Source organism: Canis aureus, chromosome 29 (genome assembly GCF_053574225.1).
Source record: "Canis aureus isolate CA01 chromosome 29, VMU_Caureus_v.1.0, whole genome shotgun sequence".
In the NCBI taxonomy this organism is placed as follows: Eukaryota; Metazoa; Chordata; class Mammalia; order Carnivora; family Canidae; genus Canis; species Canis aureus.
In genome coordinates, this window is record NC_135639.1 from 19,356,081 (window position 1) to 19,428,169 (window position 72,089).

Sequence of the window (72,089 nt, forward strand, 5' to 3'; positions counted from 1 at the left end):
TTCTTAGCTACTCTTACCTATCTTCCCAAATTCTAATAAATATACTGCCCTCTTTTTTTTTTATACTGCCCTCTTAAATTAAAAATTATTCTAAAAAAATAACAGTGAGTTAAAGCAAGGGTTCTAATCCTCACCAAGGGTCATAATCCCCTGACAGAACTTTAGAACTAGTAGGAACCAGGACCTATTCTATAAAGACTGACTCACTCAGTCTAGGGAAAGAGGCCAGCAGTGTTACTCCAGTAGTTTAAAGCTACCCCCGTGGGGATTTAAGCATACAGCCAGGACTGGGAACTGGTGATGTATTTCAACAGAATATAAACATTAAAAAAAAAATTCTTCTTTTAGGTGAAGGCAGATCTTTTCTTAGGCAAAACAAAAAGCAGACAGATATTTAAGAAAAAATTGTTTCTAATCATACAACTATAAATAAAAAGCCACATAAAATAAGTTAGTCATAAAACAATTATTTAATTGAAGCTATAAAAAACGAGGCAATTGATAAAATAATTAGGAAAGAATATTTAGCACATTTCAAAAAATTTAAAACAGGAGCAGGACACTTTACAAAAAGTTGTGTGAAATAAAACTCTTAAACTATAAGTAGAAATGTAACATTACAGAGTATCTTATAAAATACAATGACAGAAATATAAAAGGACTATGTATGCTCTAAGTCTGAAAACTTTTAGTAGTGACTGGATATTTAGGTTTAAATGTACAATTCCTGGGTATGAGAATCATATTACTATACACATCTTCCAAATCAGTGGACAATTTTTTTCCAATTAACCATGAGTGGTATCATCTTCTACAAAGTCTTTAGCCATCTCTGCTGTGATCACGTCAATATGACTAACCTGAAGAAAAAATGTAAAAACAGTGTTAAATCTAAAAAAAAAAAAATCAAGTGTTCTCACTGTATAGAATAATATTTAAAACATATGGCCTTTCACCTGTAAGTTTTGCCTATCAAGTCAAAGGAGTCTAAAACACTAAGACCTTTCTAATGGTGTTTGCTGAAAGCCTCAGTTTAAAAAAAATATTCTTCATTTTAGAACTCTGAAGATCCAGGTAAGTACTAACGTCTAAATTTCAAATGTTTTTTCAATTATTATGATGTTGCTATTTCAAAGAATCTTAAGGCTGAAAACATCAGGAAGAGCTGTGTGGCCCAGCCAAATATAAATAACTGTATGTAGCTGTTAAGGACTGCACTGAACAGGCAAGACAAGAAGATAATGTCTCTTAATACCAATGAAAATAAAATCAATGCAATGAATGCCACAAAAAAATTACTAAACTTCACAGGCATTTGAAAGAAAGTTTTTTCTCTACAAACTCATCAACATAAGCAACAAATTTCTAGGTTTTCCTTAATGGTTTAAGTAACATAAAACAAGAATTTGACAAATACAAACTCAAATGTGAAAAAAAATTTACCTTGTTTCTAAACTTTACACCATAGAATTTGTCAGCTGACTCAAGCAGTTCAGGCCTAAAAGTAGTTGTAATAAATTGTGCATGTACAGCAAGTTCCATAATCATATCTATAAAAAGAAATAGTAAAAAAAAAAAAAAAAAAAGAAATAGTAATTTAATAAAACCTTTTTTAAGTAGATGAGAACATTTAAAAACCATCTATCTTTACTCTTACCTAAAATTCAAAACAGCCTGTAATTTTATTTTTCATGCATACATCTCTAAAAATTACCTACTCTCTTACACATTAGGGATAGATTTTTTACCTAGTGTTTTAAAGTTACATAATATGAAGCAGTAGCTACTTATAACACAGGATTAAAATTGTCAAAGTTTTCCCATACATAAAAAACTAGAATCACCTTCCCTTGCTACCCATGTCCCCAAAGATCTTTTGAATTTACTGAAGATCGAAAATAGGTTCTTTAAATACAGAATCAACATTTTAGGTCCAAGGCTATCCAAACAAGGTGAGAAAAACAAGGTTTAAAATGACAGACCTGTGTAAAAGTTTAACTGAAGTAGGATTTTTTTTTTTAAAGATTTTATTTATTTATTCATGATGGTGTGTGTGTGTGTGTGTGTGTGTGTGTGCAGAGACAGGCAGAGGGAGAAGCAGGCTCCATCGCTGGAGCCCAACACGGGACTCGATCCCGGGACTCCAGGATCACACCCTGGGTCAAAGGCAGGTGCTAAACTGCTGTGCCACCCAGGGATCCCCGAAGTAGGATTTTCTTTTCTTTTTAAGATTTTATTTATTTATTCATGAAAGACACAGAGAGAAAGAGGCTGAGACACAGGCAGAGGGAGAAGCAGGCTCCATGCAGGGAGCCCGACGCGGAACTCGATCCCGGGACTCCAGGATCATGCCCTGGGCCGAAAGCAGACGCTAAACCACTGAGCCACCCTAGGATTCCCCGAAGTAGGATTTTCAATTGACAAACACATCAATTATACTCACAGAACTAAGATTTGTAGTCCAACAATAAATTTTGAAAAACGTACTAGAAGAAATTTTACTTACAGAATATATACCCTCTCTAGCCCCCCTCCCCCCAATATCTTAGGCAATAAGAAATCTCTAGTAAAGAGGCAAGCTATCATTTTTTGAGCAAGTTCTCATTGTTAAGTACAAACCCAAACTACCTGACACAGCTTTTCTGTGCTGGGCATCCAGAGCCTGGTCAATCTCATCAAATAAGTAAAAAGGAGCTGGATCACATTTCTGAATAGCAAAAATCAGAGCAAGAGCTACCAAGGACTTCTGTCCACCAGAAAGCTGTTGCATTTCTCTCATTTCACCTTGTTTCCCTGTAAATGACACCTAAGAAAACATTTAAATGACTTAATACCCAAAAGGGGTAGAATCAACATCATCTCTTAAAATTAAATTACATGCAATGCAACAATTTAATTTGTAAAATATTCCACAAATCTCATTATAAACGGTAATACTGGAAAAAATTGGATATTAAAATGTATTTTACCCTAATTCCAACTCCAGTGAACTGGTCAACTGATGGGACACTGCTTTGTGACCCAGAACCTCTTTCACTTTCACCACTTCCTTCTCCTTCATCCTGAGACTGACTGCCCTCCACATCTCCTTTCTTCATCACCAAAGTAGCTTTGCCACCAGGTACCAACTTCTGGAATACTTCACTGAAGTTCTTGGATACCTTAAAATGAATGAATGAACAAATGAGTAAGTTAGGTGTCACTTCAAATAGAAATTTTAATTAGGTGGCACTGCACATATTTTTTAAAGCAAAGAAATATTTAAAACAACCACAGATATTTTTTTTTTTAAGATTTTATTTATCCATTTGAGAGAAAGAGAGAGACACAGGGCAAGGGCAGAGGGAGAGGGAAAAGCAGACTCCCCACTTAGCAGGAAACCTGACACAGAGCTCAATCCCAGGACCATTACCTGAGCTGCAGACACTTAAGCAACTGAGCCGCCCAGGCACCCCAGTAATCACAGATAAATACTTTAACAAGAGTAACAGATTAAGAGCTGTGTAGCATATTCTAATTACTATATGCTGGATTTTTTTACTTGTATTAGATCAAACTATCAGTAGGGAAAAAGCTTTATAAACGCTTACCAACTGAGTAATAAACTGAATTATAGCCTAAGCTTTTGTCCAGTGTATTAACTACAAATAGATACATACCTGTTTGAAAGTTAACTGAATAGCTTCGTATTTTCGAAGTTCAAGTACATTCATCAGTTCCATGATTGATTTGTACCCCCTATCCAACTCTTCTTGTCTTTTTATTAACTTTTCTTTCTGCTCAGAGAAATTTACAAACTGATCTAAAGCTTTTTTGTTAACGTGGCTGTACTTCTTCAATTCTGTGTTGCACTGTTCAAGTTTTCGAAACAACTACAAAGAGAAAAAAGATATATAAATAAATTCACATGCAGAGAAAATCTGCAACATCATTTCAAATTTAAAACTACAGGATCTACCTGTTTGAGGCTCAGTGTCTGGTACTTTTCAAATGCTTCCTGGGGAAGCGATCCAAGTTCTCGAATTTTTTTCATACACTCTTCTTTTTTCTTTAGTAGCATGCCTTGTCGATTTGTCATCTTTTCTAGTTCTTTAGTATCATGATTTATAGCATCCATATGTTCTTTTTCCATATTTTTCCAGCGTTCCATACTTTTCTGAAGCTCCTTAATTCCAGCTTCTGTTTTATCAATGGAATTGTCCAAATCTAAAATGGGGGGATCAAATTAAACCATTAATACCCATTTTAAAGCTAGAGTGCTATCTGACCAGATTTTAATGGTCAAATCTATAAAAATAAATAGGTTTTTGGTTTTGATAATGTTTGTTTAAACTTTACTGTGTAAACCCATGAAACAATTCAGGACAAAATTAGGAGTGTACATTAGTCACTCAGGTATATATTTCTCATGAGTGAATGTTTATAAAAGATTAAAAGAATAATTTTCTTCTCACAGCAACTAGGTGATAAGAAACTTAAATTCAGCAAAACAAAAACAAAAAAAACTTAATTCAGCGATTTCACACTTTTGGCAACAAAATTAGTAATTAAATTTGTCACAAATATTTCAACAAAACAAAGGTTACTATTTATAATCAACACACTAAACTCCATTCACTATAAATTATTTATGTAATAGAAACCACACAAAATCATTAGTGCATACTTTTGCTTATTTGGGAGTTTCATTTTGTAGTAAACAATTTTTTCAAATAAGCTAACTTTTAAGAAAATACCAATTTTTTCTTTTTTTACTAAATCAAAATTCACCTTCTGATCGTGCCATAGTATCTTTTACTCTTTTATTGATTGCTTCAAGTTCTGAGGTTGTAGCAGTGAGAACAGTACCCCCTTCTGTCTCTCGCAGTTCATTAAGTTCCTACAAGATAAAGATCATTAAATCACAAAATCTGAGTTTTGCTACCTTCAAAACATTAAGACTTCAATGGTTTCCAATAGCTATTACCTTTCTATGCATTAATATATAAAAATTTGTCTAATCATTGAATTGTTGATATACGTTTGTGTTTTTAGTTTCTACTATAAATAATGCTATGAACATTGTTTTTTAATCAAAGCTTAATTTACACCCAATAAAATGAGCCAATTTTAAGTGCAGAGCTCAGTGAGTTATGACAATGTACATACCCATGTAACTACCACAATGAAGACACAGATTTTTTCATTAAACCAAGAAGTTCCCTTGTGACTCTCTGTAATCAGTTCCCTCTACTCATGCCCCCAGAAAACTATCATTCTGCTTCCTATTGCTATAGATTAGTTTCCCCAACAGCTGTTATTTTGATAAGCATTCAAAAGAATAGAAAGTACACTTTGTATAATTACAAATATTTAAAGTATCCATTAGAGGGGGGAAAAAAGTAATGATACAGTAACTAGAAAATTTCTCAGCGTGGACTACTACTGAGAAAACATTAATAACCAACTTAATAACTTACGGAGTACCTAGAATACACCAGGATAATTATACGAAACAGGTATTACTGTTATGCTCCCTTTTCATAAGAGGAAACTGAGGCTTGGGAATATTGAATTATTTGCACAGGGGATCCCTGGGTGGCGCAGCGGTTGGCGCCTGCCTTTGGCCCAGGGGCGATCTTGGGAGACCCGGGATCGAGTCCCACGTTGGGCTCCTGGTGCATGGAGCCTGCTTCTCCCTCTGCCTATGTCTCTGCCTCTCTCTCTCTCTCTGTGGGACTATCATAAATAAATTTAAAAAAAATAAAAAAAAATAAAAAAGTACCTCTGTTTTAAATAAATAAATAAATAAATAAATAAATAAATAAATAAATAAATAGCTAGCACAGGATCATACACTAGATGACAGTGCTAGAACTCCAACCCACGGTAGTAAGGTGCTTTCTGTCCCCAAAGCCCAGGCTCTCAATCAAAGCCACTCATGTGTAAGTTCTTTCAAAAGGTTATAAGGTCATCAACAAATCCACAAAAAAAGAACATACCTGTTCTACTTGGTCCAAGCGTTTCCTCAAATTTTCATTTAGGTATGTCTCCACTCGAGTAATAATACCTTCTAATTTAATTCTTTCATTCAGCAACTGTCTGTTTTCCTAGAAAAAAAGAAAATTATTTGTCTACATAGGCATGCACATTCTACACACAGGAATGCTGTTAATCTATCCATCTTCTCTACTACTTGTGTTCAAATGAGCTGCAATGGGAACTTTATATCCTTCCAAAAAGCCCTATATTTTCTTCATTTTCCATCTTAACTATTCAGAATGCTAAGTTTGTGCACTTGATTCTTTTTATAAGACACAATGCCAAATATATTTTTTAATCCACTTTTCATTTCTTGGACTTAGTGTTTGCATCTCTATATTCAAAAATCAAAAGTTATATGAAGGGGTGCCTGGGTGGCTCAGTCTGTTAAGCATCCTACTCTTGATTTCAGCTCGTGTCATGATCTCAGGGTCCTGGGATCAAGCCCGAGGTTGAGCTCTGTGCTCAACACGGAGTCTGTCTGTCCCTCTCCCTCTGCTCCTCCCCACGCTCGTGCTCTAATTAGCAAATAAAGAAAATCTTTAACAAAAATGTTTTATCAAAATATTAATTATGTAAAGGTAGATCAATAGATCCAGCAAAGCTAACAAGCTCAATCTTACTAATGATAAATGTGCATTAAATAAGATGAAAAAATGAAGACTTCTTGTATAATCCTCACATACCCAGAATGGTTTAGAAAAATTTATTTACTCTTAACGGGTATTAGAATTCCGAGTCTTATTCTTCTATTTTCTCACAGTTCCCTTCTTTTGCACTCCCTTAGTAGCAAGAAAACTTTTCACAAAAGCTAATTACCAATAAAAATTTTGTCAATTGTACTTGCCTGTTGAAGTTGACGAATTTCATCATTTAGTGCATCTACTCTCTTCTGATCTTCCAGACTAAGTTGTGAAAGCAAATCAGTTCCCAGTTCTGCTTTCAATGATTCTCTGGTGGACTCCATAGCATGCAAACTTGCCTCCAAACTTTGTAAGCTACGTTGCTATGTGACAGATCATCCATTTATTAATAAAAGGTATTAGTCACTGTATTATTTGTAATATTAAAAAATTGAGAACGATCTATATTTGATATTAAAGTGAACTAAATCATATCAACTCAAGTAACTATTAGGTATCTGTTTAATTTGATAATTAGAACTAAATAAAAAAATAGAGAACTAAGTAGCAGTAAGAAAAATATTTACAATACAATACTATCAGGGTATGTGGGACCAGTCATATTCCATGACCAAATCATATAAAAATCCTCTTGCATAATAAAAGAACACAAAGAAAAGACTGCTAGCATGTGTTAGGGTGGTACTGTTAGACAATTAAAATAAGAGTCTACAAAAAAAGGAACATATGAACTCCAAAGGGTAACATATAAAATATGGTCCATCCCAATTCTAAATAATTAAATCCATAACAAAAGGGACATACTTACGAACCTTTGGCATAAAAGTTTTTTCTGACTGCTGTCTCTTCTCCTTTAGCATCTTCATTTCTGATAATATGCTATCTCGAGAAGCTTTAAATTTCCTTTGCTGGGTCTCTATCTGCTGCATTTGGTTCATCAACTGATCAATTTCGTTATTAATCCATATACAAGGCTAAGGAAAACGGTCTCTAGTTTTAAAAAGTGTGTATCTCCTTCCTTTTCTTTACCTCCAAATAAAAGTTATTTCATTAAATTTATGGACCATAATAATGCTAAATTAAATACTACTCCACGTGTTCAATCATAAGCTAAGACATTTTACTCCTACCATTTCTTTCTCAAAATAACATATATTTTACTTAAAGCTATATAAAAACAAAATTCTTGGGAAACCCTAAGAGGATCTAAATGAAGTATGTGTGTGTGTGTATTTATAAAGATTTTATTTATTCATGAGAGACACAGAGAGAGAGAGACAGAGAGACAGAAAGAGGCAGAGGGAGAAGCAGGCTCCATGCAGGGAGCCCAATGTGGGACTCGATCCCAGGTCTCCAGGATCATGCACTGGGCTGAAGGCAGCGCTCAACTGCTAAGCCAAACCGCTAAGCCACCTAGGCTGCCCTGAAGTATATATTTTATGTATCTTTTCACTCAAGCAATATTTACTATGTAATCTATTATGCTTAAAGTACCATATAAGGTAAATACGTAGGAAGAGGAGGCCTTGCCCAACAGAGAAAAATACCACCTAGCTGGATTATCAAATACAAGAAGGTAGTTGATGTATGCCATCACCATTCTCCTCTCTTTTGGTGTCTCCCCACATTTTCTTTGCACCAACATCTTGCCAAATTTGGGCAGTTCTAAATATGCTCTATGGATCCCTCCAAATTCAAAACTAACATGCTTATTTATCTTTTGCTCTGTGCTGTTGTTTGCACTGATGGCACAGAAGCTAATTTTTAATTGTCAGTTTCAATTAAGAATATCTCAATGATGCGGTAAAAATGATTTTCTTGATGCCTGAGTACCTATATATGTATTTTTAAGTAATCTATGCACCCAATGTGGGGCTTAAACTCATGACCCAGAGATCAAGAATTGGATGCTCTACTGACTGATCAAGCCAGGTGCCCTTAAAGTACTTGTATTTTTTAAGTTGTATGACATATTGTGAAGTACACTTAAAGCACTTTTGCCTTATACCAAAGTACTGTAGTTATTTTAAGAAAATGCATAGTACAACGTTTCTGCTGTGAGCTAAACTAGCCACTCTTCATGGAACACGAGTTTTATTCGTAAGAATTGAGAGTACTATTAAGACTTGATTTTGACAGCAATTTCCTCCATTAATACTACATCTGTACCAAATGACCTTAAAATAAAAATCTAATGTACATTTTTCATTAGGAATGTGCAGGAAAGACAGGTGGTTTTAAGAGTTATCTCAGGTGCCAGAGACAGCTCAAGGAAAGGATGTGTGCCCCCGTGATGGTGGAGCTGGAGGGGGAGACAGATCCCTTGCTCATCGCCATGAAAGAGCTCAAGGCTTGAAAGATCCCCATTATCATTCGCCGCTACCTGCTAGACAGGAGCTATGAAGACTGGGGAGTAGATGAGCTCATCATCACCGACTGAGATGGAATCATCTTCCTGACTCTGCCTCATCCTAATTTCTATGTTCAATTCTTTATACATGTAAAATAATAAACTGTTCAACCTTTCAAAAAAAAAAAAAAACCCTATGTTTAATTTCTATGCAGTATGTGGCATCACAGAGGCCCTCCTCAACCCTTCTTTGAAACACTAACCTCTTTTTCTTTCTACAATTCTGACCAATCCTCCTCAGTTCCCTCTCTAATATTAAATTTTAGTGCACCTCAGGTTCTTTGCTCTCTGAAACAGACTGACTCACTGCTATTAGCTATTTAACAGCTAAGGAAAGAATCAATACTACAAGAATTTTTTTTCCGTCTTCAGAAGTTAAGCTTTGACATATATAAGCTCCCATGCTTAAATTAAAGTCAAAGGTCGATTTTCCCCCCAATGTATATATAAGAAAACATACCTTACATGCAAAAGATTACATATTTCTACCCAAATACAGTTCTCCACAGTCGCACAAGACAAAAGGATATTTTCAATATTTCTGCGCAGGTTTTCATTGAGCTTTGCTTCAAGCTCACCTAGTTCTTCTTCTGCTTTTCTAACATCTTTTTGCAATTCAAGTCTAGACTTCCTTGTGTCATAATAACCTCCGGTTAGAGCACCGCGATGACTAACTTGGTCACCTATAAACAAAGCACAAGGAAGATAGAAATTCTGGGTAACAATTTCTTTATTCAATGATAAATGGACTTACAATCAAACAACTAATCTGAAGGCTTTACCTATCTAGCGAGAATTTAAAAGATTTAAGCTACTCTGAAAAACTTTTGCTTTCCAACTGTTAAAATTTGCATTTAGGAAATATCCCTTCTAGGTGAGCCTGAACATCTGCCAGAGAAAGAGAAAGTGCTAAAGACCAATGGAGAAAGGTCAAGAAAACACAGGACTTGGGAGTTTGGAATTCCACTAGCCATATTTGGGAAAATGTGAACATCAAAGATAATAATAATGGCAATGCTGTAACACAATCAATTAAAAAAAAGTGAAAAAAAAGTGATTAACTCACAATGATACTTAAAAAAAAAAAAAATGGAGGGGGCTCTTTTTACAGAGGAGTGACAGCTAATAAATACAGAATCTATGGGGCACCTGGGTGGCTCAATTGATTAAGCATCTGACTCTTGATTTCAGCTCAGGGTTGATAAGATTGAGTCCCGTATCAGGCTCTGCACTGAGCATGAAGTCAGCTTCAGATTCTCTCCCTCCAACCCCAGTGAATGCACCTGCCCTTTCTCTTTCTCTCTTAAAAAAAGAGAGAGAGAGAGAGAAGCCTTGATAGAATTTAAGAAATACCATCTGGAAACCCCTAGTGTATTAACTGAGTCAAACCATTAGTAAAAAAGTTGTCGGGGAATCTGATAGTTATGTTTTCTGAATGGATAGTTCCATATCACTTATTAATTACAAAGAGAAAGGGCACTTCTACACTGTGCCATCATTAGCATCACCGACAGTGTGACACACTGTGTGATGCAGTTAAGTACACAGCACTCATGTCAAGAATGTTTAAACTAATCTAATGTAATGGTGAGGAAGTAGTTAAGAGAAATCCAGAAAATGAGACATTCTATGAAAAAGTAAACTTCCTAAGGGTGGGAAGGAACAGGAGCTGTCTTATATTGAAAGAATCCGGAGAGGATACTGCTTGTGCATCCTTGATTGGATCCTGAATAGAAAATATTTTGGGACAATGTAGATACTTTTTAGATGACATTATTCAGTTATGTTAAATTTCATAGGTGTTTACATTGATACCTATGGTTAAGGAGTGTCCTTACTCTTTTATGAGATATACATGCTCAACTTTTAGAAATAATGTATCACAATTTTTATAACTCATTGAAAGGTAGTTCAACAACAAAAAAATTATCTATAGAGATAAACCTAGGCTGGGTGTTCCCTTCTTTCATCAGCAAATCAAATATAAAGAAAATGAAAAAATGAAAAAAATGAGGGCAGATGAACTTATATTACCAAAGGTTCTTAACCTAGACTCCATGGATAAAATTCAGGAGATCCATGACTTAGGTAGGAAAAAAATTCACATCTTTATTTTTATACTAACTTCAAAATGAAACTTCGCAAAATTCCTTCTGTTATAACAAGTAAGAACCCAGTGGTATTGTCAGTACTTGTAACTGTTACCATGAAAAATAACAGCTATTTTCTATCAGATTATACTTGGTCCAAATCTCAAAATATTGTTTACATGTATCAGTACTTCAAAATTATATTAGACCCACTGCTAAATCTTGTTTTTGAATATCTTAAAGAATTACTGTCATATTTGAAAAATACTGTGATTACAATGTCAATATAATTGGTTTCTTTTGTGATCCAAAGTATTTTATCTTATGCACTTAAAAACATTTTGAGAAAGGGTTCATAGGCTTTACCAAAGAGCCAAAGGAGTCCACAGTGCAAAAAAGGCTAAGAACCCCTACTATATAGACCAGATGATTATACTTAAGAGACATCAACTAAATACAAAGTGTGGATGCCGTATGTACTCAAACAAGCCAACTGCTTAAAAATGACAAATAACTGGACATGAATTTTGAAATACTCTTAAACCCAAAACAGAATTTGTTCAAAGCTAAGAATTACTATTACAAACCTTCCAGGGTAATGCAGTCCATAGTGAAAGCACGGGCTAGCTGGGTTGAAACTTCCATGCTACGACAAATAAGTGTTTTCCCAAACACATGTTTGAAAGCCTTGTCAAATCTGGGATTGTACCTCAATTTACTTATCATAGGAATTGCATCCTAAAAATATTTTGTCAACAAAGAGATGACAACAGTTAATGAAAACATGTTAGAAGAATTATGAATTACATCTTTATGAAAATAAAGACAAATAAACACAAATGCCTTCATATTTCAAAACTACTAGCTTTTTATTCTTAAGAAGCCAGAAAAATCACTCTACTGAATTATCTTGGAACTTGTGTTCATGTAATCATCTAGGTTTCCAAGAGCAGAGCAAAGTGACAAAGAGTTTAGTGGCTCTGGAGTCAGACAGCTCAGGCTCGAATCCAAGTTTGAACACTCATCAGATGTATGCTCGGGGGGATGCCCAGGTGGCTCAGCAGTTGAGCATCTGTCTGCCTTTCTTTGGCTCAGGGCGTGATCCTGGAGCCCCGGGATTGAGTCCCGCATCAGGCTCTCTGCATGGAGCCTGCTTCTCCTCCCTCTTCCTATGTCTCTGTGTGCGTCTCTCATGAATAAATAACTAAAATCTTTTATATATATATAAACACACACATACACACACGCATGCTCTGGACAAATTGCTTCTCCATTTAATAGTTACTTCATCCACAAAACTGTAACAGTACCTTCCTGAGAAAGCTGTTAAGATTAAATAAACCAATAATATGCGAAACACATAGGATAGCATCTGTCACACAGAAGGGCTACACAGGGGTACCTATATGGTTCAGTTGGTTAAGCATCTGACTATTGGTTTTGGCTCCGGTCATGATCTTAAGGTTAGGAGATCAAGCTCTGTGTAAGACCGCATGCTGGGCATGGAGCCTACTTAAGGTTTGTAGATTGGTTCTTCCCACCCCTCCCACCCCTTACTGGCTTTCACATGCATGCTTTTTCTCTTAAAAAAAAAAAAAGGCTAAATAAACATTAACTAATAGTATTTCCTCAAATGTTTTCATTTTATTGTATGAATGTCTTAGATATTCAAGAAAATATTTTTCCTAGGGCAGCCCGGTGGCTCAGCAGTTTAGCACCGCCTTCAGCTCAGGGTGTGATCCTGGAGACCCAGGATGAAGTCCTGCGTCAGGCTCCCGACATGTAGCCTGCTTTCCCTCTGCCTGTGTCTCTGCCTCTCTGTATCTCTCATGAATGAATAAAATCTTAAAAAAAAAAAGAAAGAAAATATTTTTCCTATAAAATTTTCCCTTTTTACATTCTTCTAAACTGTTAGGAATTTTTCTAATTTTCAAATTAGGAAATACAACCCACATACAAAACAATGCCACAAATATGTTAAGCTTAAATCAATTATAAAGAGAACACCAATGTAACTGCCATGGAGAATATGAAATAACACTGCTTACACTGAGAGTCGTGTGTGTCCCTTTCCTAATCATATAGCAGTTAGCTGTTGGAGGTGACCAATATTATAACTTTTGTGACAACCATTTCCTTGTACTTCTAATCTATCATCTTTTTAATACTTTATTATTTGACACAGAAAGAACCCAAGCAGGGAGAGCAGTAGACAGGAGAGGGAGAAGGAGGCTTCTCACAAGAGCAGGAAGCCCAATGCAGAGCTTAATCCCAGGACCCTGGGATCATGACCTGAGATGAAGGCAGAGGCTTAACTGACTAAGCCACCCAGGTGCCCCCTAATTCTATAATCTAAATTTAGTTTTGTTTATGTGTTTATTTGTAAGATTTTAGTTATTTTGAGAAAGAGGTTAAGAGGCCGAGGGAGAGAGAGAATCTCAAACAGACTGCTGAGTATGGAGCCTGACGTGGGGCTAAATCTGAGCTGAAATCAACAGTTGGATACTTAACTGACTGAGCCACCCAAGCACACACACCTGTTTGTGTTTTTGTTTTTTTTTTTCGAAGATTTTATTTATTTATGACACACACACACACACACACACACACACACACAGGCAGAGACACAGGCACAGAGAGAAGCAGGCTCCATTCAGGGAGCCCCATGTCGGACTCAATCCCAGGACTCCAGGATCACACCCTGGGCAAAAGGCAGACACTCAACCGCTAAGCCACCCAGGCACCCCAACACCTGTTTCTGTTTAAAGGGAGCCATACTACATGCATTTTTAAGTCTTGCTTTTTCACAGTATCACATTTGTAACTAAATTTCTTCCCCCAAACTTCAAAGATAATTTATAATTTTTTTTTTTTTTAAGATTTCATTTATTTTTTTCGAGAGAGAGAAAGAGAGAGAGAGAGAGAGAGAGAGAGAGAGAGAGAGATAGGCAGAGGGAGAAGCAGGCTCCATGCAGGGTGCCTGATGCGGGACTCGATCCTGGGACTCTGGGATCATGCCCTGAGCCGAAGGCAGATGCTCAACCACTGAGCAACCCAGGTGTCCCAAAAATTTATAGATTTAAAAGAAAAGGCTAGACTTGAAGTAACTTAAGATTCTCACTGTTCCGGGGGCACTTGGGTGGCTCAGTTGGTTAAGCATCTATCTTCCACTCAGGTCATGATCCTAGAGTCCTGTGATCAAGCCTACCTCCAGCTCCCTGCTCAAGCCATGAATTTGTTTCTCCTCTTCCCTCTATCCCTCCTCCCTCTCATATTCTCTTTAGTAAATAAATAAAATCTTAAAAAAAAAAAAAGATTCTCACTGTTCCACTTAAGTTATCATTATAGATTTCCAGCTTTAACCATGGAGGATAGTAAAATAGTTACTATCAACATTCTGAAATCAAACACCTCAAAGAAATTAGTTTTCTCAAGAATAGTGTCTGAGGACCATTTTAATCTATTTAAATATATACCAGCAAATAACAAAAACATTATGTTTTCAGGGTCTATCATGCTAGACATTTTAATTTATAAGCCATTTAAAAAGTATATTCAGAAAACTTAAAAATATTCACAAATTCTCAGGGATTTCTACTCCTTAATTTTGAGACCCTGGAATAATCTCCCAAAGTATCCCATACTTTTGGATTTTAACACTTTACACATTTGCAACGATTTCATGTCTTGTCTGTGACCTGTCTTCTTTTCCATCCCTACCCAGTATCGACTATGCTGTAAAGGAAGAAAGCAAGTTTATCTCACAGACCAGTGAATCCTAATACACAGTGCCTGTGCACTAGCATGTGCTAACCACGAGAAAAATTAACTTGTTGAAAGACAGATATTCACACACACTGACTCACATTGGTTTCAGGATAGGCAGTATCCCTGACATCTAACTTGTTAAGAGGCAGAAAAGTGACCTCTCCAGGAAGATTCATTTTATTAAACTCCATCAAAATCTTTGTGCTGACTTCATCTGAATCAACAATATGATAAAATAACCTGCACGTAAACAAAACAAGACACATCTTTATTGCTTGACTTTAAAGTGCTATATGAAAAAAAAAAAAAAAAAGAAAGAAAAAAAGTGCTATGAATATTTAGGCAAATAATTCACTTTTTTTTCTATGCAACCCAATTTGTACTGGGATAGGGTAGGAGGGAAACTACTTAGAAAATTCCAATGGAGGGAGGAAAAGGAAGCCCCAAAAGGGATAGTTCTAGCTTCTACAATTAGAAATACTTGATATGACATGTGTATCTTTATGAAATTAAAAAGGCAAGTTGTATAAAAGAAGGTAATGAAAGATATACTGTATTAAAACTCCAAAACACTGCTCATTCCTTTCCTTTAAAAATTCAAAAAAATAAAAAAACTTCACCTGTTACCAGCAGTAACCTCCACGCACGTGTAGAAAGCAGGCTCACATTCGAAGTTATTCATCACGATGCCGTGATAGCCGTTTTGAACATGCTGGTTTATTCCTTTCCTACGGAAGTGGTCCAGTACTTTGTTTATGCTGTCTATTCCATTTAAAATAGCCTGTTAAATTGTGAGGGGTGAAAAATATTAAAATGGTATTTCCAAATGGCCCTTTCTGCTGGCAAGAAACAAACCCATTACTCTATACATTAAAAAAATATTTCAGAGATTAAACACCTTCCCCAACAACAAACACATCACCCCCTTCAAAAATGCCAACTACATGAAACTCTATTTTTATTGGTTCTCCTCTGACAATAGCATTAAAAATTGACTCCATCTAAAAATCAGAAGTGCTTTCATTAATACGTCATTTCAAATTTACAGGACAGGTGATTTGCTCTTGTCACCTGGAACCAAGGACTTACAGCCTGGAAACAATTTCTTGTGTAATAATTGTCTCAATGTAAACTGAAGTAATGAAAAGAACCTGCCCACCTTTCCTGTTGCTGCTCTAAGAAGTTGCTGTTTCTTTTCAAGATCTTCTCTTTTAGCAGCAAGTGCTTGTTGTTCTGCATTCTCCTCTCTCCACAAGTAACTAATCAATAAAAATTAGACTGTCTTTAATTTAAAAGCATTAAGATGCACCAATAGTATATAATTTGGGATAAAATACTGAAAAAAATTAAACTTGAACAGTTCATTTATAATTTTAAGGATTTTTTTCAATGATTTATTTGAGAGACCAAGTGAGGGAGCGAGAGCATGCACAAGCAGGGAGAGGGAGAAGTAGACTCCCTGCCGAGCAGGGAACCTGATTCAGGGCTCAATCCCAGGACCTGAACCAAAGGCCGACGCTTAACAGAGCCATGCGGGCACCTCAAGATTTTTAAGTAGTTACTCTCTATATTCAAAGTGGGTCTCAAATTCAAAGCCCCTAAGATTGAGTCACACATGCTCTACCAACTGAGCCAGTCAGGCACCCCTAGTTCATTTATAACTTTTTTTAAGATTTTATTTATTTATTTATGAGAGACACAGAGAGAGAGGCAGAGACATAGGCAGAGGGAGAAGCAGGCTCCATGCAGGGAGCCTGATGTGGGACTCGATCCTAGGACTCCAGGATCATGCCCTGAGCTGACAGGCAGACGCTTACCTACTGAGCCACCCAGGAGTCCCTCATTTATAACTTAAAGACCATTTAACAGCCAGTAATCAGTGCTACTCAAAAAAATTATGGCATATTTTAGTCTATACTAACTTTCTTTCACTTTGTAATTCATCTTTCTTATTTTTTACTTCGTAGTATTTTCTGTCCAGTTCTTCTACTCGAGCTTTGACTTCATTAAGGTCTTGATCCAGTTTCTATGGAGATAAAAATAATTTAAACTTAAAATCCAATTTCATGCAAACTAATCCATAGTGACAGCAAAATTAGTAGTTGCTAGGGGACAGCCAGGGAAGGAGGAATTGGAAATGTTTTAGGGTGATGAATGGGTTTATGTTAACTGTAGTGATGATTTCACAGAGGTATTCATATGTCAAAACTTATCAAATGATGCATTTTAAATACAGGCATGTACTGTGTGTCAATTGTACCTTAATGAAACTGTTAAAAAAAATCCAATTCTAACTTTTAAAAAATGCCTGTAGGCAAAGAGCACATCAAGAAAAACCAACCATAAAATCAATTACTCTACAAAATATTGCTAAAATTAATTTGCTCATTAACGATCTAAACCTTACTAGAATTCTAGGAGAAAAAATACATTCACAAATGCTCAAAATACTGTAGTCACACTTTTCACACTACACACATAAAACAGAACATAAGAGATTGAGGATTACACTAAGCAAAAACCTACTCTACATAATGCAATCAGCACCATAAAATCATCTCTATCCAGAATAAAAGACTTCACCAGTGGAAGGTGTAGCTGAAATACTGCAAAATATAATGAAGTTCAAGCCTAAGAAAGAATGAATAAAAACTCTATTGAAAAATCTTGGTTCATCACTTGGCTGTTTCAAAAAGAGTATTTGTTGAGGTTGTCTCCATGAATTCAAGACAAACACATTTTCTTTATTTCAGGAAAGGACATGCAGCCATCATAGCTGAAACTATATGAATCAATTTCCAAGTAACTAAACTATCTGGATCAACCTGTGTTTTCCATTCCCTCCATAAAACATCCTGACCAAAGCACACTGGACTCTTGAAGCTAGAAGACTATTGTCTATTACTCCTGGTCACTCTTCTACCAGTTATTTACGATTACAGAGCAAATTGTGTTTGCTCACCACTGTTTTTGTTTTTTGTTTATGCTGTGATTGTGTTAAATATTAAACAGACTATGAAGACAAAGCAAAGAGCGGTTTCTCTAAAAACTTGATTTAGTTTTGCACACTCAAAGGTGACTCACTAAAAACTGAATTTAATAGGGAAATCAACTCTAAAAGACTCGAGAGAAATAACATAATACATAAAAACACGTATTAATATGTAATATGTACTTTATTAACAAAATACAGTAATTCAAAATGTCAAATCACAAAGTTAGACTAGGGAACTGATCCAGATTACAAAAGATAACAGAAATATGAAAACTAAATGTAATATATGACCCTAGATTGAATCTTGGAAGTTTCATTGAGCTCTAAGGAGAACTATACTTACATGCGTGGCTTGTAACAAAAAAGTCCCCTGGAAACTACTCATACTCAAAAGAAACATCTTGGGCTCTACATGAAAAGACTGGTATGAATTCTGGTGGGGGGGTACTGATAATGGGGGAAGCTATGCATTTGTGGGGGTATAAGATATATAGGAAACTTCTGTATCTTCCTCCCAATTTTGCTGTGAACCCAACACTGCTCTTAAAAAATGAAAAGCCCAGTCCATGAGCATACCTTTATCTTTATAAGCAAAATAAGATATGTTATGTTTACATGTATATAAATAATATTTACTATTATACATAAAATTTTAATATACATCTTACATATGTCAAGATTTTATGCATTTAGTGGCTTTTTGATAAACCAATAACCAACTGGTGCAGATCTCATAAGTTAACAGGGTTCCTCTGTGTAGATACATATAGAACATGCTCACCCTACACTTGTCCTACACACTCCCTTTCTCATCATTTCTATAGGCCTTCAATCACCTATATACAGCCACACATAACACTTACCATTTTCCCTCTTTCTCATTTTAAATAATGTGAGATCTTTCTTATTCTAGATGGGATTTTATCTTCTACTTCAATTTTTTAGAAAATGCTACCAAACATGCATAGTAGCTAATGTTTAATTCATTTAGAAAATCTTATAAAATCACCACTGCCTTAACAAAAAATATATTCTGTATAAGTTGACAGAGAACTGTGAAAGATTGTAAAAATGGAAAAAAATTTAAGTTACTCTGAAGTTATATTTTAGATTTATCATGTTAAAATTAAAGGTACTTCAGGAACATTCCACCAATTTATAAAAATATATTTTAAGATATATTCAATGTATACGAACTCTTATAGAGCTGGAAAAAAACTACCATATAGATATTAAATTGGGCTAATCTTTTCTAAGTAAGTACCTGTTTTCTGTATATTAAGAGTAGCAATGTAACTGTTCAACAAAGTAAAACTTAATGAAATAGGTAACATGTACATATTTATGTCTTCTGAAAGGTTTTCACAAAGTAGCTATAAAAGCTCTTACATTATACTGCTCCAGGTTTTTCTCTTTATTTGCCTCAGTGTCCTCCAAATCCTTGTGGATAGCCGCAATCTGTCTTTTCTTGTCATTAATAGCCTGATCTAAAGACTTCAGTTCCTTTTTAATCCACTTATCTCTTTCTTCTTTTGATGTAAACTGGCTTCCTCGACCCTGCTTTGCATAAAGATCTGTTCTTTCCTGGGTAGCCTGGGCCAATCTATACAAGACAGAAGAAAAGAATGATTAAAAAAGAGATGAGAAAATAAATTTAAACTGCAATTGATATGTCAAGAGCACACAGAAACAATAGTCATTTTTAAAATTCCATTAAAAAAAACAAAAGCAACTGGTATCTAATACAGCTCCTTGGACTAGTACTAAATAATATAAATTTCATTTTATTTTTAAAAAATATTTTATTTATTCACAAGAGACAGAGAGAAAGAGAGGCAGAGACACAGGCAGAGGGTGAAGCAGGCTCCATGCAGGGAGCCCAATGCATGACTCGATCCCGGGACTCTGGGATCATGCCCTGAGCCAAAGGCTCAACCACTGAGCCACCCAGGCGTCCCTATAAATTTTATTTTGAAAAGTCACATTTAAAGTCATGTAAAATAGCCCATATCCTAAGGATTTCAGGCACATAATGTCTTTATTTCTACTCCAGGTCTGGGTTAGTAAAGCTAGAGACAGTTCTAATATCCTACTACTCTCAGGAATTTTCAAAATGCATTTAACTATATAGACATTTCTAACTCCTTACAATAAATGATACTACCAAGGTTAAAAGGCAAGAGAAAGGGCAGCCCAGGTGGCACAGCGGTTTAGCGCTGCCTTTGACCCAGGGGGTGATCCTGGAGACCCGGGACTGAGTCTCGCATTAGACTTCTCCCTCTGTCTGTGTCTCTGCCTCTCTCATGAATAAATAAAGTCTTTTAAAAAAAAAAAAAAGGGCAAGAGAAAGACAAAACATTTACAATATATAGATTACTAGAATAAATATAGATTACAAACAACCCTATCAAACAATAGGAAAAGTATCAGAAAAAAATGGGCAAAGGAAATAATTTACTAAAACAGATACTGGTAGCATAAAAACATAATGCACTAAACCATGAAATCAGCAAAGTTGTCATGTTCAATTTACAGACACTAAAATGTCCAGATGTTAAAACAACAATGAAAAAAGGAAAAAGGGTGAAACAGAGCAAGATGTTATGTTGGTTTAAAAAAAAAAAAAAAAAAAGAACAACAAATCCATGTTTTTAAAAGCCCAACATCTAGGCAAGTTATTTAACGTACCAGAGCCTTGAGTTTGTTGAACTTACACTGAGGATGTGAATCTCTTAGGGCTTCTGAGTGAAAAAAATGTATATGATGTATATACAGTAATGCTTGGCCCACAGTAGCTGTTTAACATAGACTATTACTTTGAAACTGGATTTAACTTTTGCTGTGTCTTAATTCATAACTATTTAGCTTTCACAGAAAAACTACATAGAAAGTTAGAAATGGTAAAAGAAATCCCAGACCTAGCAATTCCTCGCTCTTCTTTTTCTTTCACACTGTTGAATTTAGGTTCTGTTTCTGCCAGTTCTTTCTGCTTCTCTTCTATTTTTTCAAGTAGCTTCTGCCTCTCTTTTAATAAGCGTTTCTGTAAATAAAGCAGGGTAAGTAAAAATGCAATCTTAAAAATTTCTGCTTAAGTCTAGCATAAAATATTTTCTCATGAAAAAAAATTGATGAGAAAACTGATCCTGCAACACAAAACTAACTTTTAAATGAAAGAAACAGGACACAGTACTGAGCTGCTACATGAGTAGAAATTATTTTAATGTGCCAGATCTTTTTCAAAAATTTAAAATCATGTACCCCCATGACAGAAAGCATGGTCTTTTGCAATTCATATTCAGCTTGAACATTTATAAGTCTTTCATTTTTAGTATTTTAACTTACCCTTTGTTCACTATTGCCTGCCAGTTCATCTTGTAAATCTTTGGCTTTAAGCTCCAACTTAGTCCTCTGCTTAATTTGTTCTTGCCTTTCAGCGCTGAGCTGCTCCTTTTCTTCTTTCATAGCTGAAATTTTTGTTTTCAATTCTCTAACTTGGCGCTCAATATCCTAGTCAAGTATCAAACAGAAATGAATCAAACAATTAGAAGTGGAACAGGAGAGTTTCTATTAGTTCTGTCCTTTTTTCCCTTCATTTACAAGTTCAGTACTATTCTGTCTTTCTAATGCTCAATCCCAGTAACACCTGTTTGAAGTTTCCACTCCCTAATTCTGGTACAAAAGGATTTACTGTGGTCAAAAAATGTAAGTCAACATAAGCCTTGTTTATAATCTTACCTCCATCTTATCTCTTGCATCCTGCTGGGCATCTCTTAATTGTCTGGATTTTTCTCCACTAGTCTCTCGCTTAGCAGAAAGCTGAGGGGGACAAAAAGCTGTAAGTTCTAACTCACTTTGTATTTAATATGTCATAACGTAGCAGAATTTTAAAATATCTGCTAAAATAAAATCATTCACTTGAAGAGGCTTTTATTTATTTACTTTTTTTAGTAGTTTTAAATGGAAAGCTCCTATAGTTTTAAATATTACCTAAAACAAATTAACAAATTTTTGGACAAAAGGTTGGCAAAAAAAAAAAAAAAATCAGCAATACTAATTACAAAATACTTTTTTTTTAAGATTTTATTTATTCACGAGAGACACAGAGAGGCAGAGGGAGAAACAACAAAAATACATATTAAAAAGCCAAAAAAAAATTCATGAAGCTTTTTTTTTTTTTAATTTTTATTTATTTATGATAGTCACACACAGAGAGAGAGAGAGGCAGAGACATAGGCAGAGGGAGAAGCAGGCTCCATGCACTGGGAGCCCGACATGGGATTCGATCCCGGGTCTCCAGGATCACGCCCTGGGCCAAAGGCAGGTGCTAAACCACTGCGCCACCCAGGGATCCCCGGAGCTTTTTTTTTTTTATAAAGTAAACTCCACCCCCAACATGGGGCTTAAACTCATGACCCTAGTATCAAGAGTCCCATATTCCACTGACTGAGCCAGCCAGGCACCCCTTCATGAAGCTTTTATTTATTTTTTCCTTTTTTTTTTCATGAAGCTTTTAAAGGTGGCTTCCCTCATCTTGGTTTGCACTGCACCACCACCTGATTATATTTCAGACACAACTATAGCAAGGACCATACAGGTCTAAGGATTTTCCTTGGAATAAACTGAACGAAAATGAACGAACAATTTTACTGACCAATGATTTCACTAAGAGGTTTAAAATTCTTTAAGTTTCTATTTAAAAATCATTGAAAAATAGAAATATAAAATGAGCTTAACATATAAAACAAACTAAAATCACTCTGAATTTAAGTGACAAAGTTCTTTTACCTCATCAAGTTTAGCACGAGTCTCGTTAAGTTCCTGGTTGTAAATGGTATATTCCAAGGCTCGTCTCATTTTATCCCACTTCTGATACTGAGCTAGTTCTTCCTTTTCTTCCTCTAAGGTATGTAATCTCTCTTCAATGTATTTTAACAACTCATTGATTTTTTCCCGTTTACCCTCTTAAAAAGAAATGAGAGAGGGGCGAAGAAGTTGAATAAAACTTTTATGTAAATAATAACTTTCTTCAAATATGCTAGGAGTTCAAGGAGTTAAAATTAATCTTAAGAACTATAGCTTAATATGATAGTATGTGACAACCAAATCTAAGATACTAAAATGACACGATGCTTTATTATGAAAAGCATCAGAGAATAAAGTTACACATGGTGACACTTTTTAATTTTATAACTCTTAAGTTTTTCCCCTCTTCTCCCCTTTCATCTATTTCACCCATCTTCCCCCTGCACCACCACCACCCTGGCAACCACCAGTTTGTTCTCTGTATTTATGAGTCCGTTTCTGTTTGTTTGTTTGCTTGGTTTAAGATTCCAAATCTAAGTGGAATCCTGTATTTGCCGTTCTCTGATTTATTTTACTCAGCACAATACCCCTCTAGATTCATCCAGGTTGTCACAAACGGCAATATCTCATTTTTTAAAAAGTGAGTAATATTCCACTGTATACATATACCATATCTTCTTTATCCATTCATCTGTTGATGGAAACTTAAGTTGCTTCTACCTCTTGGCTACTGTTAAGTAATGCTACAAGGAACATATGGTCCATATGTATCTTTTCGAATCAGTACTTACTAGCTCTTATGCTACATTTGCTTAAGGGCCTCAGTTTAAACGTCCTTTAAAGGCAACTGTGCCTTCCCACATCATTAAAAAAAACCTCCAAAAACCCTACTAACATCATTAATGTCATCGATTTTCAACTTTTATAGTAACAGCATTATCTGTAACTGCCATATACAGAACACCCCCTATATTCCAATCATGAAGCTACTTTGCTCCTCTACCATGAACTATGAAAAAGAATTTTACATATGGAGAGGTTTTAGATCAGAAAGATCAAGTCTAAAGTCACAATATCAGTTAATTATTATTAGTCAGATTTTTGAACTCAGGACTGACTCTAAAATGTGACAGAACACAGCACTTGAACAACAAAGTAGGGTTTTTATAATACATGTACTAAAGGAAAATTCTAAGTTCAAAGTGTTGAACTTGCTCCTAAACAACTTAAAACCTAATGCCAACTGATACTCCCACTTAGAATTTTTCTTGAGGATTGCATCCAAATCTGTTACCTTACTAACAATGAGGATGGTAAAGGCACAAAATAGTTGACCTACAAAGGCATTACTATCTAACAGCATTTCTTTATTTAAAGAGAGAAATTACTGGAAATTTCAAACCTTAAAGTGTAACAAACTAATTATCTCTCCATTCAGTGCAAAGGCAAATTATCAAACTGTATACTCCTGAGAATAGAACTCCTTTCAATATAATAACACAACAAAATAATTTATAATAAAGGGCAGAATCACATTTCTTTACCTGTTTCTTTCATTAGAGATATGCTTTCTTCTTTTCGTTCATCATATACTCTAGTACCAGCTACTTCTCTTAATAGTTTTAGTCTCTGAGAATCCGGTGCTGTGGCCATCTGGTTGATCTAAAATTTTTAGAAAAATAATTATGACATAGCTACACACTGTTCTTTAAGAATGCTACCTTTATTTATTTTTTTTAGAACACTACCTTTAAAGAGTATCCACATGCTGAGTTTTAAGTACCACTTCAAGAATTTAATTTGTATAGTGCATATACCCACATATCTATATCCTTTATTAAATGAAATTTATCAAATGAAAATCCAAATAGAATTGATCCATTCATAAGTCGAATTTATTAATAAAACTCTAAATTAAAAATGAAGAACATTCCATTACCATATTTTTTCTAAGTCAACATGATAAGGTATAAAAGATGAACTCCACTCTAAAAGAACAAAGTATTTTTACAAGCGGGAAGCTATTGTGCTACATTAAAAAACTATAATGGAAAAAAAAAAAAAACTATAATGGTATTATCAAAAATTTAACAGGGACATCTCGGTAGCTCAGTTGGTTGAGCATCCAACCCTTGGTTTTAGCTCAGGTCATGATCTCAGGGTTGTGAAATCAAACCCTGCATCTGTCTCCCCACTCAGTGTCGAGTTGGCTTAAGATTCCCTTTCTTGGGGCAGCCCCGGAGGCTCAGCGGTTTAGCGCCGCCTTCAGCCCAGGGCCTGATCCTGGAGACCCGGGATCGAGTCCCACATCAGGCTCCCTGCATGGAGCCTGCTTCTCCCTCTGCCCGTGTCTCTGCCTCTCTCTCTCTCTCTCTCTCTCTCTGTGTGTCTCTCATGAATAAATAAATAAAATCTTAAAAAAGAGAAGACTCAGATAAATGATCTTTCACAATCAGCCTTTTATAGAAATTCCTTGCTTATAAAGATGGTCTTTTCAAAAACTTGTTCTGCATTTCCCAAATGTGAAACACCACACTCTTCCTAATCACTTCTCCTAAATGCTACCTTTCCAACACATATCTAAAAATCCTTCAATATGAAATAAGTGGATATTTAAAAAGAACTTTCCTGGGACACCTGGGTGGCTCTGGTTCAGCAGTTGAGTATCCACCTTTGGCTGAGGGTGTGATCCCGGGTCAGGGGATCGAGTCCCACATCGGGCTCCTTCTGAGGAGCCTGCTTCTCCCTCTGCCTGTGTCTCTGCCTCTGCCTCTCTCTCTCATGAATAAATAAAATCTTAAAAAATAAAATAAAAATAAAAAGAACTTTCCTTTAGTCCAAAAAACTACTACAACAAACTACGAGAACACTGCAGGGTATGTTTTTAAAAAAGAAATCAGCTACAGTTTAAAGTATGTGAGGAGACAGTAGAAAGTATATTACTAAAAACTATAAAAAATATAACTCTACAAGAAAAAATAATATGTGGCATTATGGTAGATTTCTGGAAATGTAAGCTTTTTAACCATTTCAGTTCTGTGATATGTTAAGTAACAGAGTTATTAATTTTAGGAAGTAATTTTTTTAGTGTTATTTTTAAAGAATTTCTATAGTATATATTTTTTAAAGCAGGCTCCATGCCCAGCATGCAGAGCTTGTATTCACAATCCTGAGATCAAGACCTGACCTAACATCAAGAGTCAGATGCTTAGCCAACTGGATCTACCCAGGTGCTCCTCTATAATATTCTTAAAAATGATCATTTTGACTTTCACAAATCAAAAATGCCTTCCAGTACAGTACAACTTATTAAGAGATATAGGCAAAGAAAACAAGATCCAACTGCTGAAATGATTCTATCCTACTACACAACAGATGTACTTTGCAGTCACATAAAAGGTAATAAATCAATGAAAACAAGACAGTAAGGTCCATTTTTCATTCAATTTAATCCCTAAAAATAAGCCAAGTTCATCATTCAAGTGAATACACTCAAGAGAACAAATTCTATAAAACAAGGACATACAATTTTTTTACCTTTCCTTGTTTTACAATATAGTAAGGATTGCTTCGAGAAAAACCAGCACTTTCCAGGAGATTCATCACATCATTTTTCCTATCAATAAACATTGAAAAAAAAATTCAGATAAATAACCCAACAATAAGCAAAAACATAAAGGCAGACTCTTGAGTTAAGGGGCATGAGGGAGTATAGTCATTAAATAAACCATCTATTCTATCAAGCCTCAGATAATCCTGAATCTTAAGTTAATGCTCTAAATACTGGTTTGTTGAACATGAGGCATATAACCCATATAACGCGGCAAATAAAATACTTTTACTCCTGTGAAAGACATTAAAACGTAAAAAAAAAAAAAAATGCTTACGTGACCATTTTCTTGTCTAAGAAATACTGATCCTTTTTGGCACCAATAACTCTTCTAAGTGAAACTTCTTCTTTATCGATCTAAGAAAAAATGTAAAAGCCTAAAGTTAATCTCACAGTAAAAATGGAAAACTCTTTATTTAATAAGGTCATTCTAGAGTCCTTAGTAATTATTTTGAAACTTATTTCTCAGTAAAGATATGCTATGAATATCAATTCTATGGCAGACATTTTCTCACAATAGCTTACACACTCCCATCAGTTTACTAGAATGTTCATTATAATTTTAAGACAAAATTAGTATGTAAACTGTATAGCTATTTTAGCATAAACTATAAGAGTTTAAGTACAGTTATAAATGTTTCAAAGCTTGTAAGAAAATTAGTTGCATCAATAAAATTCTCAACATTATTACTGGGGGAAAAAGCCATTACTCACGGGCAACCGGTTGTCCGAATTATCAAAAATAATCTCCACAAAAGCAGAAATGACACGAGGACCAGTACCCTCCTAAAACATGCAAACAAATTTGTCATTTATGTGATATTTTCACAACCTTTATCTTTTTCTTCTCTAAATACTTTTTAAAGTTTAGTGCATGATAACAAGCCTAATTCAATAGAGAAAAATTTCTAACAGACGGGTATTTATCCTTCTTGTCAAAAGAGCAAAGATACTGGATTAGGATAACACCACTTTTCAACCAAATGGTTAGATTCTAACTAAAAACATGAGAACTATGCAAGAGATATCAAAGTCAGATATATTTAGGTCTTGTTCTGAAGACCACTTTATTAGAACATACATGCCCATGTAATTCTACTTATTTGCTAGTATCTACAACACTTTGAGGTTTTTCTCTTACAGACTCAATGCTGGAAAGGAACCCTAATAAAGTATATAATTACTAGAACTCGGCTTTCTTAAACACTTAATTTGCAATACACTACATAATTTAAATCTGCCATGAAGAGACACACATTTAACATGTGTCACATATAGATCAATTTATGACCCAGGCACTTTGATACCAAGTCCAGATAATTTCCAGATTTTATTAAAAAATTTTTAAAGATTTTTTTAAAAGATTTTATTTATTTATTCATAGAGACACAGAGAGAGAGAGAGAGAGGCAGAGACACAAGCAGAGGAAGAAGCAGGCTCCATGCAGAGAGCCTGACGTGGGACTCGATCCAGGATCTCCAGGATCACGCCATCGGGGCTGCCCCCTTTTTAAAGATTTTATTCATTTATTCATGGAAGACAGAGAGAGAGAGAGAGGCAGAGACATAAGCAAGGGAGAAGCAGGCTCCATGCAGGGAGCCTGATGCAGGACTTAATATTGGGACTCCAGGATCATGAGGTTACTCTTTCAATATCAATCTTAGAAACCTAAATATGTATCTATCTACAAGGTAACCAACTCTGGTTACTAGGCTAAAAATTCAAATTTAAGAGGGAAAATAAAAGATAATGGTTAAAAAACAAACACCTTCCTGTGAGAGACTCTGTTGAGGTATATTAAGGAATTTCACTTTCTGCTCTTATAACTAATTATAAGCCATATTAAAGCCAAAAAGAAATTTTATCATTAGTATAGCCTTTTGTAATTTTTTAATCCTGAAATTTTAGTTCTTATTCATAATTATCCAATGAAAAATTCTAACAATTTTCTTTACTATAATTATGCTTATCTTCCATATTGGAAAATCCTCTTACCATTTAACTTAAAAATATGGCCCAAAATAAAACAAGTATGTTGCTTAGTTTGCAATGGTCGTTTCTCTAATGTTCCCAATTCTGGTTCTAAGTCTCAAAGTTCTTAATTCCCAATCTCAAACTCTTTTTTCTCCTCAGCAAACCTGCTTCTGAGCATTACCAGACCATACTCCCTAATAAAGTATAGGGAAGACATACCCATCTATAGAAAATTTCCTTACTATTATAAAAAAATTAGACCTTTATCATGCACTAATATAGCAAATTCCAAAGAATACATACCCTTAAGAGACACTGTATCATATTTACAAAGGATCTGAAAGCTTGAACAAATGATTTTATTTACCAGAATTGATAACATAGTTTAAAAAATACATACTATCAATAACATCTCAAAGCAATTTCACTCACATGCAACAAAGCCAATCGCTGTTCTGGACGAAGATGACTGAACTCATCACTAAGAACAAACTGAATTGCTACAAATACAAAAACACAACTATTAGTACAGTCTAAAAGAAAGATTTATGCCTTATTTATAACTCCCCATAACTTCTATCATGTAATGAACAAGGCAGATAAAGCAGATTATCTCTTCTATATATGCAGAAAATTTGCCTGTACTTCAGACTAATTAGCTTAGAAATGATAAAATACTAAGGAGTTCCCACTGAAACACTTAAAGAAAAAGGGAACACTGAGATAACAAAAAGAGAGAAGCAAACCAGAGTCTCTTAATCAAAGTATACACTGAGTGGTTTTAAAACTTTGTTTTTAACCCACCAGATATAAATAATATACATCAAAATATTTTTTCTTTCTTTTTCGTCAAAATATTTATTAACAAAACAGGATATATTCCTACAATATCCTTAACCATATACTTTTTTTGTCAAAAGAAATAGAACTAAGTGGGAAATACAGGGAAATATTTCAGATTCCCACCTTCTACTGCACTGTTTGCACTGCCCTTATCTTCTGTATGAAGAAGCCATTCCTGCCTCTATACAGAGTACCTAACTGGACCACCCTGCCCTAGAAATGAAACTCTACTCAGCTGTCCTATTTCCAGTCCACCCAGGAGACCTTTGACATTCTAAGAGTTGAGTGTGCATTTATGAACGTGTATACTGAGGGTGGAGGTGGACTGGTTATCTTTTATAACCCCCTTGGGAGGATACATTCAAATTGCTTTCACTCCCCTAGAGATTACAAAATACTTCTACTCCAATCCCACTCTCTTACCATCACTAAATTACAACAATTGAAGGGCTATTGATTTGTGAGCACAGAAAGGATAGAACCTTTGTTCTTAAGCTCCCCACTTTTCCTCAAGGACTACTCAACTAAGAGGTTCAAATTTTTCAACTTACTTCTTCTATAGTCCAAAACTGTTAAAATGTTTTTTTTTCCTCTCTCTGAAAGATTTGCTAACAGAGGCACTATGATAATTAAATTCAGTTTTTTAAAGATTTGAGAGAGAGAGAAACAGAGAGAGCGTGGGTGGGGAAGGGCAGACAAGAGTCTCAAGTGGACTCCCCACTGAATGTAGAGGCTGACACAGGGTTTGATCCCATGACCTGAGCTGAAACCAAGAGTTGGATGATTAACCAACTGAGCCACCCAGGTGCCCCACTTAAATGTATTTTATCTTTAGAATTTTCAAAGCTATTTAACTATCATCAAATTAACAATCCTTGTTGAGTCTGTAATTTTTTATACCCCATCATTCGTAAGAATGATTTAGAGAACATTTTTTTAGAAGATGAAACTTGACTGGCTCAGTCAATAGAGCATGTGACTCTTCATTCTGGAAAATGAGTTCAAGCCCTATAATGGGTATAAAGCTTCCTTACTTAGTAAATAAATGAAACAGAAAAATGAAACATTTTCTAAATCAATATTAACCATTCTATTGTATTTACACTTTTATATATGTGCTTTGCAACATTTAAATACTGAACTCAAGTTTAAAAAGTACTTCCATTGGTATTATTTCAGGACTCTCACAACCCATCAAAGTAGGCAGGTCTAACACCGGTTTGATTTTTTTAAATAATTTATTTATTTATTCATGAGAAACAGAAGCAGAGACACAGGCAGAGGGAGAAGCAGGCTCCATGTAGGGAGCCCAATGCAGGATTTGATCCCGGGTCTCCAGGATCACGCCCTGGGCTGAAGGCGGCACTAAACCACTGAGCCACCCAGGCTGCCCTCTAACACCTTTTTTTTTTTTTTTAATTTTATGTATTTATTCATAGAGACAGAGAGAGAGAAAGAGAGGCAGAGACACAGGCAGAGGGAGAAGCAGGCTCCATGCAGGGAACCCGACATGGGACTCGATCTCGGTCTCCAGGATCACACCCCAGGCTGCAGGTGGCGCTAAACTGCTGCGCCACGGGGGCTGCCCTAACACCTGTTTTTAAAGTGCAAAGAGTAACACCTGTTTTTAAAGTGCAAAGAGTACCTTAGATTGTATTGCCCAGTCTCTCAGCTAATTAATCAGTGGTTATAGAGTAGAACTCAGATCATTATATTCACCCTATACACTAAGCTACTACCCTATATGAAGCATTTCTGGAGTTTCATGCAGACATAATCTCAGAAAATCAATTTTTCCAAGTACCACACTCAGCATGGAGCCCAATGAGGAGCTTGAACTGATGACCCTGAGATCAAGACCTGAGCTAAGATCAAGAACTGGATGCTTAACTAACTGGGCCACCAAGACGACCCTCAGAAAACCAATTTTTAAAATAAACTACCTAAAAAAAATAAATAAATAAAATAAAATAAACTACCTGAAGATGCCCAGGTCTTAACATATTTAGAATTTAAAAAACAATACCTACCATAAAAAAAGTTACTCTTTCCAGATCCATTTCTGCCCACTATAAAATGTCAAAAAATACATGTTACATTGCATATAAACCAGTAAAATTAAAATTTTACTAAAGTTTTAAAGTATTAAGTTTATATTCCATTTTCTAACTTAACATCTTAATATACGAAATTAAAAACAAAAGAGTGAACAAAAGAAATCAATAAATAAAAACAGCTTTAATCAACAAATGAGTACAAGTTTTGTATAGACATCAGATGTTTTTTTCCCTTAAATTTATTTCATTGACTCTTTTGCTCTTTCTAATAGTTTAAAATTAAAAGGAATAACCAAATACGTTACCAGGTTTTCACAACTTACATAGACATGTAATTCTATTTTAATTACTTATAATGGAGGATTTTTTTAATATTGTATTTATTTATTCATGAGAAACACACACAGAGAGAGAGAGAGAGGCAGAGACACAGGCAGAGGGAGAAGCAGGCTCCATGCAGGGAGCCTGACCTGGGACTCAATCCTGGGTCTCCAGGATCAGGCCCTGGGCTGAAGGCGGCGCTAAACCACTGAGCCACCCGGGGTGCCCTATAATGGAGTATTTTTAACATTCTAAAGATTCACATGTTGCTGAAATTTTTTAATACTTAAATAACTTCAAATTCTCAAACTATATGCATATTTAAGTACTTATGACCAGCCCTATAGATCATGTATAATCTCAGAATCATAAAACTACAAAAAAGTATAAGGCATTTTTTTTAACTACCTGAATTCAGAATTAAACAATTCTAAAAAACAAAACAAAACAAAAACAAAAACAAAAATTCTATACTTAAAAAGATACCAAATGTTTCAGATTTAATGAATTCATTTGAATTTTGCTGTTCAGTAAAATTCTCATTGAGTCAAACTATCCCAATCTCTCTCATCTTGACCAAAATACCCTAAACAAATTAGCCCTTACAGTTACCACCTTTAATGCAAAATAAAGTCTTAAAAAATCATTTCTGTTATGCAAGAAAGTAATGAACTGCTTTTAAAAAAAGACATGACAGAGAAGCCAGCTTAAAAAAGATTTCCACTGGCTTAATCTAGGACCATTTCAGCATCAAAATAATTAGATGAATTATAAATTTGTACTGGAGGGAAATCATCCATGATTCGATGCTGATAATAAAATGACAAATAAATAGCTAAGAAAGGAGAACTGCTCACAGAACACCACACAGTAAATGTGAAAGGAGTGCTAGAAATGGAAAATCATTTTGTAACCATCAGAATAAAGGCAATTATTATCAATGAATGCTAAATCTAGGGAGAAATTTTGATAAGGAGCACAATATTTGCAAGTGTTTCTCATTCTTATACTATTTATTAGTTGCAAGGGAAAAAAAAACACTATACAGTAGAAAAACTAGATAACTACCTAGACTGAGTGATCAAAAGTAACACAACTTAAAAAGAAGCAGAATGTCTTTACCTACAGATGTAAAATCCTCAGAACACATCATTTATGTAGTTTTTTTTAAAAAAAGGTTTTATTTTTATTTATTCATGAGAGACACAGAGAGGCAGAGACATAGAGAGAGCCAGATGCGAGACTTGATCCCAGGATCACAATCTGAACCAAAGGCAGATGCTCAATCACTGAGCCACCCAGGTGCCCTTATGTAGTAGTTTTTAAAAACAATGTTATAAAAAACAGAGAAAGGCTGTGGATATGATCCAGATTAAAGGAGACTGAAGAGATATGACAACTGAATGCCATACCTGACCCTAAAGTAGATCTTATACTGGAGGAGGAAAAAATATAAAGAACGTTTTTGGGTCAATCAGTATTACTGGAAAATGAAGAGATTATTTTATTAATGACAAATTTACTGAAGTTGATAACTGTACTGTGTTTACGTAAGAAAATATCCCTATTCTTAGAAAGTATACATTGAAGTCAAAGGTAAAGGACCATGACCTACATAATTTACTCTAAGAAAAAAAAAGTGTGAGAGGGAGTGCAAATGATAAAGGAAGGAAAATGTTAACAGGCAGATTTAGGGTAAAGGAGGCAGGAATATTATCTGTACTGTTCCTATTTATACAACTTTTCTGTAAACGTGAAATTCTCTAAATAGAAGTTTAAAAAGATAATTTATCATTAAAAGAATTACCTACAGTTCAAACCATAACCTACTCACAACTTAAAATTTTTAAACTTCCCTTTAAGAATTACTCCTACCCACAGAGTGGAAGACTAGAATGTTTAATATTCAGGGCTCATTCTTAAAAGATATTCAAGGGATCCCTAGGTGGCGCAGCGGTTTAGCGCCTGCCTTTGGCTCAGGGCGCAATCCTGGAGACTCGGGATCGAATCCCACGTCAGGCTCCCGGTGCATGGAGCCTGCTTCTCCCTCTGCCTGTGTCTCTGCCTCTCTCTCTCTCTCCCTGTGTGACTATCATAAATAAATGAAAAAAAAAAATTAAAAAAAAAAAAAGATATTCAAGACTTAAATAGAAAAAAATAGATTACTGACATATTACACTACAGGCTCATTTTTATTTAAAAAGATTTATGAAGATGTACACCAAGACTGAAGGGCTACTGAGATAGGTCTAGTTTATATATGCCCCAGATTCACCTGCCCCAATCCAAGTCTTGGCTGCCTGTCAATGGAGAGGCTCAGTATTCCACTACCTTAGGTTGTTTCAGCCTGCCCTGGGTACGTACTGAGATCAGATTTGCGAAAACTCAGAGGCTATAGTTCCCTGACTACTTCAGGGGCATTAGTTCCCAGAGTAACACAACCCAAAAGCATGGGGGTTAAATGCCCTGTGTGGTAAACTTTGACGAATCAGAGACAAGAACTAGAAGACAAAACCCTCTCCATTACTTTCCCATATGATCTTTCCCACACACAGTAGGTTCACAAAGTCTATCTGGAAGCTATCTAATTTGACCACAAACCAGCTGTGCCTTCTTTATAAAGCTGTAACCAGCTTTGCCCCTCTCTCGTGCCCTAAGACTGCATTCCTATTAAAGCCTTATTAATAGCTGAGTGGGCCTTGGACTGAGGACTACAGTTTATAGCTTTTTCCCATTTAGCTTTTAAGCTCTTCTATAATACTCTATAATTAATATGTATTTCTTTTGTTAAAAAGCTACAGAAAAGGTAACTTTAAAAAGGTACATGCTTGATACATTCAAACATTTATTCAAGGGATTCAAACATCAAACATCAACGTAAGAGGGATCTGCCTTCCAATCTTTAAGGTCAAAATCATTAATCAAAGTAGTAATGCTTTCACAGGATATTTTTCATGTTAATCTCAGTCTATACTACTTCAGGTCTTTCTTATATTATCAAGGTACTGGCTGTCATTCATTCATTCATGACAAAGAAAGAGGCAGAGACACAGGCAGGAGGGACTCAATCCCAAGATCCCACAATCAAGACCTGAGCCGAAGGCAGACGCTCAACCACTGAGCCACCCAGGTGTACCAAGATCCTTTTTTTTTTTTTTTTTTAAGTTTTGTTTTGTTTTTTAAAGATTTTATTTATTCATGAGAGACACAGAGAGAGGCAGAGACACAGGCAGAGGGAGCCTGACGTGGGACTCCATCCCAGGACTCCAGGAACATGCCCTGGGCTAAAGGCAGGCACTAAACCGCAGACCCACCCAGGCATCCCTCAAGGTACTGTGTTTTGTTTTGTTTTGTTTTTGTAAGATTTTATTTATTTGTTCATGAGAAACCAAGAGAGAGCAGCAGAGACACAGGCAGAGGGAGAAGCAGGCTCCATACAGGGAGCCTGACGTCGGACTCGATCCAGGGACTCCAGGATCACGCCCTGGGCTGAAGGCGGCGCTAAATCGCTGCTGAGTCACCCAGGCTGCCCAAGATATTGGTTTTTAAACACGTTTAAGGGGGATCCCTTGGTGGCTCAGCCATTTAGCACCTGCCTTCGGCCCTGGTGTGATCCTGGAGTCCCGGGATCGAGTCCCACGTGAGGCTCCCTGCATGGATCCTGCTTCTTCCTCTGCCTGGGTCTCTGCTTCTATGTCTCATAAAATAAAAAATAAAAAAAATTTTTAATTAAAAAACAAAACAAAAAGAAAAACACGTTTAAGCAGTAAAAGACTTGTTAAAATCAAAGAAATAACACTTAGACAATTTCCTCTGTAACTATTAGCAATCTAATAGCTAAAATAAAAATACTTGATAGATCCTACAGATATAATCATAAGTAATAATGATTTTATAGGAGTATCTTAATAATAAAATTATACCATTGATATAATTAAGATATTCATCTACTTTTAACCTGTAAGTTAAAGAAAAAACATTGATTTTTCCGTTTCTAAAGATTTTCTGATAAAATCAGAAGGCATTTGTAATCAAAATATAGTAAAACACTGGATCGAGCTATCCGTATGGCACACCAATTAAATTAACTATTCAATAGGTACAAGGCGGGGGGGGGGGGGGGGAATGTTTTCTTTATTCCCAACTATAAGCTACAAGTCATGTGCTGAGGGTAGGTTTTTTTTTTTGCCCTCAATTTTTTTTTTAAAGATTTTATTTATTTATTCATGATAGTCACACAGAGAGAGGCAGAGGGAGAAGCAGGCTCCACGCAGGGAGCCCGACATGGGATTCGATCCCAGGTCTCCAAGATCGCGCCCTGGGCCAAAGGCAGGCGCCAAACCGCTGCGCCACCCAGGGATCCCGCCCTCAATTTTTCTTAACTGAAGTATAGTTAACATTCTTGCCCTCAATTTTTAAGATTATTTATTTCTAAATAATGTTCTCCCTTTACTGATCTGTATATGAACCTCACTTATGTTATAGACTGAATTGTGTCACCTCCCTCTCCCCCCACTCCCATTCATATGCTGGAATCCTAATTCCAAATGTGATGGTATTTAGATAGGAGCCTTTGGGAGACAATGAGGTGAGGGTGGGGCCTTCATGATGGAATTAGTGTTCTAAAGAGGAAGAGGTAAAGAGAACCAAAGAGGTCATGCGAGCAAGATGATGAAGATGCTGACTCCCAGAATGTGACTATGCTGGCACCCTGATCTTGGGACTTGAGTTTCCAAAACAGAAAATAAAATACTGTTACTTAAGTCACCCAGTCTATATAAAATGGTAGGCCTAGCAGTCTGATATACCAATATATATTCCACAAGAAGGACAACGTATACAAGTTTATTCATCTAGCCTTTAAAAATTCAGCAGAACGTCAGAAAACACTTTTGCTGGCTGTATCAGCAAAAAATGGACACTACCATCCTTAGAGTATTTTTTTTTTTAAGATTTTATTCATTTATGCATGAGAGACAGAGAGAGGGGCAGAGACACGGCAGAGGGAGAAGCAGGCTCCATGCAGGGAGCCCAAAATGGGAGTAGATCACAGGTCTCCAAGATCATGCCTCAGGCTGAAGGCGGTGCCAAACTGCTGAGCCACTCAGGCTGCCCTCATCCTTAGAGTCTTTAGACTAAATACTGTATTGTAGAAGATTAATCATTCTAGCCCTTTACCCTCTTACATATACTTCATTTAATTTTCCCAATAGCCCTGTAAGATGGGTATCATTAGCTCCACTTTACAAATGAGAAAACTAAAGTCCCTCAGGGAGTCAAGAATGAAAATGACTGCGCCAGAACTGGGATTTGAAACCTATTCTGTTATGCTCCAAAGTTTATCCTCTTCCCACCAAGCTGGATTGTGGGACCTTAACAATATGACAGGAAAAAAAAATATCTGAGATCTGATTTGTGAATAAATAATGGGTATCTTTGAAATAAGGCAACAGTGACCTAAATTTTAACTAGGAAATGACATATCAAGAACAGAAAACCTCAAAAGCTAAATTGAGCGTCATTTGCTATAAACAAAGCTCTAACACACAGTCACACAACCTACAAGGCTACCCAAATAAGAATGAGTAACTAGTGATTATCTTATGCAAATATTTTATTTTTATTTTATTTTTATATTTTTTTAAATTTTTATTTATTTATGATAGCCACAGAGAGAGAGAGAGGCAGAGACACAGGCAGAGGGAGAAGCAGGCTCCATGCACCGGGAGCCCAACGCGGGATTCGATCCAGGGTCTCCAGGATCGCGCCCTGGGCCAAAGGCAGGTGCCAAACCGCTGCGCCACCCAGGGATCCCTTATGCAAATATTTTAATGTATAAAATAAGCAAACCATGAGTGCTGATAGACATGTTATGTCATATACAAAAAACATGTATTTACTCATGTCATACTCCAAGCCAATTCCTCTTTTCTTAAACCTAAAAGGACAGAATTAAAAAAAAAAAAAAAAAGGACAGAATTTTTTTAAGGACAGAATTTAAATGGTTCTACACCTATAAATCTGATGTTGTAAGCCATGGATACTTACCAATGACATTATGTTTTGAGCTGAAGGGATCTACAATTGTTTGATCTCTGTAACTCCGAAAACCCTGGATGATAACCTGATAAATAAAAAAAAGGCACTTTTCAGGGAACATATACTAAAAGAAGTAACTCCTAAACTAACGTTTCTCCTCAGCACTTCTCTCTTTCTGGCTTCTCCTCTAATGCAAGATAGAAAACTTTCTATTTCATGTAAGAGAAACTCATTCTGGAAAGTGGGGATTAAAAATCCTACAAAAAAACAAAAAACAAAAACACCTGCCGTTTACTAGTAACCACTGGCACTGCTGGAAACTGTGTCTAGCAGGCGCGCTGGGCTGGCCCCAGTTTTCTTATCCAAAGCGTTTCCCTCAGACCCACTAGCCAAAAAACAAACAAACAAAAAAAAAAGCAGACGTTCCAAGAAAGGGATGCTTAAGAGTCCAACACATCCCACAGAGAAACTTCTCCAAGAGCGTGAAGGGCTCGTCTCCGCGGTGGACTGCAGCGCGGGAAGACCACATTTTGACAGAAGTACACAAGTGGACGAGGTGGCGCTACACCTTCCGCGAGGGGGGGGCGTCCCCTTCGCGTCTCCCGCAATTCGAGGACAAAGACCCGCGGCTAGGCTGACACCCCACCCCCGGCCGAGCAGCGCCGCGGGGCTGAGGCGAGGAGACCACCGCTTCACGCACCCCCGCCGCGGCCCCCAGCCAGCTCGGCGCCCTCGAGCCCGCCCCCCGCCCCCCGCCTGCCCGGGAAGGCCCGCTCGCCCTCCAATCCTCCTGGAGCGCCCGCCTCCTCAGGGGAGCGCCCCGCGAGGCGGCCCGCGCTGCAGACCGGCGCCCCAGTTCTCAGGGCCCCGCGTCGCGGGGCGGGGCCTCTCCCCTCCCCCGCAGCCCGCGTTCAGCTCGGGGTCCGCCCTGCCGGGAGGCGGGAGGCGACAGGCCCCGGTCGCCCCGCGACACCCCCGCCTCACGGAGCGGCCCTCCGAGGCCCGTGACGGGGCGGGCGGGACGCACGGACCTCACCTGCTTTATGTACATGATTCCGCGCCCCTCGCCGGGGAGGACTCCTCCGGAGAAGCGACAGCGCGGTCGTGGGGTCCAGTGAGACGCCTACGAGACCCCTCCCCCAAGGCGCCGCTCGCCCCGCTCCAGCCAAACAAAATGGCGGCGCCCGTGGAGGCGGAGTCCGCGCCTTGGGCGGAACCATTCTCTCGGCCCCTACAGAGCGTAGGGGGCGTCGGGGTCTGGTCTTCTCTTTCTTTTTGTCCAAAGGAGCCTTCCACGGCGTCCCTAAGTGGATTTCATTTGATTGTTGAGTCTGTAGCTGAAATTCTCCTGAGAATTAGTCGGAAGCTTCGTTCGGAAAAGCCTTGTGCGTGAGGTTGGCCCGTGTTCCCTCCGAGCGCGGAGCCAATGGTTGCGTCCACAAGGGGCGAAAGGTTCGGCGCCAAAGGCAAGAGTGAGAGCCCGAGAGCCAATAGCGGGGCTTGCCGGTGGCCACGTGACCTCGGGCTGTTTAAAAACGCGCACCCGGCGCGGCTCTTGCAACCTGCAGGGTCTCGGGGACCCGGGGGCGGCGGCCGGTCTCTCTCCGCGCTCTCTGGGGGTTTATGTGAACCTAGAATGGCCTCCCCGGCTCGGAGCGCACTCGCAGCGCAGCCCGGAAGGGACGTGACGCTCGAAAATGTGTTGTAATACTGTGAAAATTAATAGCCTGGGACTTCTTCCTTTCTTCTGCTGAAAATCTAGGCAGATTTGGACAATTGCAACAAAAAGATTTAGATAAGAATAAAAGCTTTTTTATTTTCTTTAACAGCCTGAAAGATGGTGCTAGCAGCGCCGTTTAGATCTAATCTGATCACTTTTAGGAAGGAAAAAACTTTAGTTAGAAATTGGATCTCGGGATCCCTGGGTGGCGCAGCGGTTTGGCGCCTGCCTTTGGCCCAGGGCGTGATCCTGGAGACGCGGGATCGAGTCCCATGTTGGGCTCCCGGTGCATGGAGCCTGCTTCTCCCTCTGCCTGTGTCTCTGCCTCTCTCTCTCTGTGTGACTATCATGAATAAATAAATAAAATCTTAAAAAAAAAAAAAAAGAAAAAAAGAAATTGGATCTCTGGGCCGCTGTAAAATTACCTGCCCCTCAAGTCAGTCGATCTTTGCTGCCCCTCCCGCTGCTGTGAGCTGTTCCAGCCCTAATTATTTCTAGATTGAACTGTTTTTAATGACCTGCTAACTTCATCCTTTTCACCCTTGGTGCTGGCAAGGTCAAATCCTTTGCAGCTCTTGGAGTTTAAAAAAAGAAAAAGAAAAAAATCCCTCAAACATTTCTCTGGGATTAGTGTCTCTACAGTGTCAATTTCTGTGGGATTGGAGGCATATTAATAATTAAAGTTGAAAGCCTCCATTTCCTATTCCATAACATAAGGATGATAAAAATCACTTCATTTTTAGAATTAAAAATGGGACGTATAAAATAATTCTATTTACTCAAATTCTAGAGATGTATGCCCCTGAGACTTCTATGAAATTGCAGTCTGGCTGACATCTTGTAATGAGACCTGGGGAGAGGACCTGGTTATGCTGTACCCAGGCTTCTGACCCTGCTTCAAAAAATTCTGAGGCTGTAGACCTTTCAGAAAAATTCAACCTGGTTTACAGTATCTGGAGCAATAAAGACTCCAAGGACAGTGAAGGTGAAGTATAGGGCAGGGACTAAGTACACATATGATAAAGACCCTGGAGGTCATAGTTTCTCATCCTCCTCTTGATACTCCTTCCATTGTTAAGACAGTCCAAAATAAAGCCCTATCTCTAAGCTATTTTCAGTTCACAATCTTTTATCATCCCTGGAAGGGATCACAAATGATTTTATCTCTAAGTTACTTCTCCAAACCTTTTAAAAAAGACTTTTAAAAAAATGTGTGCCCTATCTATCTTCATTCTTAGGGTGGACAGATTTTCCATGGGTACCTCCCAGTCCAGTGATCAGGAAGGAAATATCTCATTATCACTCCTTTTATATTTAATTCTTATGGTCCCCAAGAGATAGAACTGGCACAGCAGACGTTTGTTTTCTCTTGGTGACTCCTGGTACCGTCAGGTCCCAAATCACCTAAGAGAAAACCTAGAAAATTCTCATCCATGCAAAATAGAACTATACCATTTGTGGGAAGATGAGACTCACAAAAGAAATACAAAAGTTTTTATTACTTCCTTCATAGATATATAGGAGATATTGCAAAACTTTTTGGGGGAAGCTTAGGGGAACTTCGGAGGAAGCCTTTTCAGATATCAAGTCCCAAAAGCCAAGATTAAGCCCTTATACCTCATAGGAAGTAAGGATCTTCATCCCTGTACTGGATGATGTTGGGGAAATTGTCATTATTGGAAAAACTCATTCAAAAACAACTGCCTGAAAAATTGCCAATAACCTTCACTTTGCTTCCCTATGTGTGTATCTTTATGCCATGGTAATCTTCGTGTTTTTATTTTTTAAAAACTCAATCTCACATAAGCATGTGTCAACATTCTACTTAATTCATTAATGAGAGACTCAGGAAGATGACAAATCTGGTTTAAATTTAGATAGTCATTGAGAGAAAAAAGAATGCTAAAATATTATTCCTAAATCAGTCACAAAACTGGTAAATGGACACCTGGGTGGCTCAGTGGTTGAGCATCTGCCTTTGGCTCAGAGTGTGATCCTGGAATTCCAGGATCAAGTTCCACATTGGGCTCCCCGCATAGAGCCTGCTTCTCCCTCTGCTGTGTCTCTGCCTCTCTCTCTCATGAATAAATAAATAAATTCTTTAAAAAAAAAATTCACGTTCAAGTTTTTGTGTGGAAATATGTTCCATTCTTCTGAGTATATCCCCAGATGTGGAAAGGCTGGGTCACATGGTAACTGTCCATTTAATTTTTTGAAGAAGTGCCAAACTAATACCCAAAGGGGCTGTGCCATTTTATATTCACACCAGCAATGTGTGAAGGTTCCAGTTCTCCTTTTCAAAATTTGTTATTGTTGTCTTTTTGTTTAGCAATCCTAATGGATGTGAAGGATTTCACTGTGGTTTTGGTTTTCATTTCCCTAATGACCAATGATGTTGAGCATCTTTTCATGTCCTTCATGTTAATTTATATATTTGATTTGGAGAAATACTTGGTCCATTTTAGAATTTGCCTTATTTTTGCATTGTGAAAGTTCTTTGTATATTCCAGACACTAGACCTTTAGATCAGATACAAAATTTCCAAATATTTTCTATTTGTTTGGGTTGTCCTTTCACTTTCTGGATAATCTCCTTTAAAGTACATAAGTTTTACATTTTAATGTCATCTGATTAATCTATTTTTTCTTTGGTTGCTTGTAGTATTGGTGTCATATGTAAGAAATCATTGCCTAACTTTTAGTCCAAATTTGATAACTAAAATCTGTGAAAGGAGTCACTTCACTACTTCATACTGCCTGGAAACATTTCTACTAGAAATCTCCAACACTCACCCCTCACCTCATTTAGGCCTTCACTCAATTGTCAACTTTTCAGGAAGGTCTCCTTTGACCATCTTATCTAAAGTAACACTTGGTCACTCACTATATTTGATACTGCTCATTTTCCCTAAAACACTCTCTGTATGACATTCCCTCAGTCTCTGTCTCTCCTCTTTTTCATTTCCATTTATTATATACCCCACTCTCACACTGGAATGTATGCTCTTGGAAAGAAGGAATTTTTGTTTACTTTGTCAACTGAGTAACTGTTGGTTACTCAGTGTCCAGCATAGACTAATAAGAGGTGATCAATAATACTTTGTTAAGTAATGATTCTCCAAATCTCCAGTGCAGTGTTAACAAACTTTTTCATCTTTGCCAATCTGAAATGTGAAAAATGGTATTTTAACATCTTTCAAATCTGCGATTCTATTTCTGTGAGTGAGGTTTAGCACTTTCTCATATATTAAAAAATAATTGGGGCACCTGGCCAGCTCAGTGTGTAGAACATGTGACTCGATCTCATGGTCATGAGTTTAAGGCCCACACTGAGGGTAGAGATTACTTAAAAATAAATAAATAAAATGATTTTTTAAAATTCATCTTTATTTCGTTCTATATAAATATCATTTTCAATAGATTCTATTGTAATAAATGAAGTAAACACATTTCTTGAAAAGGGTTATAGATGTTGTAGTAGAGTTTGGTCTTTCTGTACTTCATCAGAGTTTGAAATGGTGCTTGTTGAATGAATGAAAAATGACTATCAAAGAGACAAGAACGAGAAGGTGAACACAGGCTCCGTGAAACTTTTTGAGTCCTCCTAATTGAAGAGGATCCTCTAAGCTAAAATATGAAGAAGAAATGGTTAGCTTACTTGGCAGCTGCTCATGGACCTTATTTTAGTTTCCCCACTAGCAGAGCCTGAGAGTAGGATTTGGGGGCAGGGAGTGATCCCAGGGAGCAGAAGTGATAGAGTAGGAAGTGACAAAATAAGAAGGGAGAAAAGTAAGCCTGGGTGGCTCAGCGATTTAGCGCCTGCCTTTGGCCCAGGGTGGGATCCTGGAGTCCCAGGATGGAGTCCCACATCGGGCTCCCTGCATGGAGCCTTTCTCCCTCTGCCTGTGTCTCTGCCTCTCTTTCTCTGTGTCGCTCATGAATAAATAAAATCTTAAAAAAAAAAAAAAGAATGGAGGAAAGTGGATAATGTGTGCAACAGTGAAATTTTTGCTCATATAGGCACAGACAATCAATCCCACTGGGAAACTCCTGAGGAAATATGTACAACATGCCTCAGGATTGTCACACCAAAGGACAGGGAAACTGAAGCATTCATCTGCCAGTTCCCATCTCCCATTGATTGAAAGTCACCCTTGGAAGCATAACTCCCCCATGCTTGGGAACTGTACTTAGCTGTGCAGGCTTTCCCAGCTTCCTAGATAGAATGAAGGCAGGAAACCAGATAGCTGTACTGGCAAACCATTGAGGAGGGAGTGAGTTAACTGGAATTTCCAGTCTCCTGCACTGAGAGCATGTGTATGGCCCTTGTGTTGTTATTCTTTAGTCTTCTATTGGCTTTGACCATTTCCACATGCTTTTGTCTTATTCCATCATCTGTTTTTCACACTCTTTAAAGGCTAGACTATTGGCCACTCCAAGGTGTATCATAGAGTCCCTTGGAATTATATAATGACACACACATTTGTTGATTGTTTTTTATTCATTCATTCATTCGTCACAAAATGTGATGATCGTAGTTCTGCAAAAAAGGAAGGAAAATACACACGAATTTATACCTAGCTATCTTGCCTTTTGTTGTCCAGGGTCCTGGATTTGCCTTCATCCCTGCATTTGTGCATCCCAGAGAAGGAAACTAGATAGTCATCAGCCCTAGACCAGATATCCAGGTAAACATTAGCTATAGGGTGTATTGAACCAAAGAATTAGAAGTCAGGAAATAAAATCTCTGCTGTCTACAGATAATGTCTGATATATGTTACCTTCTGAACTGATTTGTTAAAAGGAGAAAGAGGGGATGCCTGGGTGGCTCAGTGGTTTAGCGCCTGCCTTCGGCCCAGGGCGCGATCCTGGAGTCCCGGGACTGAGTCCTACATCGGGCTCCCTGTGTGGAGCCTGCTCCTCCTTCTGCCTATGTCTCTGCCTATGTGTGTTTGTGTGTGTGTGTGTGTGTGTGTGTGTGTGTGTGTGTGATGAATAAATAAATAAAATATTTTTAAAAGAATAAATAAAAGGAGAAAGGAGTGGTCATTGGGGTCCTGATTATATTACTCAAGCTGGCTTTATAGTCTCAATTAATGACTTCTGTGGGAGGAAGGCTGGTGAGTAAATTATCTGCAAGAGGACTGTGTCCCTGGGCCAAGGTTTGGTCCTGATTGGTCTAGACAACACCAAATACAATTATGTAGAATGCACTGCACAGCTCCTAGGGGTACCATTCCCATAGTTGTACAATATGGAGAACTATACATAAAAATCTCAAATGGAAGTTCTTCCTCACAAGAAAGACTGTGAGGAGAGAAAGTTGGTAGATGTCTGTGCTCATTGAATGGTGCCAAGCAACTGACCCCTCCCCACAGGACTTTGCCCTAAGGAAGATATCAAAGGATGGAAATCTGGTGGGTGACATACTAGTCTTCCTTACACCAGGGAGTTGAAAATAGTAGTCGTGGCATCAACTCTATATGGACTCTGTTAAACAATTCATGGATAATACCATATAATCCTCTCAACGGCCCATTTAAAGATGAAGAAATTGAGTTAGAACCTTGGGCAAGCCACACAGGTTTTCAGGTCAGTACTACTCCAAGAGAACTCATGAATCCTTGCAGCCTTGAACTGCTTGTACCAATTCACAAGGAAAGCAGTGCAGAATCGAGAGTAGGCTTTTTAAAAAAAAAAAAAAAACAAAACAGATTTTGTTTATGTATTTGAGAGAGAAAGAGCATAAGCAGGGGGAGGGTCAGAGGGAGAAACTGACTCCCTACTGAGCAGAGACCTTGACTCTGGGCTCTATCCCAGGACCCTGGGATCATGACCTGAGCCAAAGCCAAGGGTAGGCTTTCAGAAACTATAGTAATTTAATATCCAAGTGCATGATCAGGGAACTTATCTTGTTGAACAGGCATAGACCAAGTGCTGTCCATGAGTCATGTGTTTGAGAGCTGTGTATGTAGTAGGACCATGTTACCATGTGTGATATTCAAAGTTAGTTGGTCAGTTGTAAACTGAATGTATGTAAAAATCTGAGAAAATAAAAATATTTCTTCAGATTAGTTGTTATTTTTACCTATTAAAAACATCTTTTTGTGAAAACTGTCTTTAAAATTTATCATTTAAAATATGTTAGCTAAATTTAGGAAGCAAGTTTTCATAGTAATATTTAACTATAATTTACAGGTGTCAAACTACACTCAACTACTTTTTTTTTAAAGATTTTTATTTATTTATTCATAGAGACACAGAGAGAGAGAGAGGCAGAGACATAGGCAGAGGGAGAAGCGGGCTCCATTCAGGGAGCCTGAAGTGGGACTCAATCCTGAGCCTCCAAGATCACACCCCAGGCTGCAGGTGGCACTAAACCCCTGCGCCACAGGGGCTGCCAACTACTTTTAATCAAGAAAGAAAACATACTTTTCTTACCATGTAAGCAGCAGTAATACAACAAATGATGACTAATGAAAGTGTTTCTGAAGAAATTAAAATCAAAAGAATTTGAACCAGTTTTACTTGGAAGTATGTTTCCTCACATGTTGAGCTCAGTTTTGTAGGCAAAATTGATACTGAAGTCCTGAAACCGTAGTGTGTTATCTGCAGAGATATACTAGCTGAAAAAGCTAATAAATAAAGTCATCCAACTTAGGTAGCATTTACACAAAAAATTAAAAAAGTAAGTTCAAAACCTTAAGAACACTTTGAGAGAAAAACCATTGAATTTAAAAAATTGATAGAAGCAGAAGTTCAATACATGTAAACATTGGAAATTTGTGTCTTATGAGGTAGCATTTTGAGATGCTAAAATTAAAAAAAATAGACAAAGACTATCTTAAAAATCTTGGAAATTATGGCTGACTCTGTACCAAAGAAGGTAAGTCAAATATTATTTTTCATGGCTGGACAAATTTATCAACCAGCTAATGACATAGCAGATTAATTCACAGAAGAAATACAGCTAGTAAAGTATTTTTCATTCCAAGTTGTTGAATGCACACATATGCTAACATGATAATTACTTTGGTACGTAGGCAATTTGAACATGATGGAGATATGAGGAAGAATTTTTTTTCAGCTTCATTGATGACAAACACAACTAGCAGTGAGTGGTATAAAATTATGAAGAATTACATTGTTAATGAATGTGGTTTGAGTTTAAGTTCAGTGTAGGAATATGCTGAACTGTAGCAGTGTTCAGTTCAATGGTGCAGCTGCAGTGACAGAAAAACATCCTGAAATTATTACCCAAATTAAATAGCTTACATGAGAATGTAAATCAATCAAATGCTTCATTCATCAAGAAACTTTTGCAATAATAGGGGTGCCTGGGTGGCTCAGTGGTTGGGCGTCTGCCTTTGGCTTTGGTCATGATCCTAGGGCCCTGGGATTGAGTTCCTCGTTGGGCTCCCTGTGGGGAGCCTATTTCTCCCTCTGCCTGTGTCTCTACCTCTCTTTCTCTGTGTCTCTCATGAATAAATAAATAAAATATTTTTAAAAAGGGTTTTGCAGGGATCCCTGGGTGGCGCAGCGGTTTGGCGCCTGCCTTTGGCCCAGGGCGTGATCCTGGAGACCCGGGATCGAATCTCACGTCGGGCTCCCGGTGCATGGAGCCTGCTTCTCCCTCTGCCTGTGTCTCTGCCTCTCTCTCTCTCTCTGTGACTATCATAAATAAATAAAAATTTAAAAAAAAAGAATTCTTTTTAAAAATAAAAAAAAAATAAAAAGGGTTTTGCAATAAAAACAATTCAGTTGAATTAAACAGTATCTAGCTCATAGTAAAAAAGTATGAATACACAAAAGCTAATGTATTAAATTTGATATTATTCTCTTTATTATGTGATAACATGGAAGCTGATGAACAATCATTGTTACATAGTGAGATATGGTGCTTTCTAAAGAGGAAAGTCCTATTAGGAATGTTTGAATATAAAAGAAACTTTTGGTGTTTCTAGAAAGTAAAAAGTATCCACCTTTATAAGGGCCCAATCTTTTGGAAATGTGTTTTGAACAAAGACTTGTTTATTTATGTGATATTTTTGGCATCTTTGATGATGTTACTACCTCTAAGCAAGGAAAGACTACAATATGATTTTCAGTGGCAGATAAGATCAAAGAATAAAAATAAAAGCAGCTTGGAAGAATGGAGTTTCCACGGACTGTTACACCATTCTTCATCATGTAGCAGCAATTGCCAAAAATGTAGATAATGATCTTGATAACGCACATCTGTAAAATGATTAAGTCATAAGACTTACAGATTTGACAAAATTGTTTAAATTTTATTTCCACCAAACCATTGCTTTCATTGGCACTAATAACAATAGCCAAACTATGGAAAGAGCCCAAATCCCCATCAAATGATGACCGGATAAAGAAGATGTATGTATATTTACACACACACACATATGTACACACATACACACATACAATGGAATACTACTCAGCCATCAAAAAGAATGAAAACTTGCCATTTGCAATGATGTGGTTGGAGCTAGAGTATATTATGCTAAGCAAAATAAGCCAGAGAAAGATACCATATGATTTAATTCAGATGTGGAATTTAAGAAACAAAACAGATGAACATTCAGGAAGTAGGATAAAAGGAGAGAGGGAAACAAATCATGAGAGATTTTTTTTTAAGATTTTATTTATTTATTCATGAGAGACACAGAGAGAGAGAGAAGAGGCAAAGACACAGGCAGAGGGAGAACCAAGCTCTATGCAGGGAGCCTGATGTGGAACTTGATCCCGGGTCTCCAGGATCAGGCCCTGGGCCAAAGGTGGAGCTAAACTGCTGAGCCACTCAGGCTGCCCAGATTTTTTTTTTTTTTTTTTTTTAAGATTTATTTATTTTAGGGTGCGGAAGGGCAGAGGGAGAGGAAAAGAGAATAGCTAGCAGACTCCTGGTGAGTACAGAGCCCAATGCAAGGCACCATCTCATGACCTGAGCCAAAAATCAAGATTTGGATGCTTAGGGACTCCTGGGTGGCTCAGCTGTTGACTGTCTGCCTTTGGCTCAGGGTGTGATCCCAGAGTTCCGGGATCTAGTCCCGCATTGGGCTCCCTGCATGGAGTCTGCTTAAAAAAAATAAAATCTTAAAAATCTTTTTAAAAATCTTTAAAAAAATAACCTTAAAAAATGGATTGCATGCTTAATTGACTGAGCCACCCAGGTACACCAAGAGTGACTCTTAACTACAGAGAATAAACTGAGGGTTGATGGACGGAAGTGTGTGGGAGAAAAGATAGATGGGTGATAGGTATTAAGGAGGGTACGTCTTATGATGAACACTGAGTGTTCCATGTAAATGATGAACCACTGAACTCTACTACTGAACCAATATTGAACTGTATGTCAACTAATCAATTTTTTAAAAGATTTTATTTATTTATTCATGAGAGACACAAAGAGAGAGGCAGAGACACAGGCAGAGGGAGAAGCAGGCTCCATGCAGGGAGCCCAATGTGGGACTCTATCCCAGGACTCCAGGATCATGCCCTGGGCAGAAGGCAGGCGCTAAACTGCTGAGCCACCCAGGTGTCCCCTAATCAGAATTTTTAAAAAAGATAATTTAAGTGTCCAATTGACCCTTGAACAATAAAGGTTTGAACTATGCAGGTCCACTTATATGCAGTTTTTTCAGTAAATACAGTACTGTCAATGTATTTTCTCTTCCTTATGATTTTCTTAACATTTTCTTTTCTCTAGCTTCCTGTATTGTAAAAACACGGTACATAATACATATACAAAATATATGTTAATTGACTGTTTATGCAATCAGTAAGCCTTCTGGTGGACAGTAAGCTATTATTAGTAGTTAAGTTTTTGGGAAAGTCAAAGTGATTTTCAACATCATGCAGTTCAGTGTCTCCGAACCCCATGTTGTTGAAGGGTCAGCTGTGTAACTTTACAGGATAAATTGATGGAACTGGCAATGGATGGAGAAGTGAAGATGGATTTTGAAAATCAGAATCATTTGCTTCATTTTGAATAATAGTAAAAGATGAAAATCCTGAGCTTCATGAAATTGCTTTAAAATTTCTTCTTCCAGGGATCCCTGGGTGGCTCAGCGGTTTAGCGCTGCCTTCAGCCCAGGGTGTGATCCTGGAGACCTGGGATTGAGTCCCACGTCGGGCTCCTTGCATGGAGCCTGCTTCTCCCTCTGCCTGTGTCTCTGCCTCTCTCTCTCTCTCTGTCTATCATGAATAAATAAGTAAATAAATCTTAAAAAAAAAAAGTTTCTTCTTCCAGAGGCACCCAGATGGTTCAATTGGTTGAGCAACTGACTCCTGATTTCAGCTCAGGTCATGATCTCAAGGTTATGAGATAGAGTTCCAAGTTGGGCTCTGTGCTCAGCAGGGAGTCTGCTTGAAATTCTCTCTCTCTCTCTCTCTCTCTCTTCTCCTCCCCCAGCATACTTAAGGGCTCTCTCTCTCCCTCTCTCCAAAATAAATAAATAATCTTTTTTTTTTTTTAAAGATTTTACTTATCCATTCATGAAAGACACAGAGAGAGAAAGGCAGAGACACAGGCAGCAATAAAGCAGGCTCCATGCAGGGAGCCCGATGCGGGACTCAATCCCGGGACCCTAGGATCACGCCCTGGGCGGAAGGGAGACACTCAACCACTGAGCCACCCAGGTGTCCCAATAAATAATCTTTAAAAAAAAATTCTTCTTCCATTCCCATCAACAAAGCTCTGTGAGACTGGTTTCTCCACTAAAGGTCTTACTGAGACAAAACATAAAAGCAGTTTCAACAGCCATTATGCCTTGCAAGTAACATTATATTCCATTCTGTCTGGATTAAATAGGCTAACAAGGTATGTGTACTTGTCCATTAAAAACCCATAATTATTGATATGCTATTTATTTGAAGTAGGGAATCACTATATTTCATTTATAATTTTTTTGTTTAATTGATTACAGAGCAACAAGTTATTAGGGCAATAGCAATTCTCTGTTAATCTGTAATATACACATTGAATGGACATATATAGATATTGCATTTATTTTACTTTTTTCCTATGTTATGTTTTAATTATATTTATTGAAATGTAATTTTGTCTATTGTATCTAATAATAAAAATTAGGCTTTTAAAAATGTATGTAATATAATTTATCTAGTAATCTATTCTTTTGAATTTTACAAATGGATAGATTTGCAACAGATAATATTTTTAAACACTAATTTTTCACCATATTGAGAAGCTCTACGTGTCACCTTTATCTGTAAGGTGAGGATAAACTTCCTACTTGCATCCATCACAATTTTGGATGGTGTAAAGTGCAATGAATTAGGAAAAATGGACCACTCTGTCTACAACCATACCTTCCTGAATGTGTCCGATCTCGTCTAATCTGGGAAGCTAAGAGTATCAGGCCAGGTTAGTACTTGGATGATGGAACTCTGCCTGGGAATACTAGGTGCCTTAGGCATTTTTTTTTTTTTTTAAAGGAGCACTTCCTCTCTGCAGAAAAGATAAGCAGTTTGGAGTTTCACTTTTTCATCTTTCCCACTAGGGGGCAGTCAAGAAGTACTTATAATTGTCAGATCATCATAAGCCAAAATTGCTCTTAAATCAAGACACTGAAGCATGTAGGAAAGAATACAGCAGACCAAGAGCAATTACCCAGTGACCATTCATTAAGTGTCATTGAACTGTGTAGTTAGCACTATTGAACTGGACTTTTAAAAATGCTTAAGATGGTAACATTTGTATTATGTGTATTTCACCACAGTTGAGAGAGAGAGAGAGAGAGATTGAGAGAGAGGAGCCTGGAGTAGGCAGGAGCCGTCCGCACCGACAGTTCCAGCTCTCAAGATGTGGAGAGAAGTGGAGGGACACAGGCTGGCGCATCACAGGGGTTGTTGAGCATCTTCTCTGAGACACATACATATACACACACACATGTACTTTTATTCTGGTATTGCTCTACCCCAGTTTTCCAAAGCCAACTACTTTAGCACCTCTCTTCCCATAATTAGTTCTTTCAACGCCTTGTTCCGGCCACTTTGGAAGGGTCTGGAATGTGGCTGTGAAGGAGCTTCAGCTCTCTCTCTTTTTTTTTTTTTTTTTTAATTTTAATTTATTTATGATAGTCACAGAGAGAGAGAGAGAGAGAGAGAGAGAGAGAGAGAGGCAGAGACACAGGCAGAGGGAGAAGCAGGCTCCATGCACCGGGAGCCCGACGTGGGATTCGATCCCGGGACTCCAGGATCGCGCCCTGGGCCAAAGGCAGGTGCCAAACCGCTGCACCACCCAGGGATCCCGGAGCTTCAGCTCTCAAGGGGTTTAGAGAAGATTGCTCGGCCTCAAAGTTCCTGCATCTCTTTCAATCATTGGGAAGTGGGCTACTTGGAGCTGTTTCTCAAACATTCTCTTGAAAAGGTGAAAAGACAAGGAAGCAAGAGTAAGAAGAGTCAAAGAACTAGAGCGACCTAGAGTTGCCTTGACAACAGTATCAGAGGAAATGGCCAAGCCCTTGAGGTGCCAGGGCTGGACTTGGCCAACTGTCCGTGGAAGGATATCACCTTTTGACTCTAGCAGAAATTCACTGAAGTGAGTCTTTGAAATCCAAAGGAAATGGGGCCCACGCTTTGAGGAACTCATCCCACATCTACTCCAGCCTTGTTCCGATTCTGTAGGAACACAGGATGTCCTCATTAAAGGCTGGCTGAGACCTTTGGAGGCAGTGTAGGGTACGGCTTATGAATCAAACAGGCCTTAGCTGTGCCTCATGGTAGCTCTGTAACTTTGCACAATATCTGTATCTCTGAGCCCCAGCATCTTCATTTTAAAAGTAGAAACAATAATATTAGTAGCACTCAAAGGGCGTTGTAAGGATGACATTATACAATGTATGTGGGGATGCCTGGGTGGCTCAGCGGTTGAGTGTCTACCTTTTGCTCAGGGCGTGATCCTGGGGTTCGGAATGGAGTCTCGCATCGGGCTCCCTGTGAGGAGCCTGCTTCTCCCTCGGCTTATGTCTCTGCCTCTGTCTGTGTGTCTCTCATGAATATATAAATAAAATCTTTTTAAAAAATATATAAAATGTGTGTGAAGTTCTCAGCACAGTGCATGCAGTAAGCAAATGATAATGCTGGCTTAAAAAATAGAAGCTGAACTAAAGTTCAGAGTGCATTCTATCCAACTCCATTCTATGGATGGGAGAACCGAGGCCTGGTAGCCAATAATGGTGTGGAAAGATTATAGATTTTGGAGTTAGACTTGGTTTGAATCCTGGCTCTATCACTGGACTTTAGGAAGTTCCCTTAATCTCTCTAAATCTTAGTTTCCTCATCTTTGCAATGGGACAATCAGGTTATCCTGAGAACTAAATGGGAGATATCCTGTAAAGTACCTGGTACTTGGGCCTGGCATATAGTACTTGCCCAATAAAATGTTCCTTTGTGTCCTTTCTTTGGTTGTCCAGCATCATATTTGGCCCTGACTTTTTCTTTCTTTCTTTCTTTCTTTCTTTTCTTTTCTTTTCTTTTCTTTTCTTTTCTTTCTTTCTTCTTTCTTTCTTTCCTCCTTCTTTCTTTCTTCCTTTTCTCTCTCTCTCTTTCTTTCTTCTTTCTTTCTTCCTTTTATCTCTCTCTCTTTTTCTTTCTTTCTTTCTTTCTTTCTTTCTTTCTTTCTTTCTTTCTTTCTTTCTTCTTTCTTCCTTTTCTCTCTCTCTTTCTTTCTTCTTTCTTCCTTTTCTCTCTCTTTCTTTCTTCTTTCTTTCTTTCTTTCTTTCTTTCTTTCTTTCTTTCTTTCTTTCTTTCTTTCTTTCTTTCTCTTTCTTCTTTCTTCTTTCTTCATTTTAAGTAGAATCCAAGTCCAGGATGGAGCCCAACATGAGGCTTGAAGTCATGACTCCGAGATCAAGACACAAGCTGAGATCAAGAGCTGGATGCTCAACCAACTGAACTACCCAGGTGCTCTGGTTCAGCTTTAAAAATGCAGGCCTTCAGGGAGTTCATGGTGACATTCATGATGCAAAAGTGAAAGTCAAGCATATCTCAACTCCGATCCAATTCCAGACCTTGGACAAGTTACTGATCCTTTTTCTGCTGTATTTAACTTGTCTGTAAGATGAAGATAATTATAGTACCTCGCTGCTGGTGCTGGTAAGAGGATCAAGCTCTTTTGAAGTGTCCCATTAATGTTTATTATCATGTCCTACAACTATATCTCTGATCTATAAGACACTCTCAGATAGATAACTAGTAATGCCTATATTCAATCATTCATTCATTCATTTTTTGATCATTCGTATGCCAGGCTATTATCAGATCTGGGATTCACATAATTAGACAAGATGCCCTGCTCTTGAGTTGCTCACAATCTACAAAACTGAAACAATGGCTACCTGATTGTATGTCAAGAGCTCTGAGGAGATACCAGATCACAAACAGCTGAGAGTATAGACTCTATGGTCAGACTTCAGCCCTGCCACTCTGTGATCTTACCAGAGTTACTTAACCTCTCTTGTGCCTCTATAAAATAACATAAAATAAGAATTATCAATCCATTTCATTCATGGGGTTGTTACGCAGGTTGAATGGTTCCGTGGCTGCAAAGAACTTGGAGCAGAGAGAACAAGTGAGAGATTGGCACATTGTGAGAACACGACGTGAGCTTCTTCAATCAATAGAAGCATAAGCAGAAAAGACATCGGCAACATTCAGGGGAGAGGGTAGAGTCCTAGGGGAAGAAACAGGGAAACCCAGAAGAAATTCAGTGCACTTTCTGCACTTCAGCTCCCCTATATTTCATATCAAAATATTCCCACTAGCCAAACCTGGAAGGGACCCTGGAGAGTGTTTTGTCAAAGACTCACAGTTTACAGATGAGAAAACTGAGGTCATGTGAGGGGAACAGAATAATGGACCCCCAAATATGTTCAAGTCCTAATCCCCAGAACCTATGATTATGTGTGTCTCTCTCTCTGTGTGTCTCTCATGAATATATAAATAAAATCTTTTTTAAAAATATATAAAATGTGCCATGACGTTACATGGCAAAAAGGAACTTTGCTTTTGTGATTAAATCAAGCATTTTTGGTTGGGGAGATTATCCTGGATTATCCGGGTGGGCCCAGCCTAATCACAAGGGTCCTTGTAAGGGAAAGAAGGAAGCAGGAAAATCAGAGAACTCAACGTAATGACAGAAATAGAGATTGGATGATGTGGGGCCAATGAGTCAAGGAACCCATGCATATATGAACACGAACTTCTGCTTTCCCCAGGCTCCTTTCCCCCATGGGTGCCCTTCCATTGATCTGAGCCTTCATTCCCTGGTGATATTTCCAGGAACCAAATTTGCTACTTCCAGGTTCGATAAAGTGCCCTCCCCCCATTCTTGCCTTTAGAGAAAAAAACAGAACTTTTACTTTCAGAAGTGGAAACTAGGAGTGCCGACAGGAAATGAGTGATATTAGCTATCTGGAAATCTTTTCAGGAAAGAAGTCACCGTAGATGAGATTTGTGAACAAAGCGGAGGAGATTTGGGAAATGTAGCCAATAGCAGATAAACTATTGCCTAACTGTCATGGGTCCTTCGTGAGAAAGACGTGGTGGCTGAAATGGAAAATTGGTGGGAAACAGTAGTCAGAGTTTGTGCCTCCAGAACTAGACACAGCAGAGGAGGCCTTGAGAGGCTGGGAAACCAAATTTATACAATTGGACAGGAATATCCCTGGAGCGGAGAAGAGAAAGTAGTCAGGCTACTGCTGCTGGTTCACCAGTGATCAAGAAAGCAGGTGCTACTGGATGTGGTAGGTGGGAACATAAATCGACATCAAGTTTTTCAAAGGCTCTTTTTTAGTATCCACCAACCCTCCTTTAGGAACCTCATCATAGGAGGCTAATAAAAGACGTTCAGCTGCTAAGATGTTCATTTTAGCTTTGTTTATCATGGTGAAAATGCTCAACAGTATGGAATTGGTTAAATAAAGGATGGTATGGCCATATATAGTAGGACACTATGCAAAACAGTTTTTAAAAATGGTGGTGTCAAAGACTATTTCAAGACATAAGATGTTAATACACACCTCATAATTGAAAAGAATGGGTTTGGGACCCCTGGATGGCTCAGCAGTTAAGCTCTGCTTTCAGCTCAGGGCATGATCCTGGAGTTCAGGGATCAAGTCTCACATCGGGCTCCCTAAGGGGAGTCTGCTTCTCCCTCTGCCTATGTCTCTGCTTCTTGCCCTCTCTGTGTCTCTCATGAATAAATAAAATCTTAAAAAAAAAAAAAAAAAAAGAAAAGAGTGGGTTATAAGATGGCATGGGAGTAGGATCCCATCTTTGTTTTGTTGTTGTTTCAAGCATGCAAAGCCTGGAAGGGCACATATTAAGATGTTACCAATAGTAGCATTATGGGATGTTTTAGTGTTTTACCTTTTCTCTTATAGAATATTTTCGATATTCAGTAATTAACATGAATTACCTTTGCAAATGAGTTATCTATAAAAAGTAATTAACAGTAAGTGACCACTTGGTTATATTTACTTTGTGCCTGGGGCTTCCCATATGTTCTGTCACTCATACTTTATTTTATTATTTCTTAAAGATTTTATCTATTTATTTATTTATGTATTTATTTATTTGAGAGAGCACAAGAGGGAAGAGGGTCAGAGGGAGAAGCAGACTCCCTGCTGATGTGGGGCTCCACCCCATGACACCAGGACCATGACCTGAGCAGATGTTTAATGGACTGAGCCACCCAGACACCCCTCTCACTTACACTTTAACACAGTATGAATTAGGTGTTATTGTACCCATTTTATTTACAGGGAAACTGACACAAAGATTTTAGGCAACTTGCTCAAGGTCGCACAGTTAAATAAGCGCCAGTCACATTTTCAAACCAATTCCTTTGCGCGGTAAGGCCACCTTCTTTCTACGACACATGTCCATTTGCGTCCCTATAAAGAATTGCCAGGTTGCTCTGTGCTCTTTCTGTGTTCTGAGTGGCCTTCTGCTTATGTGGTAGCCTTAGCTTGCCTTATCCTCAGGAGGGAGAACAATACTGCTGTTGTTGGGCAGCCCGGGTGGCTCAGCAGTTTAGCGCCACCTTCAGCCCAGGGCATGATCCTGGAGACCCGGGATTGAGTCCCACATCAGGTCCCCCACTTCGGGATCCCTGCAAGGAGCCTGCTTCTCCCTCTGCCTGTGTGTCTCTGTCTCTGTCTCTGTCTCTGTCTCTCTCTCTCTGTGTCTCTCATGAATAAATAAATAAAAATCTAAAAAAAAAAAAAAAAAACGCTGCTGTTGGAGTCAAGGAATTGCCTTATATAAATGAATACCTTCATTTCCTATTTCATTATTCCCACTCTTGTTACGCTTTAGGGTAAATTAGTCCCTCCAGGCCTGATTAGGGCTGGGGGAATTGGTGGGTCAAGGCCCAGGGTCCATGCTAGCAGGATCTGCTACACTGACTGCTCTCTTCCTCAGTCTCCTTCACTCTAGCTCCTAATGGGTCATTTGAAATAAGCTATGGCTTCTCTAAGTACCAGAAGTTGGGTGACCCCCCCCCCCCACATGTGTTAACCCAGGGCATTGAGATAAATGCTCAGTCTCCATTGTGCAAGTTGACCTGGGGAGGGATGTATCTGAATGGACTCAGTATCCACACCACTTAGCATAGCGCTTGGCATGGAGAAGACACTCTGTCACCATAAAATGTATCCATGGCTACGGGAAATCAGCTAGGTCACTCTCCTTGCCAGTCGCTGCCTCTTCTCTCTCCTTAGGTCAAACACTGTCCAAGTGGCAGAGAACTGAGCAAGACCTTAGTATTTTCTGAAGACCTCCAGTATGTCCTACTATCCAAAATGACTAAAGGGAGGGTGACAGAATTGAACTATCGAGTGCCTGCCTGGGACCAGCATACCGCGCTTTCCAGTATTCATTCATTCAACAAATATTCAACTTGTTGAATGTCTGTGAGCTAAGCCTTGTACTGGATGCCACAGAAAATAAACAGGGATATATAAGGAGCTTCTTACTTGAAGCATAGGATTTTTAAAAATTATTTTTAAATTATTATACACTAAAATTGACTTCTTTTCTTCTGATGTATGGTCCATTCATTTTAGCACACTTGGATTCATGTAACTGGCATCACAATCAGGATGCAGAACAATGTGTAGGAAGTTTAATTTCTATTTGGCTATTGAGGAAATTGAGGTCCAGAGAGCCTGAGCAACATTCCAAGGACAAGCACCCTGGTGTTAACACAGATGACAGAAAGAAATAGCGATTTTGCTGTGGAGTCTGAGAGAGGCTAAGTAAGGGATCTGGTTCCAGTAATGGTCCTTGAAGTGGAAATTTACACTTTGTCAGGGATGATTGCAAACGTCAGTGAAGTCTATTCTCAAAACTTTGAGAAAGCCATCTGGGAATTTAGAATTTAGCTGGGTCCAGTGATTTCCTCTCTGATTACCTACCTTAAGGTAATCAGAGCTTGTCTGGAATAGCTGATTTTAATTATGAAACATTTTGACTCATTTCCTTTAAAAAATATGGATACATAGAAATCTTTTGCCAATAACTCCTGGTCATGTCCTTAACTGTCACTTGATGTACCCAAAATGAAACAATCGGTTTTTGACTCCTCTCTTGGCGAAAGTGTGCTTACCTGCCCTCATCACAAGCCCACTTTTAACTTGATGTGTTTAATGAGTGCCATACTGGAAAATAAACATATCACTGTTGTGAAAATTGTAAATTGAAAGTCAACAAAGTTGATTAAAAGGTCGAGTCTCTTCTAAGGAGTGTCATGCACTCACAACATCTAATACTTCTATTCCACCTCTCAAATCACCCCCTATGGTTGCTGAAAGCACTTTGGAAGTTTTTTCACCCAGTGTTTTAATTTTAGTTTATGTAATTAATAAATACACATCGTCAAAAATGATATTAAGTGAAAAATAATCTCCCTCCCAGCCCCCGATCCTCATCCCTTGGCCTCCCTTTCCAGAGGCCAACATGATGACTGGTTAACTGTGTATCCTCTTGAAAAGTCACTAAGCAATCAAAGGTATTTTATTTACTGTCTTTAGAATATGTATTTATATATTGCCTAAAAGAAATACACCATTCCATGTTTCTTGAGTCTATTCGTTCAAGTAATTCAAGAGTAGGTATCAGGGATTCAAGGACAAATAAAGCAGCTGCGACTTTCAAAGAGCTCATAGTAAAGCCGAGGGGAGCTTATGTGTAACCAGGACTGAACACAGAGTTTTTGGATTTGCAGCCCACATGCCCCTTGGTCCTGCCCATTTGGTCCTGACCCACCCACCACTGCTGCCATCTTGTGGCAATGGCTGGTTTTCCTGGTGTATTTACAGGGCTTGTTTCTGGCTTCTAAGGCAGGGCTCAGCTTGCCTTCCCAGTGCAAAGGGAAATTTTTCTCCTCAAAGTCCCTAACAGGACCCAGGAGCTCCACTTCCACAGCTGGTGACCTCTAACCAGTAGGCGGTGGAATAAGCCTCGTGAAAAATTTCCTTCCAAATTGCTTGGAATTCCCACCGTAGCATGCTTGGGTTGAAAGGGACCTGAGTGAATGACCCTCCATTCCAGACTTCACCTCCTACACATCCTTCCCCCATCATGGGGTCTTCTGGCCTCTGTAGGTGTGGGAACACACCAGTGAACAAACACTCCATCCCTGGGGCAGCCCACTCAGTGGTCACCCAACACAAAGTGTTGGAAAGATCTTTCCTAGATTAGCTGACATATGTGGCCCACTGACATCGGTCCACTGTTCCCAAAGCAGGATTATCCAGCACATAGACCCAATATAGCTTATGGAATCAGCAAAGTGGAGGCCACTGAAAAGATTATTTATTTTTTCAAAGAACATTGATAATTGATAAAATAAAAAGGAGAGAGAAAAAAGTTCTAAAATGGCCATCAATGGAAAAATCAGAACTTTACTGAACTTCCTTATATTTGTTTTTAGGATTTACATTGTTTATTTTGTATTACTTATGAGGATGGGGGTGGGCAGGAAATATCATAATCTTTAGAGGTTTAAGGCTTCTAAAGATCTTAAACAGGCCCATGGTCCTAGATTCCACATTTACCCAAAGGAAGTCACCTCCTCTGATAGCCTTTCAAATATTTGAGGACTTCCTCCACTCTTACACTCAACTTTGCTGCAGTTTGTCAGCCTCCAGGAAGCCCTTTCTGAGCAATTGAGAGAGAACTGGGGATTCCCCCAAGACATACAACCCCATCTGTATTTGTCTAACTCGGTGTCCTGACCCACGTACAAGGAGACAACTATACCCCTGAGTGGGTGCCCACACAGCGCCCACAGAGTCAGTGACTACTCCTTTACTTCATGGCTGAAGCTTGAACATCCGCCCACCTGTCCCCATCAGCCTTACATCACCAGTCTGGATCATCTCTTTGCCTCCTTACACATCCCCAGGACAACCAGGCTCTCCCATTAGCCATAGCAGGACTGTGGAATGGGGCTGAAGTTGAGAGTTGGTGCCCTCAGCCTGGTAGGATGAGGGTATAGGAAGGGGTGACTAAGCCTCTCTAGCAGCCTGGGGGGTCATAAGTATCATGGCTCTTATTACTAAACAGGGCATGGCAGAGAGAAGGCTCTGGAGAACAGGGGACCCTGAATGGAACAGGAAGTGGTCACTGTGATTCAACCACAGAGCTTTTCCCTAATGTCATCTGTTAAGAGTGACACAGCTTTTGGGGAAAGTCACTAGGCTGAGGTGGGGGTAGGGGTGGGTGGAGAGACGTCCAAGTTATGGGCTGGTGCTACCACAGAAACTGGGTAGCAAAATCAGGAAGGAGAGCAGCCTCCTGCAGCATTGGTATCTCCAGGGAGCCACTGCCAGCATGGATCCCAGCCCTGCGGGAAAATGCCTCTCTGTAGAGGGGGACAGCCCCCAGGATCTCTCTACCTTCCTGGGGTCAGAGACCCTACTTACCAGAGCTGCCATCTGGATGGGTTACTTTACTTCTCTGAGCCTCTATTTCCTTATCAATATAATGGGAATAATAATGGAGCCTATTACCAGGGCTGTTATGAAAAATCAAATGAGATGTTATATGATTATCACTGAGAAGAGAGATTGACATAAGGTAGGTGGTAAGAAACAATAGCTGTTATTATTTTGTGTTTATTATAACCAGGGACTCCCAGAGGTGAAAGCTTAGCCTGAATAATACAATTTATTTTTTCTTTTGCTGCATTTTATTTTTTTAATTTAAATCAATTAATTAACATACAGTGTGTTATTGGTTTCAGAGGTAGATGTTAGTGATTCTTCAGTCTTATATCATACCCAGTGCTCATTACATCATGTGCCCTCCTTAATGCCCATCACCCAGTTACCTCAACCCCTCACCCTTCTCCCCTCCAGGCACCCTCAGTTTGTTTCCTATGACTAAGAGTCTCTGATTTCATCTTGTTTTATTTTTCCCTCCCTTCCCCCATGATCCTCTTTTTTGTTTCCTAAATTCCACATATGAGTGAGATCATTATGATAATTCTTTCTCTGATTGACTTATTTCGTTTAGCATAATATCCTCCAGTTCCATTCATGTCATTGCAAATGGCAAGATTTCATTTTCATTTTCTGAATGGCTGAGTAGTATTTCATCAGGTATATATATATATGTGTATATATATATATACACACACACACACACATATATATGCACACATCATATATATATCTTCTTTATCCATTCATCTGTTGATGGACATCTGGGCTTTTTCCATAGTTTGGCTATTGTGAACATTGCTGCCATAAACATTGGGGTGCAGGTGCCCCTTTGGATCACTACATTTGTACCTTTGGGGTAAATACCTAGTAATGTATTGCTGGGTGGTAGGGTAGCTCTATTTTCAACTTTTTGAGGAACTTCTATATTGTTTTCCAGAGTGGCTATACCAGCTTGCTGAATAATCCATTTTAAATAAAATAAATCTGAAGTGTCAAGAGAGGCAGTGATGTCTCCACTGTCTCAAATAGCTAACCAGAGGCACAGCTGTGCATAGAGCCAAGATCTACTGCTTATCAGCCCCTTTGTCTCTTTCTCTTTCCCTTTCCCCACCCCTCCTTCTTCATCACACCATTTACTTTATCAACCATTTTATGTATATCAGTTAACTCCCATAAAAGTTAAGCAAAATTGTCCCATCTTTCAAATACTGTGTCATTCAGAATGCTTCTATCCATCTTCTCATCAATTTCTTTAGAACTCTGCCCTCACCACCCTCCCCTTTCAGGGAGTTCTAGATTAAACCTCCCCCAGAATTCTAATTCCTCTTAGACACTGTGTCCTCTCAGCGATTAGTGGACAGCTTGATATAGCAAGTACTTCTGCAACCATCAATGATCAACACAAATATATGGGAGAGGAGGACAATATAGGTCAAACATGGGTCTTTCAGGAGTGCCTGGCTGGCTCAGTTGGTAGAGCATGCAACTCTTAATCTCAGGGTGGTGAGTTCAAACCCCATGTTAGGTATAGAGCCTACTTAAAATAAAAATAGAATAAAATATTTTTTAAAAGGATCTTTCAAATCATAAATCATAATTTTAAAAAATTATTAAAAATACCTTTGTAATAAACATAAAGTAGTAATAACCGCCACCTGTTTTTTCGAGTGTTTATTTTATGCCAAGTTTTCTTCTGGGTGACTTACAGGGAATATTTGTATTTTAGTTTATTTTTATTTTTTGATTTTTAAAAAAGATTTTATTTATTTATTTGAGAGAGAGAGCGACAGAGCATGAGCATGAGCACTATTCTCAGCATGTGAGGAGAATTCCTCAACAGCTTCCATTCTTCCAGGGTTTTCCCTGGCTGCTGGCAGCTTACGCAAGGCAGTAGCAGCTTGTGGGCAGCTTCTACTCTCAGGAGATGTGCAGTCTCAAATAAAGCCACAGAACACCAGGATGGGGGGCCAGGTACATCTGAAGACAACTAGTCAAACATATTCATTGTGGTTTTAAACACATTTCTGAGAGGATACCTACCCTTTCTGGTTTGGGTCTGATCCCCTCAGTTTCAGTGTGAGCCTGAAGGTAGTTGGCCAGGTCTGCGGTGTCAAGTCTAAAATCCTAAGGGGACATTCTCTGTCTGGGGGAAGAATTGCCCCCTCCTCTCTCTAATCTCTGAGACCTGGTCACTCATCTCTCCTTCCTCTGGCTCCTGACCCTGTCTCTCTTACACCAGCAAGCTTTGTTGCAATTTCCCCCAATAAATCTAGGCATGTCATACATCTGGACTTCACATTTTCTCCCCTGCCTCGAACACTCCTCCCGTACCCTCTACTTGCTGTCCGAGGACATTCCCAGGGAATTAAATACATACTCCATTTGGGTCTGTCTCCCTAGACAAACTGTGATTGGAATTTAGTCTTATTTATGAAAATAGGCTGCAGGCCTACGGGCTGTAGTTTGCTGATTTGATTTTTTTTTAAATATTGCATTAAAATATTATTTATCTTGGTCACTGAGTTTTTCGACACCCCCTTTCTTTAGGTTTTTGTACTCAAAGCAAGTGCCCCACTCTCCTCACACTATTCCCTGCCCTGTTTGTTTGCAACCCTAGAGCCCCAGCATACTACCTGATAAATGAATGAATGAATAAATGAATGAAGTGGAAAGGACACCAGATTGGAAATTGAGAGCTCTGAGGTCCAGGCTCTGCCACTAATTATGTGATCTAGGCATATTCTTTAACTCTGCAGACCTCAGTTCTCTCGTCTGTAAAATGCACAGATTATATTAGATGATCTTGCAGGGTTTTTTTCTGCAAACACTCAAGAAACATTCATAGGTAAAATTATGGATCAAACATAAAAAGGCAGACAGCTCCTTGCCCTGGAGGTACTCACACTTGAATGAATTTAGTAAATCTCTGAGCTGTACATTTTTCCTCTGGATAATGGGGTGCTGCTTGCCTTGGGCTGCTGTGAGGCTCAAATGAGAAAAGGTGAGCATCCTGCATTGTATTACTCCACAGCCTCTCAAACCTTGAACCCCAGGACTTCCTTTCACACTTTTCTGTAAACCAGTAGGCAAAAGTACTAACATCACACGCTTGTCCTGCATTGTGGGGAGCGGCTGAGTGCCATGATTTCAACCCCACCAGGCCACTTATCGGCCTTGTGTCTTTGGGCAAGTTACCAAACCTTGCAGAGCTGCCATTTCCTCACCTGATGAGTGGGAATGACCGTTGAGGAGTCTCCTATCTCACAGCCTTGCCGTGAAAGTGAGTGGAGACTGGCACTGCTGGGGCATTGAAAATTGACAAATGCCAGAGCTGGGAAGCCGCGCGGGGACCCCTCCTGCCACGACGAAGTTTTATGTCCTCCTTCCCTCACTCCCTTGCACCTGCTCTCAGAAAAGCGAACAGAAACTGCTTCTTGCTAACATGGGAAGTGATCCCTGCCAGGGGAAACCTTATAGCAAAGGAAGTGAAGTGGCATTTCAGGTGCTGCGGGTCGGAGGCGGAGGATTTGGGGTTGGCAGAACTTTCCTGACTCATTGATCGCACATCCAATAAACAAGGCCCCGCACGGTGTTTCTGAAAAGCTGGGGCCACTCTCCTCATTGGGTCATTTCTTACAAGAATCTTGGGGTAGAGCAATTCACTCCTCCTCGGGCCTCACGATCCTCCGGCATGAAATCAAAGAGTTGGACAAGCTGCCCTCTGAGCCCCCTGCGCCTTTAAGATTTTCATGGGGCTTTGGAAGGGAAGGAGGGGAAAGACTGAGTATTTCACTTCCCTTTGCCCTTCCTCCATAACCTTTCTGGGCCCTGGGCAGGCCCAGGATGGATCCAGGAGCACGTGGGTGTCCGGGCCCAGGAGACTGGGGAGGTAAAGGTAAGCGCGCTGGTCCCTCCGGGTCGGGGAGCCCGGGGAGGCTGGGGCGCACCCCCTGCCAGCCCCACCCTCGGAGCCGCCCTGGCTGGGCGCAGGTGCCTATTGCACAACTCCTGCCCAGGGAATGCAGCCCGGGCAGTTCCCACGGGGCTCTCAGCTCAGGGTGGGACGCCCCCCCCTCCTTGGCAGGGTGATCAGAATCACATCTCTGCAAAATATTAATTATTGTTGCTTCCAAAGCCCCACCACTGGCGGTGCCCGGGCCCTGCCCAGGAAATACAAATAATCAACATCATTGGCATTTTAGTCACCCCCGGTGGGGGAGCCAGGCCACGTGACACACACACCCCCAGCTATTTTTTTTTTTGAGCCAGAGCCACTTCCTGGAACCCAGCTTGAAACCCACAAGTGCCAGGAGGCTGGTGGGGGCCGGGGTGGGTGGGAGTGAGTATGGGAGCAGAGGGGAATATGAAACTCTAGGGGATAAGAGAAGAAGAAAAACTTACAAGATTCTCATTTTTGAGAAGAGGTTGAGAGATGTAAGAAAATTGCCCCAAGTCCCCAGCTGGCAAGAGTCACTGGGGCATTTTCAATGACACTAAAGGCAGGTGATTTCATAGGCAGGATTAACCACGCTGGTCTAATCAGGGGTTGAACATATTGGGAACGTGAGAAAGCAGTGGGCAGGCCAGCGGTGGCAAGGTGGCAGTGGGACCGTGGGACTCATACTCTTGGTGGCAGTGAAAATGTCCCCTCAAAACACAGTGAGGTGGTGTGCATCCAGGAGGGTCATGCCCCCCATGACCACCAGAATTGTGGGAATTTTAAGAGACAGACTCTTAAAAGTTTCTTGAAACAGAGTGTTTCATTGGTGTCAGTTAAGCATCAGTTATTATTCCAAAGAAACATTCCAGAATCAGAAACAGTTTTTGAAAAATCATTCATAATTTATAAATGCATACCACTCCGTGTCCTTTCCTGCTTCCCCAAATGATGGAAGCAACACTTGGGGAATAATTCTATGCACTCCACAGGATATTTTGCTGTTCTTAAGAATAATGATTATGAAAAGTGTTTATTTTTTTTAAAGATTTATTTATTTATTTATTTATTTATTTATTTATTTATTTATTCATGAGACACACACAGAGAGAGGCAGAGACATAGGCAGAGAGAGAAGCAGGCTCCCTGAGGGGAGCCTGATGTGGGACTCAATCCCAGGACCCCGGGATCAAAACCTGAGTCAAAGTCAGACACTCAAACTCTGAGCCACCCAGATGTCCCCCAAAGTGTTCAATAACATAAGGAAATACATATGCTATAAGGTAGGAGGCACAACTGTACACACAGGACAATCATAGCTGTTTGAAAGGAGAGAAAGAACACAAACCAATACATACATACAAAACAGACTAGCAGGAAACACCAAGATGTTGACAGCGGGTTTTCTGTGGGTGGCAGGTGATTTCTTTTCCTTCTTTCAACTTTCTAGTATTTTTCAACTTTACTGTCTATGGCATATATTACTTTATAGTAGAAACTAGCTATACTTTAAAAGAGAAAAAGTGGATGATAATAGTAATATAACAATAATTATAACAACAACGGTAAACCAGCATTTACTGAGCATGTACTGGGGGTCAGGCACTGTGCTAAGCATTTTACTTGCTTTTAAAAAAATCCTCATAGCAGTACTGTGAGGTGGACATAATTAATGTCTCTTATTTTACAAAAGCTCTGAGATATTAGGGCATGCCCTGGACCTCGAGTTTTTGGTTGTCCTGGATCCAAAGTCCCTTGGCTAGCATGAAAGACTTGCCCTTGTGTGCAGGCTTGAAGGAAGGAGACACCCCCCCACCCCCTCCTATCCCTGAGGTCCAAGAGCAAATCCTCCCACCTCAAGCTGACGATGGGTATGGGGACCTGACCAGGATGCTCCTGCTTAAGGCCTGGACCTTGGACCCTTGAGTGCTGAAGGGTTAGAACTCTGTCTACTGTGATATCTGGCTGTAGTGACATCAAGATCCTAATCAGACGCTTCCTGGCCAAGGAATGATTTTGTGCCTTCTGCTGCTCTGAGCCTTGAGAGCTGCCTTCACCTCTGCTCCTTTCCTGAGACTAGTGCCTCTTGAACCCCTGCCAATTCCATTGCATTTGATTCTCTTCTTTGTTTAAAACATCAGGGTCTCTTTTTATGGCTTCTTATTCAAGAGTTCTGACTAATATCAGTGATTCTCCAGCAGGTCCAGAGCAAATGGTGGAAGCAGGACTCTAATCTAGATCTATCCATCTAGAGCCCAAGCATTTAACTAATCCTCTTGTACTACCCACTCTTCCCCTCTGAGGATGATAAATATTTCTTGAATTTCTAGAAAACAAACCAGAAACATCATTTTGAAATTTTTCTCAAAAGTGAGGGGCCTGCCACCTACCCTCCTGCCACTGGGGCCTGGCAGGCCAGTCCTGAAGGGCACTAAGCTCAAGGCAAAAGCCAGGTCAGGGAGGAGACAAGTCACGTCTCCAGTGACTGCCCTGCAAAGGGATCTGGGGAGGGGAGGAAGCAGAGGCGGGTCAGGCCTCATAGTGCCAGGGAACTGACTCAGCATAGGGTCTCCTCCTCCAGAAACCTTCTTTGACTTTTGGCATCTGGGAGAAGAACCCCAGGTTTGTTCCCCCCATGGCACCCGCACCAAGTTATGATAGTTTGTTTACATATCCACCCCCATGCAACTGTAAAGCACTGGACCTTTCCCCCCAAATCTCTATGCACATCAACGGTATTGGGATGAATGAGGGAATGAATGAATGAAGGGCTCTTCCCGTCCCCATGCCCAGCAGTGGGAAGCCTTATTAAACCCTGGAATTGGGATTCCCTGGATGGCTCAGTGGTTTGGCACCTGCCTTCAGCCCAGGGCATGATCCTGGAGACCCGGGATCGAGTCCCACATCGGGCTCCCTGCATGGAGCCTGCTTCTCCCTCTGCCCGTGTTTCTGCCCCTCTCTCTCTCTCTGTGTCTCTCATGAATAAATAAATAAAATATTTTTTAAAAACTCTGAAATTTTTCCAAGGCATCTTGGTAAAGCAGAACCACCATGGGCTTTGGCATTGACAAATCTTGCTTCGAGCCATGGCTCCCTTACCTATAAGCACATTCTTCCTTGACAGACCTGGTCCTGTAATTCTTCATCTGCAGCAGGGGGATAGTACCTAAACTCTCACCCCAAGTGAATGGGAAAACAGAAAAAGTGGTTGGCACACAGCAGAAGCCTTAGTCTATCCTAGCTCACTTCCTCCTCCCAATATCAATTTTGATTTGCTTCCCTCTTCCTACCCTTCACCTGAGTAAATATCCAACAGTAGGGAAAAGACTAAATAAACTGTGGCATACCAGTAAGAGAAAATGTTAAGCAGTCAATAAAAATGTTGTTTAACTAATAATTTTTAACGGAATAGAAGATGCTCATGTACTCATTTGAAGTGAAGAAAAGGCCAAATTATTTATACAGTATGACCTCAGCCATGTGAAATGAGTATGTATATACATGCTTGTACATGCAATAGGCAATTTCTGGAAGGATAGGTAAGAACTTCTCTAGAGAGGTTTCTTCTGGGTGGGAATAGAAAGTTGGGTTGGACTGACTTTTTCTCTTTATAACTTTCTGTCCCATTTTATACATATACAAATAGAGAATACATAATCTTATAATATAAATAAAAAATTTGCCATGATTATGTGTTAATCTACCCCCCAAGATGCAGAAAACTTAGAGAGGAAATATTATAGGATTTCAACAGTGGTTATTTGGGGAGTGGTGGAATTATGGAATTAATAAAATATTTTCTCCTTGATATTTTTCTATATTTCCCAAGTGTTCTGTGATGAGCTTATAGCTCTTCTATAATCAGAATTAAGGCAAACATCATTTCAATAGCTTCTCTGGAATAGTAAGGAGGGGGAGGAGGAGCAGGTGACTGTGTCCAAAGGGCCAAGCCTGAGGTGGAACTGGGCAGAGGCAGTTGTATTTTTGGAGACCTGTGGTTCCTGCTGAGTCAAGTAACTAGTTGTTTGGCCCCAGCCTGCCAGTGGAAGCAGGAAATGCTCCCACTCCTGCCCTGGTTCACTCTTAGTCATCCTCTGGGAAAGCAGGGTAGAGGAGGTTGCAGGAGGGTAGTTGGGAGTCTCCATCTGCCCCTAAAGCCTCCTAGGCAGAGAAGTCCTGAAAAGGAATCTAAGACCTGGCATCTTATCCACCTGGCATTGTCACCTCGGGGTGGGCAGCAGCTGGGAGTGAGTAGCAAGGGTTGGGGGAGGGGTACTGGGGAACTGCCTTTCTGGCCTTTGGCAGGCAGCGCTGCATCCCCCTGTGGAGCTGCTGTGAAAATTAATTAGCATTTGTCCAGGGCTTTGAGATTCCCCAGATGAAAGACGCAGCAGAGGAGTGGCATGATGAACACATATTTACGGTATGGACTTTCATCCCAAACACTCATCATGACAATCACGTGCTCCCCTCCTAATCTTCCCCTGCCCTGACATCCGGGCTTCAGAACACCAGGCGTTGAACATCCATATCAAATACTGCTGAAGGGGAGGAGGGACTGGCAGGGGACCACTGATGCCCCACTGTCCTGTATTTCAGACAGGTAAACTGAGGTGCCGCCTCCCCTTCTCCCACAGGCTGAAAGGAGGAGATTATGACAAAATTGAGAAAAGGGAGGTAAGAAGACTTGGAGAGAGGGGTTGTGGGTTACTCTATCCCAGAACCCAGGACTCTGCCCCCCCTTGTGGCCTGGGGCTGAGGGATGGAAGGAATCGTAGAACTCTGTGGCTCAGGGCATGCTGTGCCAGGTAGGTTCATCCCCTGATGTGCAAGGTAGACAGACTGCACTCCGACCTCTAATTCCTTCAGCAAACTGAAAGATTCTCTGTTGATTGCTTCCTAACACTTGACCACAGTGAATTCTGTCATCTGGCTCTGGGAATTTGGGTGGAAAACTCTTTGGTTTTCTGGATTCTTCCTATTCTTTCCTCCCAATTTTGTGCAAGATAATTGATTCCCAAAGCTGCTTAATGTGTTTCTGGGCAGGTGTACAGAGCAAATCCAATGGAGAAAGAACAAGGAAGGGGCCAGGCCCTCCCTCAAAGAGACTGCATTCTTATTGGAGAGTTGGACCTTCCCTTGCTTACGAGACATTTGAACAACCTACGGGGTCAGACAGATGAAGAGAAGGCCTGAACCCCAAGAGGAGTAGGACAGTTGTGGACTAGAGAACTTGGGAGACTTTCCTAGGACCCACAAGTAGGGAAATGCAAAGGGACATGGCCTCAGTGGAGACAGTGAGGAGGCCAATGAGGCCAGAATGGAAGGTGCAGAATGGACAGGCAGTTGGGCAGGCTGGGTGAGATTGTGAAGGGCCCTTGAATGCCAAGCTAAGGAACTGGGAGTTTTGTCCAGAGGGTAATGAAAAGCCCCTGATGTTTCTGAGCCAGAGAATGAGATAATGCAGAGTTTGAGAAGAGGTTAAAATGTTTTCATCAGGAGGTGAATTTTCACATCTCTGAGTCAGCCGCCCTACCATGAAATTCACCATTTTCATGTTCAGTCCAGCTGCTGAATTCTATTTCAGCTAATGACACACGTAAGCACAAATGTCACCTCCCCCGGTTGCTCTCTGACACACTACCTGGTGTTATTTTCTTCATAGTACTTATCACCTTTGGAAATAATCTTGTTTAGACACTTGTTTACTTCCGTTTTCTCTTGTTGTCCTTAGAATGTAAGCAAAATGGAGTAGGTGGGGTACTGTTTCCTATTTTGTTTGCTGTTTCATCTCTAGCACCTAGGACAGCACTGGGCTGGTGGCAGATGCTCAATGTGTATTTGTGGAATGAATAAGTGGATTGATAAATGGTACTCCCATTTTCTCAGCCATCTTGGCCCCAAACCCCATGGTGATTCCTGACTCATCCTTCTTCCTCCTCTGCAGAATTCGCTTGTTCTTTCCTATGTCTGTGGATAGGAAAGACATCCATCTCCATCTTCATCTTTTCCTCTCCTCATCCACCTCCTTTGCACTTTATGCCTCTATCCGCTCAAACAATTCTAGACTCCTTAAAGGCAGAAGCTCTTCATTATCATTTCCCCAGGGGACTCAGTACAGGACCTGGGCTGTAATTCCCACTGATCCGGTCTTTATTTTTTTTATTTTTTATTTTTTTAAAGATTTTATTTATTTATTCACGATAGTCACAGAGGAGAGAGAGAGAGAGGCAGAGACACAGGCAGAGGGAGAAGCAGGCTCCATGCACCGGGAGCCTGACGTGGGATTCGATCCTGGGTCTCCAGGATCGCGCCCTGGGCCAAAGGCAGGCGCCAAACCGCTGCGCCACCCAGGGATCCCTGATCCGGTCTTTAAAGTTTTCCAAGTGCTTTTTACATGATCCTGCTATACCTAGGACTGGAACTTCAATTCTCATTTCTCAACTGCACTTATTCCATTATTATTCAGATTTATGCATAATCGTTGAATGAATGATTGAATGAATGAATTCTGGAAGTGCTCAAGATCAATTGTAGAGGGAGAAACTAGAAGCAGGAAGGCCTTTTGGGGGTAAAAAGTTGGTCCATATGGAGAAAAAGAGAATGAGTGAAGGAGGTGTGGTGAAGGGACAGCCAAAAGCTGGGGCTAGAGAAGGTTGGCTCCTCTATTACTCTATCCTATGTATTAAATACCCTCTCCCCCTTGTCTTGTTACTTAAGATGGAAAGACATGGAGCCAGAAGAAGACACTAGAGATGAAGCTAAAGGGACAGAGAGATTCTGAGTCCAAAGAAGACATTATTTATTGGTTTGTGAGCTATTGTGTTGATAAGCAATAAGTGTTAAATATATAAGCAATTCCACTGGACAGAAATTGCAGAGGACAGTGGTGCCTGGCTGGCTCACTTGGTGGAGCATGTGACTCTTGATCTCAGGGTAAGTTCTAGCCCTACATTGGGTGTACAGATTACTTAAAAATAAGAAAAATAGGAGCACCTGGGTGGCTCAGTGGTTGAGCGTCTGCCTTCAGCTGGGGTTGTGATCCCAGGGTCCTGGGATCCAGCCCTGCATCAGGCTCTCCACAGGGAGCCTACTTCTCCTTCTGCCTATATCTCTGCCTTTGTCTGTGTGTCTCTCATGAATAAATAAATAAAATCTTAAAAATAAATTAAAAAATAACTAAAAAGTAATTTTAAAACATTTTAAAGAGAAATTGCAAAGGACAAAATGTATAAAGAAAAAAGAAAAAAAAAAGAAAAAAAAAAGAAAAAAGAAGATGAAAATCACCAGTTTTTCCACCATCCAGAAAAAGTCATTCTAACATTTGATGTACATCCTTTTAGACTACATAAATTTAAACATCAATATAAATATAAGTATATATACACTTATATTTATATAATTGTATTATATATGTTTATATATTTTGTCGTATATATTGTGTATACAGTAGATGTATTTTATATATGTAACTAGACACTCACATTTGTTTTTTTAATAAAATGGAATACATACAGTTTTGTAACCTGCTTTTTGTTCACTTAATAATACATAGTGAACACAAAAGAAATTTTATAAGCCCAAAGGGCAGTTTGAAAAGATAACCTCTGGGATAAACAGGAAGCCAGAGAAGATATATGAGCATAAAGTGAGTGGCTATGTTCTGTGGTTTTGATAAATATTATTAAAGCAAATAAATCTTAGATGTCCTGCCAGGTTAGGTAATTATTAGCTCTCTATCAGCAAGGTCACTAATTCATAGACTCACAGGATGTTGGTCTTAAAGAAGCCTTTGAGATGATCTAATTCCTTCCCCTTGACTTAGGTATTGAGAAACTACAAACCCAGAGACATTAACTAATGTGCCTAAA

The 72,089-nt window shown here is 39.0% G+C and overlaps 1 protein-coding gene across 1 annotated transcript; it reads right to left on the reverse strand.

The window, feature by feature from the left end:
* Nucleotides 1–451: 451 nt before the first annotated feature.
* SMC3 (structural maintenance of chromosomes 3) lies at nucleotides 452–38,769 on the reverse strand. The gene is made up of 29 exons (XM_077877658.1): nucleotides 38,612–38,769; nucleotides 37,585–37,660; nucleotides 31,189–31,227; nucleotides 28,748–28,815; nucleotides 27,056–27,127; nucleotides 26,619–26,698; nucleotides 26,269–26,347; nucleotides 24,276–24,393; nucleotides 22,714–22,889; nucleotides 21,664–21,744; nucleotides 21,271–21,435; nucleotides 20,847–20,968; nucleotides 19,318–19,531; nucleotides 16,856–16,959; nucleotides 16,093–16,192; nucleotides 15,554–15,714; nucleotides 15,032–15,173; nucleotides 11,753–11,903; nucleotides 9,606–9,758; nucleotides 7,478–7,629; nucleotides 6,869–7,027; nucleotides 5,982–6,089; nucleotides 4,771–4,879; nucleotides 3,959–4,206; nucleotides 3,660–3,872; nucleotides 2,970–3,161; nucleotides 2,629–2,806; nucleotides 1,444–1,550; nucleotides 452–860 (listed from the first exon to the last, which is right to left on the reverse strand). The coding sequence occupies exons 1-29, from the start codon at nucleotides 38,624–38,626 to the stop codon at nucleotides 789–791; spliced, it is 3,654 nt and encodes a 1,217-aa protein (XP_077733784.1). The 5' UTR covers nucleotides 38,627–38,769; the 3' UTR covers nucleotides 452–788.
* Between the last annotated feature and the right edge of the window lie 33,320 nt (nucleotides 38,770–72,089).

Excerpts from the sequence above, each read along its gene's own strand:
- SMC3 (XM_077877658.1), bottom strand. Across the intron at positions 31,228-37,584 it reads CTCAAAACATAATGTCATTG|TGGGCAGAAATGGATCTGGA; the intron begins GTAAGTATCCAT and ends GACATTTTATAG. Across the intron at positions 4,880-5,981 it reads GCTTGGACCAAGTAGAACAG|GAACTTAATGAACTGCGAGA; the intron begins GTATGTTCTTTT and ends TTTATCTTGTAG.